The 72089-nt window shown below is 43.3% G+C and overlaps 1 protein-coding gene and 1 long non-coding RNA gene across 2 annotated transcripts; both read left to right on the top strand.

The window, feature by feature from the left end:
• The first annotated feature begins 17548 nt into the window (after nt 1-17548).
• On the top strand, nt 17549-18502 carry LOC141022108 (protein farnesyltransferase/geranylgeranyltransferase type-1 subunit alpha-like). Its single transcript, XM_073497976.1, has 2 exons — nt 17549-17640; nt 17916-18502. The coding sequence occupies exon 2, from the start codon at nt 17964-17966 to the stop codon at nt 18339-18341; it is 378 nt and encodes a 125-aa protein (XP_073354077.1). The 5' UTR covers nt 17549-17640; nt 17916-17963; the 3' UTR covers nt 18342-18502.
• A 10458-nt stretch (nt 18503-28960) lies between these two features.
• On the top strand, nt 28961-29881 carry LOC120964026 (uncharacterized). Its single transcript, XR_006663294.1, has 2 exons — nt 28961-29034; nt 29518-29881. It is a non-coding gene; the product is annotated as an uncharacterized lncRNA (long non-coding RNA).
• Nucleotides 29882-72089: the final 42208 nt, after the last annotated feature.

A 72089-nucleotide genomic window follows, 5' to 3' on the forward strand; every position in this document is an offset into this window, starting at 1 on the left:
TGAGCGTTGACCTCCCGAGCCCTTCTTTTTTTCCCCAAGTCCTCATATTTCTTCAGCATATGCCTCTGTTCCCGATGTGATAACTTCGTGCATGTAGCTCCGATTCGCGCGTGTAATATATCAAATTGTTCGCCTCGCGATGCTCTTCATTTTGTTCAATTGCACCATGTTCATTAGAGGTCATCTTGATGCCCAAATCTTCGTTGGAAGAGGGCTAGTTGCTGTTATTCTCTGGTTCTTATCAGAACTTGGAGATTTGTCTTTTTTGTATCATTTAATCTGTACATCTTTTGAGCATGAGATCTACATGTGTTTTGAATTATGCCATGCCATCTTTCCAGTGGTATTGTCCATGCATTTTTTTGATCTCTGTGGTGACTAGCACAAGCATGCAAATTAGGCCCCGTAATATTTCTGATTTCAGGGACAGTGATTTCTCTAAGTCCTTGTCTGCTGTAATTTTGTTGCCATGTAAACGTGATGCTACAGAGAGATCCATGCATATTTTGGAGATGTTAATTAAGTATGTTTTGTAGATATAGTTGTAATTGATACATTCCTACAATTGTGTGTAATTATGGAGTGCCATAGCATGACTCAATCTTGCTCTACTTTTGCTATAAAATATTTCTGGCAGATTCTTAACATGACATGCATTTTTGCCAAGCTTATTGTAGTTAATCCATACATGCTATGTAATTGTTCTTGCCATTGCTAGCTTCATAAACATGCCATCTTGCTGTAGGTATGCTTGGTTTGTAGTGCATTGCTCTGTAGTGAGTGCATCAAGCTCACAAAGAGACCTACATATTAATATTTCTGCCATGCTCTGTTTTCTGCTAAGTCTGAAACCTGATAACGAAACTTGCTATGTTTACATGCTTGCCATCATATCTTCTGGTTCTTTTTGGCTTATGGTCACTAAGGGACTTTTGTCATGTGCATTCAGTAGAATACTGCCATGCCTTGTTTTGCTATGTTAAGTTCCTGTAGCATGTTGATTTCGTGCTCTGAACATTGCTACCTGATGCTGATTTCTGCCATGTCCAGTTTTTCACCAAGTCTGTGAACCTGTAATCTTTTGCACTTTTGCCATGCTTGTTTGAGCTTGATATGTTGTGAACTAGCCGTAGCTCAGTGTTCATCTTTTGTCAAGCATCTCCTTTAGATTACTTCCATGTGCTTTGTTGCTATGTTGGGGTGCTGTAAAATTGTTACTTGTTGCATTTTAAGTGCTATCATGCTGTTAATCGCAGATTTGAGTCATTCTTGTTTTGCTTGCCATTTGCAAACCGTGCATCCGATTCCGGTGATCTTTATATCGATTTCGACCGAAATCATCTCATCTTTCCAGTGGCATACTTGGTTTGCCAAGTTACTGCCATGTTCATCATTTTCCTTCCGGAGCACGCATATGCATCGCATATCATATCTTGCATATCATACATGTTTTGCATCATATTGCTTGTGCATTTCTCGTGATTGATTGTGGTTCCGTTGCTTGTGTTCTTGCCTTGGGTAGATCCGGGAAATGAGTTCGTGAATGAGGAACCTGTTGAGTACGCTTACGAGGATCAAGCTTTCGACAACTCTGAGAACCTTGCAGGCAAGATGACCACCCCCCGAAATCACTTCTATCTTTGCTTTGCTAGTTGTTCGCTCTATTGCCATGCTACGCTACCTATCACTTGCTATATCATGTCTCCCATTTTGCCATGTTAGCCTCTAACCATCCTTAACTAGCAAACCGTTGTTTGGCTAAGTTACCGCTTTTGCTCAGCCCTTCTTATAGCGTTGCTAGTTGCAGGTGAAGTTGAAGTTTGTTCCATGTTGGAACATGGATATGTTGGGATATCACAATATCTCTTATTTAATTAATGCATCTATATATTTTTGGTAAAGGGTGGAAGGCTCGGCCTTATGCCTGGTGTTTTGTTCCACTCTTGCCGCCCTAGTTACTGTTATACCGGGATTATGTTCCTTGAGTTTGCGTTCCTTACGCGGTCGGGTGATTTATGGGACCCCCTTGACAGTTCGCTTTGAATAAAACTCCTCCAGCAAGGCCCAACTTTGGTTTTACCATTTGCCGCCTAAGCCTTTTTCCCCCGGGTTTTCGCGAGCCCGAGGGTCATCTTTATTTAAACCCCCGGGCCAGTGTTCCTCTGAGTGCTGGTCCAAACTAGAGCCCTTTGCAGCGCCACCTTGGGGAAACTTGAGGATTGGTTTTAGTTGTACGGACTGCTCATCCGGTGTGCCCTGAGAACGAGATATGTGCAGCTCCTATCGGGATTTGTCGGCACATTCGGGCGGCTTTGCTGGTCTTGTTTTACCATTGTCGAGATGTCTTGTAAACCGGGATTCCGAGACTGATCGGGTCTTTCCAGGAGAAGGTTTATCCTTCGTTGACCGTGAGAGCTTATTATGGGCTAAGTTGGGACACCCCTATAGTGTATTATCTTTCGAAAGCCGTGCCCGCGGTTGTGAGGCAGATGGGAATTTGTTAATGTCCGGTTGTAGATAACTTGTCACTTGACCCAATTAAAATACATCAACCGCGTGTGTAGCCGTGATGGTCTCTTCTCGGCGGAGTCCGGGAAGTGAACACGGTCTGTGTTATGAATGACGTAAGTAGGTGTTCAGGATCACTTCTTGGTCATTGCTAGATGACGTCCGTTCCGTTGCTTCTCTTCTCGCTCTCATTTGCACAAGTTAGCCACCATATATGCTTTTGCCGCTGCAGCTCCACCTCATTACACCACCTTTTCCTACTAGCTTAAATAGTCTTGATCTCGCGGGTGTGAGATTGCTGAGTCCCCGTGACTCACAGATTCTACCAAAACAGTTGCAGGTGCCGACGATGCCAGTGCAGATGATGGCGTCGATCTCAAGTGGGAGTTCGACGAGGAACGTGGTCGTTACTATGTGTCTTTTCCTGATGATCAGTAGTGGAGCCCAATTGGGACGATCGGGGATCTAGCATTTGGGGTTGTCTTATTTTCATCTGGATCTTGACCGTAGTCGGTCTATATGATTGTATTTTGGATGATGTATGATGATATTTATGTATTGTGTGAAGTGGCGATTGTAAGCCAACTCTTTATCCCATTCTTGTTCATTACATGGGATTGTGTGAAGATGACCCTTCTTGCGACAAAACCACTATGCGGTTATGCCTCTAAGTCGTGCCTCGACACGTGGGAGATATAGCCGCATCGTGGGCGTTACAATCTGCTCTACGGGGCCCTTGGAGCCCCAGGAGCATGGGGCCGAGCTCGCTTTCGAGCTCAGGGGACCGAGGCCGCGACGGCGAGGCGAACTGCAACGGCGAGCTCTCGGACGCGGTGGCGGGGCTAGCTCGGGGGCGCGGGCGAGCGAACGGCGAGGGAGAGGAGAAGCGGAAGCTCACCACCGTTGCTGAGAAGGCCCGGGGAAGACGCGCGGCTTCCGGAGTTGTTGGCGAGGCGGCGGTGGTTCGAGGAGGAAGAAGAAGGCTGGGCCGACGAAGGAGGGGCTTTCGGCTCCTGCGTACGGGCGTGGACGACGGAATGGACGGCGGCGGTCCTCCTGGGCCTGTCAGCGTGGAGAGGGGAGGCTGGTGGCCGCGTCAACGGTGAGGCGCGGTGGCGGGCATGAGCTCGGCTGCGAGCAGAGACGGCGAGGACGGGGGTGTGGCATCAGCTGCGAGGTGGCTCCGCTTGCTCCAGCTGTTGTAGGTGAGGTGGACGGCTGCGGCGGGCCTTCTAGGCCCCTTGGCTGGCCATGGGGAGGCCGGCGGCCACGAGTCCCACCGGAGAGCGACCTTAGCGGGTTCGGTCGAGGTGGGGGGAGGGAGGATACGAGGGAGAGAGAGGAGGGGGAAAAATATCCCAGGGAGCTGACGAGGAGAGGGAGGAGTAACTCGGTCTTATCCCCACGGCGACGTGGGCCAGCTCGGGTGGCTAAGGCCCGGGGGGTAGGGGGCCTTTCCTTTCTTTTGTTTTATTTCTATTATTATTATTTTCATTTATGCAATTTTAGTCACTGTTTTGCATTAAGTAGAGCCTCCAAATGATTTTTGTTAGAAGAGCCACTTGGTACATAAATACTAGGCAATAGTTTAAGTTGGACCAAAAAGTTTCAAGCATTTGGGAGTGTTTAACTATTTTGGGAAAAATTGAAAAGGCAAAAACAATTGTTGCTGGACCACTAAATAAATCTCGAGGGGCACTTTGGGAATCCAAAAAGAGGTTGGTCCCAATATGACATGTATCCAGGGATTATTTGCCACACTTTGAACATTTTAGTTTTCATGTTTGGCAATTTTTGAATTTCGACTTTGATTTGAATTTGAATTTCGAATCAATTTTGAACTAACACGAGATTAACAACAGTAACCGTGGTGACGTGGCATCATTAACATGGGATTAATATAGCCTAACTACCCGGGCGTCACAATTCTCCTCCACTACAAGAAATCTCGTCCCGAGATTTAGGAGCGGTTATAAGGGGGAAGGGATCTGGTTACGAAATTATAACGATTCTTCTCGGTCATAGTTGCTCTTCTCGAAGAGGTCGATCCATTACATTGATGTCTTCAGTCCTCTGCTTCAGGTCATCATGATGAAGTTTGTCGTCCTTCCTTCAGGATCTTCACCGTACTTACGAAAGGGTGAGAAGGGAAAACCCTATAAGGACGGATTCTAACAAGATCGAGCATCAAGCGGTTAACCCAGGTGAAGAAGCATAAGTATCTCTCGAATTGAAACCTAAGAAGATGTCGAGAGCAAAGTAAGAAGGTACCCTGATAAGTTTCAAACCGATAGGCAAGCGTTCGATGCCTATCAGAAGGTGAAAGGGGTTCAGAGCAACGAGAATAAGTATTGCGTCTGATACCCGAATAGATCACTAGGAAGGTGGCCTGCGAATTAAATACGGAGCCAAGTGTGAGGAATAACCATTAGAAACAGGGTTGTATAGAAGAGTCAGGTTTCGATCCTGTGGAACTGTGGGTTATGGGCCCACCATGTGGTTTTTTTTAGGAGCAGTGACATCTTGCACGATCATGATAGCAAGGCTTGTTAGAGGATAGTCTGTCAGTTATATGTCAGCAACATCGTCGGTACCAAGGGCGAGGGACGAAGAGAACCATTTTCCTGCTCATTGAAACGAGGCGGACCATTAGGCAAAGTTCTCGTCCATCGGTGGTTACCGAAATGTCACCAACAATAGTAACAGGGTCTTACTGACAGAGTTGTACACCGAGGTGTTTACATAAGCAGGAGAATATTACTGCTTAGATCATATAGATCACCAGAAAGGTTAAACCAAACAATGGAAAGGAAAATATGATCATCAGATTAAACAGAAGAATGGAAAGGAAAGTGTGTTTAAACACATATCTCAAGGGTATATCCTTCCCAAGGACAAGCTGAGCATGATATTCATGACAGGATATAATGTAGAAAACTCTTTAGGTAGGGGAGAGAAATTTCATGACATTACCCATACAACGGTGTTTGGATAATTGAACAGGAAACATCTAGCATTGGTCTTCAAATGTTCCTGTTGAAAATCGGAGTACCATAGACATGCTTCGAGATAGCATTGACATGGTCAACAGGTGAAGATCAGACTTTGGAAACAAAAAGGATCCATCAGGAACAACTTATAGAATAAGTCTTACAAGTTCCTCATGGAAGAATAGCTAACCTTGCTAAAAAGGAAAACTTATAACAATAGGTCCTCTGGCCAGGTGTGTTAGGCATGACATCACCTTACCGGGTCATAAATAAACCAATGTTACAACTCTTGGAAATATGTTCCAACCACCATATCTGACCGAGATTCAGATCTGATTGGTGTCAGGATAACTCAGACTCAGGATGCCTGAGAAGAAAGGTGCAACACGAATTGTCGAGATGACATTGTAAGATTCTCGAGAATTAAACCATGGAAGCGAGTTCCGGAACAAGATTTCATCATTAAATCAAGGAGAGGATGAGGGGGTGGCTGATGGACCCAGCGACAATTCTTTGAGATTTCGAAAAAGATGGAGTTCCACTATTATGTGAACAAGGAGATAACATTAGCTTGATCGAATGATATAATGAGGCATGCTCGAGGAAAACATACCCAATTAAACATTGGTTGAAAGGTGCACCCGAAATATGGGATGGGTTGCATGACCAACGTCGGAATGGTGATTCAATAATCAATAGTCTAAGAATGAACGGCGACCCTTGACTTCAAAGCAATAGGGTTGCTAGAAGTTTTAGAATCCGAACAACACAGTTCACCTGTTGGTATCCCGGTTAGAATCAACACGTGAACCTGGAAATGAATGGAGATGGCGAGAAGTATTACTATATAAGGAATTCTTAAGAGGTGGGGCAATCCTCACAACATCGTTGACATGAAAGACAGTAATACTTCAATGTAGAACATAACATAAGCTAGTTAGCAAGAAGCTCCATAACAGGATCAAGTTTGTGATGAAAGGAATGTAAGGATGTTGTCGATGGTAACTCAAATTACCAAGGAACGAGGATGGCACTAATCATCAAGAATTCCATTGATATTCTGGAAGGAGTCAAAATGTTGATGATGGTCACGACATTTTGTTGTCGAGGGGATCCACGAAGAAGCAATTGATCAGCGACTGCATCAAGCAAAAGGACTGATGCAACAAAAGATTATTGGAGCCACAGATACTACACAAACTCGAGGTCAAGTTTGTTCTTCGAGGTGAATCGATATGACGAGGAAAATCGACGTAAGCTTAGCTCATCATCGAAAGTGGTGCTCCGGGAATAAGGACCAGGTAGCACAGTTAAAATCATCAAGATAATGTTATAGCCGAGCAGGCTAGGGATGACGTGATCGAGTACGAACTCGTAAGCAAAGGAGATTACTAAGAGTTGTTTAATCGTGATGCGGACTCGATTTAGTTATCGATGTCCTTGAGTGTTTAATAAATCGGAGCCCGTGAAAAATTGGAATTCAATGAGAATGTAATACTTGATGGAGAACTCATAATAAGTTATGCAGCTCCGTGATAATCTCGAGATACCAGGGGGGTAATACTCGACGACAAACCAAAGTAGAGGTTGGACTGGGGTATTGCTCTGCAGAAGACAAGTGCTCAACTTGTACGAGAAATGGTATTTAAAGGAGAACATGGTCGGAACCACGATTGCAAAAGGCCAGATCCCAGATATAAGATGAACTTATACCCAGGGAATAATTAATTTAAGAGAAGCTTTTAATGATAAGATCTACATCGTGTCCATGGGAATGAACGCAAAGTTCAAGGTCGACTCCCACTTCTTCAATGCATAACCTTTCATTCACTTCTCGCGTTTGATGAAGTTGCAGTGTTAATTTTTTTTATATGGCAAGATACCAGAAGAGTATGACTCATGAAAACTTTCGAGTTCACACATATTATGAAAGGCATAGGTTCAACCCATTGGGGCATCGTGGAAACATATACCACAAGCTTCAGGGGTAAATAACTCAAGCTCGATAGTAGAGCATGGGTGTCAAGACGAGAGTATACAATTTACTAAAGGCATTATGTATCAGGGAAAGAACTCACAAGGTTATTCAATATGAAGGACACTGTCGGATAAAATCCAACAAAGGAACCGATGGTCCACAAGGGATCTGATGTGAGCATCGGTACTCAACCAGAGGAAGAAGAATGCAAGGAGATCTGATTATAGAAACAACTGACTAACTCAAAGTTCAAATGCAAAAGAATTATGATTTCCAAATCAGGGGGTCAGAAGCAACGCTCTGATCAAGAATGGATAAGTTGAGTAGGCTTAGGGGTACAATCGATGGCAATTTGATAGGTCGAGATCCAGCTCACGTTTAAAATGACGTCTGAGCCGGAAGAATGAATTCTAGGATATGATTGAGGATTGCGAGCATTCGCAACAAATTGAATCAACGGACTCAAGATGATAATGACAAGAGATGCCAATAAGATTACGAGACTTATGGGATTAACCATAATGCAAGCAAACAAGAATTTCAAGAGCAATAGGCTCCTGAGGATTTTCGGAAGATCGAATAGTATTTTGAAGACTATTGTGGAATACTTGAATCAACTGGGGATGACCGGATACTCGGTAAGTGCGAGAATTATCCGTAGGGGTATTCAGGTGACAAAGAACAGCAAGGCAGCAAGCTCAAAGGATTCTCGGAACAACAGAGAGAATTTCGGGGTATCTTGTAATAACAAGATCAACTGGGAAACATTGTATGAATGGCGAGTATACATGGTTATCCATAGGAGTTTATCGATGAAAGGGAATTGCAAAAGCGATGAACACAAGTTCTCGGGTTATCAGCGGAGAGTATCTTCAGGGTCTTCATGTGCAGCAGACAATCATCAATAATAAGGCTCTCCGGGTGAAAGTGATAACGAGATCCTAATGTTAGATTTAGTAAAATTCACTTAACCCGAATAGAAGAGAGATCAGAGTCCCAGAGTATAGACAAGGAGTAAAAGATCCTAATACCACCCAATGGCGACGTGGGCCCGTAAGCCACACAGCCATGTTAGTAGAAGTTTTTCAACGACTAGACTCGACTTCGGCCAAGGAGTTGGAAAGGGGGATTCCTACAGGCAGTTGGCTCTGATACCAACTTGTGACGCCCCCGATTTGACCGTACACTAATCATGCACGCAAATGTGTACGATCAAGATCAGGGACTCACGGGAAGATATCACAACACAACTCTAAAACATAAATAAGTCATACAAGCATCATAATACAAGCCAGGGGCCTTGAGGGCTCAATTACAAGTGCTCGATCACAGACGAGTCAGCGGAAGCAACAATATCTGAGTACGGACATAAGTTAAACAAGTTTGCCTTAAGAAGGCTAGCACAAAAGTAGCAACGATCGAAAAGGCAAGGCCTCCTGCCTGGGACCTCCTAACTACTCCTCGAAGCCGAACTCCATGTAGAATCATCCTCGGGATCTCTAGCTCCTGGACTCCAGCATCTGGTTGCGACAACCAGGTACAGAAAGGGGAAAAGAGGGAGAAAAGCAACCGTGAGTACTCATCCAAAGTACTCGCAAGCAAGGAGCTACACTACATATGCTTGGGTATATGTGTAAAGGGCCATATCAGTGGACTGAACTGCAGAATGCCAGAATAAGAGGGGGATAGCTAATCCTGTCGAAGACTACGCTTCTGGCAGCCTCCATCTTGCAGCATGTAGAAGAGAGTAGATTGAAGTCCTCCAAGTAGCATCGCATAGCATAATCCTACCCGGCGATCCCCTCCTCGTCGCCCTGTTAGAGAGCGATCACCGGGTTATATCTGGCACTTGGAAGGGTGTGTTTTATTAAGTATCCAGTTCTAGTTGTCATAAGGTCAAGGTACAACTCCGGGTCGTCCTTTTACCGAGGGACACGGCTATTCGAATAGATAAACTTCCCTGCAGGGGTGCACCACATAACCCAACACGCTCGATCCCATTTGGCCGGACACACTTTACTGGGTCATGCCCGGCCTCGTAAGATCAACACGTCACAGCCCCACCTAAGCACAACAGAGAGGTCAGCACGCCGGTCTAACCCTATGCGCGCAGGGGTCTGGGCCCATCGCCCTATGCACACCTGCACGTTGCGTACGCGGCCGGAAGCAGACCTAGCCTAGTGGCGTTCCAGTCCAATCCGGCGCGCGCCACTCAGTCACTGACGTCACGAAGGCTTCGGCTGATACCACGAAGCCGGGATACCCATAACTACTCCCACGTAGATGGTTAGTGCGTATAGACCAAATGGCCAGACTCAGATCAAATACCAAGATCTCGTTAAGCGTGTTAAGTATCTGCGAACGCCGACCAGGGCCAGGCCCACCTCTCTCCTAGGTGGTCTCAACCTGCCCTGTCGCTCCGCCACAAAGTAACAGTCGGGGGCCGTCAGGAACCCAGGCCCACCTCTACTGTGGTGGAGCCACCTGTCCTTTCAGCCCCCTCATCGGAATCACTTGCGGGTACTCAACGAGCCGACCCGACTTTAGTCACCACATGTGTCATGTATATAATGTATATAGTATATACCCGTGATCACCTCCCGAAGTGATCACGGCCCAGTAGTATAGCATGGCAGACGGACAAGAGTGTAGGGCCACTGATGGAACACTACCATCCTATACTAAGCAGTAGGATAGCAGGTAAGGGTAACAACTGTAGCAACAATGACAGGCTATGCATCAGGATAGGATTAACGGAAAGCAGTAACGTGCTACACTACTCTAATGCAAGCAGTATAGAGAAGAATAGGCGATATCTGGTGATCAAGGGGGGGCTTGCCTGGTTGCTCTGGCAAGTAGGAGGGGTCGTCAGTGACGTAGTCGACCACAGGGGCATCAACATCGTCACGGGGTCTACCGAAGAGAAGAGGGGGGAGAAACAGTAAATACATAGCAAGCAAGTGCATAACAGGACAACAGGCAGAGCTAGACGTATTCTAACGCGGTATGAGGTGATACCGGTGAAGGGGGAAAACATCCGGGAAAGTATCCCCGGTGTTTCACGTTTTCGGACAGATGAACCGAAGGTGAAATGTTGCAGGTTCACTATGCTAGGGACGCGTGGCGGACGAACTGACTGCGTATTCGGATTCGTCTCGTCGTTCTGAGCAACTTTCATGTAGAAAGTATTTTCATCCGAGTTACGGATTATTTTATATGATTTTCTAAAGATTTAATCATTTTCTGAATTTATTATTAATTCAAAATTAAACTTATTGCATCGGCATGACGTCATACCGACATCAGCAGTCAAACAACCACTTGACTGGTCAAACTGACGGCTCGGTCCCACCTGTCATACTCTGTGTGTTTAAACGAGGTTCATCTAAACTAAACAGAGGTTAAATTGGAAATGGGCACCACATGGTAGTGACTTACTAATTAATGAAATTAGGTTTATTTAGAAAATAGCTTAATTAGGCTAAATAATCAGAAGGGGCCCACACATCAGCTGCTGGGGCCAGCCCAGTCAGCAAGATTGACCGGTCAACCCGGTCAAGGCGGGGCCAGCAGGGGGCCACCGGTCAGCGACCCAGCGGGTGGCCCCGAGGCAGCCACGTCAGCGCGACCGGCGGTGAAGCTCCGGCGATGCGGATCGCGGCGGCGCGGCTCGGGACTTCGCCGGAAACGGGCTACGGGGCACCGTTTGGCCCGCGCTATAGCGCGTTCGAAAGCGGAGGCGAAGCCGCGTCGTTCTGGGGCTACGGCACGGTCGGAGCGGGGGTGCATCGACGGCGGCGACCTCAACGGCGGAGGTCGGAGGTCGGGCACGGGTGGAGCGGTGCTAGGGGGTACGGTGAGCGGCGCGGATCTGCTCTACGGGGCCCTTGGAGCCCCAGGAGCATGGGGTCGAGCTCGCTTTCGAGCTCAGGGGACCGAGGCCGCGACAGCGAGGCGAACTGCAACGGCGAGCTCTCGGACGCGGTGGCGGGGCTAGCTCGGGGGCGCGGGCGAGCGAACGGCAAGGGAGAGGAGAAGCGGAAGCTCACCACCGTTGCTGAGAAGGCCCGGGGAAGACGCGCGGCTTCCGGAGTTGTTGGCGAGGCGGCGGTGGTTCGAGGAGGAAGAAGAAGGCTGGGTCAACGAAGGAGGGGCTTTCGGCTCCTGCGTGCGGGCGTGGACGACGGAGTGGATGGCGGCGGTCCTCCTGGGCCTGTCAGCGTGGAGAGGGGAGGCTGGTGGCCGCGTCGACGGTGAGGCGCGGTGGCGGGCGTGAGCTCGGTTGCGAGCAGAGACGGCGAGGACAGGGGTGTGGCGTCAGCTGCGAGGTGGCTCCGCTTGCTCTAGCTGTTGTAGGTGAGGTGGATGGCTGCGGCGGGCCTTCTAGGCCCCTTGGCTGGCCATGGGGAGGCCGGCGGCCACGAGTCCGACCGGAGAGCGACCTTAGCGGGTTCGGTCGAGGTGGGGGGAGGGAGGATACGTGGGAGAGAGAGGAGGGGGAAAAATATCCCAGGGAGCTGACGAGGAGAGGGAGGAGTAACTCGGTCTTATCCCCACGGCGACGTGGGCCAGCTCGGGTGGCTAAGGCCCGGGGGGGTAGGGGGCCTTTCCTTTCTTTTGTTTTATTTCTATTATTATTATTTTCAGTTATGCAATTTTAGTCACTGTTTTGCATTAAGTAGAGCCTCCAAATGATTTTTGTTAGAAGAGCCACTTGGTACATAAATACTAGGCAATAGTTTAAGTTGGACCAAAAAGTTTCAAGCATTTGGGAGTGTTTAACTATTTTTGGGAAAAATTGAAAAGGAAAAAACAATTGTTGCTGGACCACTAAATAAATCTCGAGGGGCACTTTGGGAATCCAAAAAGAGGTTGGTCCCAATATGACATGTATCCAGGGATTATTTGCCACACTTTGAACATTTTAGTTTTCATGTTTGGCAATTTTTGAATTTCGACTTTGATTTGAATTTTAATTTCGAATCGATTTTGAACTAACACGAGATTAACAACAGTAACCGTAGTGACGTGGCATCATTAACGTGGGATTACTGTAGCCTAACTACCCGGGCGTCACAAGAAGTTACCATACGAGAGGACCGTGGAGGAATACGCGGAGATCTGTGAAGCCTATGTGAAGGACTTCTTTGAAACGCGAAGAGCTATGAAACATCCACCTCCGGAGGAGAAGATTGATCCCATAAAGTTTAACGCACTGTCGATGCTCTGAAGCGACCACCACCGTCTCCGCCGCAAACCAACTATGAGCGCATTATTGAAAGGACATATAAGGAAGCGGAGCGGTCGAGAAGTACTTGCAGTGATCGAAGGTCGACAGAAGGAAGAAGTGGGAAAAATGCCCCAGCTCGGCGAACAAGCGAACAAATCGTGGCCCTCACTCAAGGTGTCTCGCGATATCGTCGCTAATCATCCGGGGATGGTGCCCGGTACCAATCCTTCAGATTACATGCCCGACAATGCACATTTTGATACAATGGAGGTGGGCGAATTCAAATACCGGTACAGGAAGCCTCTCGTCAAACCTGGTCATCCTCGTCTAACAACGATGATGCGAAGATTCCATGAGTGGTACATGGACACCTGCAGCGAGTCTGGGAAGGATACTTTGACGCTGAGAGTTAAAGAGGAGCACGACCTCGTTGGAATTGATCCGTTGTCTGTTCCATTTGAGGAGTTCTTCCAGTCTTTCTATCAAAAGGCCCTCGATAAAATAATCGTCACTTACTACTTTCTGTAAGTACTACTTCTGTAATTAAGTCTCTATATATAGCTCAACTCTTTCATTGCATGTATATATAATTATCCTCACTATATTATGCAGATTGAAGCTCGTCGAATGTAGAAAAGCACAAATCTATGATATTGGGTTTATTAACACAAATCTCATAGATGAATGAACGGTTAAATATAGTGCCAAAGAAACCGAGGCCAACTTGCTACAATCGTTGCTTCAAAATTAAAACAAAGAGAAAATACTCTTTTCTTACAACTTCAAGTGAGCATTACTGTCTTGTGCATATTCGGTTTCCCTTATTACTCGAGGTTATAGTAATGTAATTGATGAGTTATGCATGCGTGCGCAGCTTCCACTTTATTCTTCTAGAGATTAAGCTTGAGCAGGGACTAGTAACCGTCTTAGAACGAGACGAAAAGATCCCGAGGAGTATGCGGCCATGACCAAAATGCTCGAGAAGTTCATTTGATCATTATCGCACCATATCGACAACTTTGTTCATTTCCTGATATCAAGTAATTGTTTTGTTTGTATCGTAGGGTTTCAAAAGAGTTCACCGCAAAAGCTCCGGGAGTACCGGGGGAGCTGCGATTTACACACCCAAAAGTAAGTACTACTAGCTAGCTAGTTCCGCGCATCTTCCGTTGATTCTAGCTACTTTCATCAATACCATTTATAATGCTTGATTATCAGTTTGATTGACCTTTATTTCTCGCAAAGTGCTTGTGGTAGGAACCCGGGAATGATTACTGTGGATACTACGTCTGCGAGTTTATCTACAACGCGACGGCCAAGAATAAGCGGGGCTACTCCAAAAGACAATTTGAAGTGCGTAAGCAATAATATTCACAATTTTATTTTATTACCATCATTTGTGTTGAGTTTCATTCATATATATGTATTGACCCCCTTCTTCAAATTAGATGTGGCAGATGTGGAATGAACTCCAACCACAAGATCGCATACGAGAAATTCAAGAGGAATTGGCAGGATTCTTTCTTGACCACGTCATAAATAAAGCCAGAGAATACCATGTGGAATTTGACATTAGATGTTAGGGAATTGTAGGAGATCTTATATTGTATATATGTAGGCAGTAGCGTCGGATAGATATACGAAAACTTGTTGTTCGACCAATCTCTCGGAGAAGGAGAGGTTGATCACTTCTCTCTGTATATGTTCATGACGATCTTGTGTACTTAATGGTTTCCTTCATTTGCTTAGTAGCTACTGTGTCGAGTCCTCTCTATACCTATAGTACGTAGCGTCGACCAAGCACTAAGATAAGAGAGGACACTTCTCTCTATTAGCTAGCTAACACAATATATGAAACCCTTAAATTAACCATACAAAACCTCCAAACCCCCTTAAAAAAACAAAAACAAAAACCCCAGCCCCTGAACTGCTGACGCGGACAAATGGGCCTCTGGAACCCGGACAAATGAGCCTTTTTCTACTAGTGTTTGTGTAATTGCAACCTATCTGGCCTATAAATTGCAGAAACTATGACAACCATTTTTAGTAGTAGTTCGCCATGCATAGTCTTTTGTGAACTAAATAAATTAATAATGCATATATTAAGACTATGAAGATCCACAAGAAAGACGGCACGACGTGGGAGAAACAGATGGCTTTTCAAAAGGCGAACTCACCTCCAGGTGACGAAAGCAAGGCTGACAGGTTGATGATAAACTCATGTGACCTCGATGCGATCTCGAGCGTGATTTCCTAGCGATCTACCATCTGTGGTTGACGGTGAGGTACTTGAGGCAGGGTTCATGAATGACCAACCCTGTAAAAGAAACTTACTGCTTAAATACCTACTCCTACCAAATATGGTGGAGATGTTTTAAGGCATTATTAATCTTGTCGGGCTTTCCATATCTTGTGCCTGATGTTTAGTATGTAATAGTTAGGCTAATTATTGTTAGGATTTTATGTTTTTCCATGTATCTCTACCTAATAATAAAGCACGTAGGGTTTTTGCCCGTCCGTCGCACCGTTTTGCAAAAAAGCTCTTGCATTTTCATGAAATCAACCCGCAGTCCGGATTTAAGTCACACCGAACCGTTATTTTATAGTTTTTCAAAAAGCCCCTAACTTTTTAGGTATTCCATCCGCGGATTATATTTAAGCCAAACAAATGCTTTTCTAAACCATCCATATCTTTTAAACCGGAACTCCGATTTAAACATGTTATATATGAAATTTCATTAGAAAAATATGTAGAATATGAATATAAGATTATTTTAACCTGTTAAGTATTTATAAATATTATTTTGGAAGATATTTAAGTCAAACAAATGGTTTTCTAAATTATACGTATCTTTTAAACCGTAACTCCGATTTTAACATGTTATATATGAAATTTGATTAGGAAAATGTGTGAAATCTGAATATGATGTTAATTTTACCTGTTAAATATATTTTAGATATTGTTTTGGAAGCAAACTTATAACTATAGCGCACGATCCATTTTTCTTTCGTACAGACGATGATCGGGTTGCAAATAAACACCCACTATAGTCATATAGGGAAAAGAAAACATCGAGAACTACACATGCATACCTCTGAATACATTGCATGGGAAAACAACAGATTTCTCATCGCGAGTGTGAGAAAAAGCGAGAGAGGGGGGGGGGGGGGGGGGGGGAGGGAGGAGAGAGAGAGACGTCTTAGGATTAACCACATTCAAACACGTTTTAGTTTGTGTGAACACTAAGGCCATCGCCGGCGAGGGTGAGAAGAAGGATAAGCGGCAACACAAATATGATGCATCGCTAAAATAAAGGAGATGGACCTATTGTGGTCTTGAATGATGGTTGTTCGGTTAAGAGTGTGTGTTGTGTTTTTTATCCCGTTGCAACGCACGGGCTCTTTTGCTAGTATATATCAATTTTGCACTACAATGGTGGGACGAAGGCTAATTATTGATAGTACGTAATACTCAGGCTACGAGGGTGGGAGGAAGGATATGATACTTCTGATTTTTTGGGTTTGTTTCCATATTATTGTTAGGATTCTTTTGGTTTGTTTCCATTTTATGACTTTTATGCTGGGAGGGTGGAACGAAGGGAACGGGTGGCGAACGAAACGATGGGGAGGGGTGGCGAGTGAACGAACGAACAACGTACGAACGCACCATCACAAGTTCACAACCGCAGACTCCTCCTTTAGGAGTAGAGATTTCTATGCAGAAATTTAGCGCTAAATAACTCTTAGCGACACTATTAGCTCGCGAAGGCACTCGAGCAGCGTATCATAGCGCAGCCCCTTTCCTGGCCACTACAGCGCCGATATTTCATGCTATCTCGCGCTATTTAAAACTTTGCTTTTAGTAGACGAGGCTTCAAAATAGTGTAACTGGCAGTAGGTAGGTGGATGGCGGAGTGTGACGTTTATTAGACCATGCTTCGAATTAGTGTAACAGGCAGTAGGTAGGTGGATGGCTGAGTGTGATGTGGTGGGCGATCCAGCTATGCTATCGGCATGCGACGTTGTTTAGAGGTAAGAGTGGGGTCTCTACCCTAGAAAGAGGGTTCCGGCTCGCTGTTTAGCCCATTCGATTTCTGTGGTTTCCAGTTTAGTGTAGGAAGACAGAGCAATGTGGCTGGAGTTTGATTTTCTGTCGGTATAGTTTGCCGTTGTTTTGTAGCCAGCGTGGTGCATTTTCTTTGGATCCACATCCATCCTTTTAGTGGCTATTCTTGTTAACTTGGTGGGTGCTTTTCTGCTTGATAGGTATGGCATTTCAGGCGCGTTGTTCTAGAGGCACTGGATGCTGATCTGTTGCTAGAAATGCATTTTGTGGACCAAATTGCTGAATCTAATCCAAAAAATTACCATGTCTGGTGAGTCCCATGCAATAAGCTTAATATTACATCAAGCGTTTGACAAGAAACTAATCTCCTATTTGGCGGCTGTGGAGTTCTGCATGAGTTACCACTTGCTTATATTTTTATCCATTCAGAATTCAAACTCACTCTTTTCTTTCTCTCTGGTGAAATTCCAACTAACCCTCCAGGGATATTTTCCCCTCAGGCATCACAAGAGATGGCTTGCTGAGAAAATAAGACCAGATGCTGTAAATAGTGAACATGACTTCACAAGGAAGATACTTGCTATGGATGCTAAAAACTACCATGCTTGGTCCCATAGGCAGGTATGCATTATCTCCTTTTGATGTTCAGTACAAGTTGGATGTTTGTATCCTTTAAGCTTGTCACTTCTCGGTTGGCTGCTGTACTAAGCAATTGTAGTACCAAGAGAATATTGGTTATAATAATGTAATTGATTTGCTATAATTGTTGCAGTGGGTTATTCAAGCATTGGGTGGATGGGAGAGTGAACTGCAGTACTGCAACCAGCTTCTTGAGGAAGATGTCTTCAATAACTCAGCTTGGAATCAGGTCATTTGCTTGTCCTTCTTTGGATGATTTCTTGTGTGTTTATGATATGCCATTTCACTTCAGATTCTTCACGGTCGGGAGAGTTTCATGGATCATCGTGCCTTAATTTCATAAAACATCCTTGCAATCTCCATTCTTGTTCTTGATTTATTAACTTTTTATTGATTTTGGTTTTACCTGGTAACCAACTTCTTCCTTGCGAGTGCCTTTTTCTACTGATGAGGAATTAGGCCAAATATTCAGAATTATACTTATTTTTTTTGTTGTTGCAACAGAGATACCTTGTGGTAACACGATCACCAATTCTTGGGGGCCTTGCGGCAATGCGCGACTCAGAAGTAGATTACACAGTTGAGGCCATTATGGTGAACCCTCAGAATGAAAGCCCCTGGAGATACCTCAGAGGTTTATATAAGGATGATAACAATTTGCTGGTGGCTGATAATCGCATTTCTGATGCTTGCCTCAAGGTCCTGAATAAGGATTGGACATGCGTATTTGCTTTGAGCTTCCTGCTTGATCTTCTTCGCATGGGTTTGCAGCCTTCGGATGAACTTAAAGGAACCATCGAAGCAATGGAGAACTCTGATCCTGAAACGGGACATGCTGATATTGCAGTAGCTGTCTGCTCAATCCTGCAGAAATGTGATCCCCTGCGGATAAACTACTGGTCATGGTACCAGACCACTCTTTCTTCTTAGACATCTGAAAATTCAGCTGAAGACAGTTTTAGCAGCATGATGTAAACTCAATCGAAGGGGTTGACGCAGTGTATGAAAAACCTTTCCTGTGATCTTGGTGCGGAGCAAAATTTGTACTGATTTTACTGGGAAAAATCAATCAATGACAGCATGCCCAACAATGTCTTGTGTGAATATGTTACTGCCTGATATTCACATGTTAGCAGAATGAGAATAACCAATCAAACTCCCACGAGCAGATTGTTACAGTAACGGCCACTGGTGGTGTGAAAATCCTGAAATCTGCTTCAGTCACTTTGCCTTGTTTACAGTTGAGTCTGTTGTTGTGATCTGTACCTAATGCATGTACACAATCATCAAATTATTAGTTTTTGTACCAATGAGTATTCGATGAAATCATCCTGTATTTCCTCCTTCCAAAATACTCCCTCTGTTTCCAAATATAAGTCTTTTTAGAGATTCCAACAAGTGACTACATATGGAGCAAAATGAGTGAATCTATATTCTAAAATATGTCTACATACATCCGTATGTTGTAGTCCATTTGAAATGTTTAAAAAGACTTACATTTAGGAACGGAGGGAGTACGAGTCATATATACTGTATTAGTTTTGTCTTAATTAGAACTTACATCAACACCTACAATACCCAATCAGTGTCAGTAGATGCACCTGTTTTTGTAGTGTATTTATTTGGTATTGCAAGTGCTGATATTTTTCTTTTTTTTTGCCGAACTTTTATGTTTGACTTAAAGACAAACTAATACGACTTATATTTGGGACGGCAGAATCATGCTCTGCACATGTTTTCAGTCATGTGCTCACACATTATTATCAGTTTATATTTTGTTTCCCTATGTTTTAGACACATTTATGTGAACTTGTTTGGGTGGTGGGTTCCATTTTCCCAAGTTCATAGCACCTTTTTGGGATTTTTTTTGTTAATTTAATGACGGATTTTTCCTTGTCTCACTAGGTTTTCTGGCTCTTAACATTAACTACAACATATACTTCCTCCTTTTCTTTTTACTATGCATACTAGATTTCTCTAAAGTCAAATTCGTAAAGTACGTCCAAATTTAAATTAAAAAATATCAGGATTTACAACATCAAATAAATATAATATGAACATATAGGAAGGAACATATATTCCATGATGGATTTGATTATATTAATTTTGTATTGCAAATGTTAATTTTTTTAATATAATTTTGACCCAACTTTGAAGAGTTCAACTTTAGACAGCGGTGTAAAAAGAAAAGAAATAGAGGGAGTATTGTAATGGTGCTGTCTCCAAAGCTGTTCTTGCACCCTCATGGGAGGCTGCCACAGTGCTACTGCTCTTCTCGAAGTGAAGCACATCATCACCTTTGCTTATTGTGGGACCTTGTAGCAGTTTTTGTCGAGAAATGAGTTGTTTGGATTAAGGAGCTAGGTGATTTTAGTTTCTCCTGGTAGCTTTTTGGAGCCTTCGGTTTCCCTTTAAATTTGATCAGAGATTATATTTCCAATTGTGATTCATGTGAACATACTTTTGTTTTCTTAATCAAATAATACTAGGGGATGTGCATATCATGAGATCCCCTAAACCATTCCTCTCTGCATATATTCTAGGACGAGACTTGCCTGCGCCCCACGCGTGCGCCCATCTGTGCTCCCGCGTACGTGGCTTCATTTGATTGGAACAAAATAAGGTACGGGCCCACCCCGTTAAAATCAGGGATGGATGATTAGATTTGGAAGGAAAAAGGAAAAAAACAGCCGTAGGATGAAGTGGGAGCACGAATGGGAGGATGGGGAGGGAGCAGGCAAGCCGGATCCTATATTCTAAGCTGGCACCAATAAAAGATTCCTAACCAAGGCAACGGAAAAACAGAAAGAAAAAGAGAATTAACACATGACTTTCTTATGCTTCCAACAAACAAACGCGCTTTCCCTTTGTAAAAAGAAACAAACAAACGCGTCCCCCCCCCCCCAAAATAAAAATTGCCCCAACTTACCCTAGCTTGTCCCTTTCCTCATCTCCATCGTCATTTCCCTCTCATCCTCCACCAACTCTCCATCTCCAATGACATTTCTTCTCCTATCCTCGGTCTCCTCCCAGCGCTCGACATCCCAGTAACACCCCTGGTCATCCCACAACCTTGCCTTTGCGCATAACACTTCTAAACCTACCCTTTGATCCTTCAACTTAGTGTGTTAGGGTTTGAATCTTGGCATCCATAACCATAGCCGCCACCAATATGTCGGGCCATCTCTGCACCCGACAATCCTTCTATCAGTACTTGGCGTCTCTCCACGTGGCCGATCCCGATTACAGTTGGCTGGAGCCATACCAAGAGTTTGAGGTATGGGGGCGTTCTCGGTTTGGCACGGCAACATCTGTACTAATTTTACTAGTAATATCGATCAAATTGTAGTACCTTTTTGGATGGTTGATTTATTTTTGTTAATTGAATGTTTCCATTCTTGTTTGTCTTATGAGGCTTTCCACATGTGTTTACCTGACTAGTGAACTACATCATATATTGTACTTTTTTCAAATTCATCCCTACCACCATCATTGAAGCCCCACCACAACTCTTCTTGAAGTGTAAGGACATTATATATCTTTCATTGTTGTGTTACCTTATAGCAGTTTGATTGAGCGTCGGGTAGTTTTGGATTAAGATGGAGCTATGTGATTCTATTTCTTCGTAGGGTTTTGAAGCCTTTGATTTCTCGAGATTCTATTTTCAGTTATGATTCACATGGCCATAAGTCAGTTCTTTTATTAAATAATGTCAAGGGATGTGTATCTCTTGGGATCTCCTCCACAATCCCTCCCTGTGGTAGTTACTCTCATGTCTCATATACTACCACTAGGTGGTAGTTACCATCATGTCTTATATACTAGCATGTGGTAGTATATATATAGCTTTATCATTTTATGTATATTCATATACTATATTTAAGATTTTTTAAAGTGAGTTAAATGAATAAAATGCATGTGAGTCCAGGATTTTAGTATAATTTTGAAAATACATTTGTATTGGTATGTATAAAACAATATAATAAAAACTATTACATTACTACCATGTGTAGTCTTTCCCGCAACCACACCTTAGTACACATCTAACCCTCTACCACCAGTCAAAAAACATCTAACTCTACTCTTGGATCCATCAACTCACTATGTTAGGTTCTAGATATTTGGGGATCCACAACCATACATGTCTTCAATCTAACAAGTCATATATAGTTTCTACATCCCATGTAAAAGGTCTTAGAATCTCTCGTACAATCTATCCTGACTATAGTAGCTAGGAACCATAGCAAGAGTTGAAGTTATAGCGGCGTGTTCTCGATTTGGTAGTGAACTCTTAGATTTGTTTAGTCTTGCCATTTCCATCTTGTTTCTTTGGAGTTGTGCTCCTAGATTTAGCAGTCCAAAGATTGGTTGTGTATGTAGTGGCTAAAGTTGATGGTTCTCTATTCTGACCTTTTATTTCCATATGGTATTTGTTATTCTTGTTTGCTCGAGTTCCAATGGTAAATGATAAAATTGCTGCATTCTTATAATTCTTGTGAATACATAAAAAAAATACATGTCAGTAGATTTATAGACGTTTTCACACAACGTATATGTCGTGGCCATTCGGTGTCTTCATACTTTGCCATTGTCCATATGATTTCTATTGATAATTATTTCGTATAAACACATGCAAGTACATACCAGTATCCGCTTAATGGTAAGAAAAAACTGTGAGTGGCACAATAAGTTTAGCAAAAACTAGAGTGGCATGCAGATGTGAATATTGTTCCAAGTTTCAAGCTTCTTATTTACATTCCTCTAAGTGTGGTGGGAAATTTGTTAGCATGTTCCCCACAATATACGGCGATTCGAAGGAGTTTACTGTACATATAAGTAATTTGTGGTTCTGCGAGCTAAACTACCTATCTTGTGTTTTTTACCTTATATAATAAGGATGGCATCATGTGACAAAAACTTTCATCTCATTTTTTATGTGCGAGAGTTTTGTGAAGAGGCCCACTTGGACTGCAGAAGTCCTATAGGGACTTTATAATCGAGATCCAAGATTTTTTAAATCCTTTTCTGTTTGACCATTTCTTTGAATCAAATTAATGAGTACGTGATGCCATTTCTTATGAATTCAAGAGGCATTACTGTTCCAACATATTCAAAGCACATATTCTGACTGTAGTTTGGTAGTCTGGAGCAGGATTTCTCGCAATATTCGGAAGAAAACCTCCTCGATGACTGCTCGTCAGAAGAAATCTAACAACATTGTGGCTTCTCCTAAAGTTGGGATTAACACTCGCGGCAGAATGTCAAACGTGAATGATATGGCTTCCTTGGAAACAAATCACACTACAGTTCCAAGAGGTATCTTTCTTACTATCATGTTGCAACTATGAAGATAATTCTAATGAAAATATTGCATATAAATTAATCTTTTGTCACATATGATGAAATACCAGGACATTGTGTGACACCTACCTTCGAAATAACCGTGCAGTCAGACGAGGGGCTTAATCTTTCTGTGGGTCTAAATTCCACTCCATCAGAGTACACTAAAATATATTCACAACAACTTGGGGATGTTTCTAGAGAGGCTCAACTTGAAGCTCCAATAGAAAATGCAGAGGTAGAAGAAATGGCTGTGGAAGACAATATAGGTTGTGGTGACATGTTACCACCAGTTCCTAGAGGGGCAGAATTTAAAGCCCAGGTAGAAAATGAAGAGAGGGAAGAAGTTTTGATGGAAGAAGAAATAGGTTGTGCTGACAAGTTGATAGTTACTGGAGGGACCCAACTTACCCTTAGCAGGGACAAACATGAATCCCCTGTGAAAACTGGACTAGTGGCTCAAGAAGTAGTAATGGAAGAAGATATAGGTTGTGACGAGAATTTGCCAGGTTCAAATCAAGTGTTGATCTCACATGCCAATCAAGATGCTGGCTTTACAAATCATTCCCCTGACCAGGTCTTGAACCACACAAGCTCTACGCTACCATCTATTGGTTCGGTAATTTCATTGAACCATTTATAGTACTATTTTTTCATTTGATTCTACTATATACTTTACTTCCTTTCATCGAAGAAATATCATCTTGGGTACTTTTTTAATCCATTTTTGATACTGCTGCAACAGTGCATGTTTCTTTCCACGAAACTAAACATTTACTTATTACTCCCTCTGAATGAAAAAAATAGCGCGCTACAGAAAATAGCGTGGCCCCTGAAAATATGCTATTAGCGTGCTATAGCACGCTATAGCGTGCTATTAGCGAGGCATTGCACATTGATTTATTTAGCAAGACAATTTTCTATATGCTATAGCGTGCTATTAGCAGCGTTATAGCGCGCTATTTTTTTCAGTGCCTCTGATCCAAAATAAGTGTAACTTTAATTCAAACCCGCTGACACTTATTATGAATCGGAGGGAGTACTAATAAAATGAAAAAGTTTAGCCTTTCATTGTTTCTTTCCTTCTTTGAGTCCGATAGTATTGCGGATTGCTTACTAGGTGTTGTTGTTGTTTGATCACTCTTATCTTTTGTTGTGAGTTTCAAATTGTTTTCATTTTTCTTGTTTAACAAGTAGGTCTCGGTCAGCAAAAGAGTGTATCATCCTGCCATTAGAAAAAAAACAGAAACGAGACATGATTTTGGTAGGAATTAATCATCTTCATGATATATAGACAGTAAACGGTAAAAGAACGCGTGTGTGCTTGTGCCTCGCTTCCACGCGCTCGCACAACACTGGCCATCTTTGTCCAATAGTCCACTTTCCACTTTCTTCCATTCCCTTCACAAGTGAGCGCGTTCCCTTGACCCTAACCCACCTAGCTAGTTACCCAACCGCCGCAGCGAGCCCCCAGAACCCTAGCTAGGTATTGGCGATCAAGGCGTAATCATTTAACCCCCGGACATGGCGAAGATGGTAACGGAGATGAAGGGAGTGACTCCATGGGCACAGGAGCAACCCGACACGGCCACAGAGAAGCAACTCATCGTCGTGCAGGAGGTGAGTGGATCATGCATACACGTACTTCTTTTTTGGTTGGATAGTTGGTAGATCTGATCGTGGTTTACGCAGACACTCATATTGCTTGGCTTTGGCTGCTCTAGCGGATAGGTGGGACGGAGTTAATTCTTGTTGTTGGGCTGCGCTAGTCAATCTAAATCTGATCGTGGTAGGGGATAGATCTGATATGAATCAGACATAGAAATGCTTGCACACGGCTAGTTTGATTTGATGATTACTCGATCATGCGACTATTGGGAGGTCCTCGGCATCCGAATTTTGCCGCCGCAGCTTTGCTCGAGTGCATCCTAGTTGGTCTTCTGGTGCGTCCTACTGGTGGCGGCTGTCCGGGCATACCCTCCGCAAGTGGTGGCGGCGGAGCTGCGGGCGGCGAGGCACCGACGAGTAGGAAGCAAGGATGCGTCGGGTGCATGAGGAAGAAGCTGGTGGGACTTAAAGATATATATTATACTATGAAAATATATTATTTGTACACTAGGAAAATGGGTAGTACTGAAAGATATCTATAAATATTTGTAAGATTTTAAAGCAAAAAGGGCCAGTGATCTGCACCGGCGCGCCGGCCCAACGTTTAGGCCGGTCACGCGCGGGCCGTCAGATCAGATCGCGGAGACCGTCAGATCTAGGTAAAAAACGATTCGCCCAGCTCCCTTCTTCCTCTCGCAGAAACGCTTGTCTCCTCCCCCGCATCTCGCGCACGCAACCCCCTGCATCTCGCGCAGCTCGCCAGGGCGGGGGCACGCGCTCTCCTACTACCCGCCTCCCTCCAGGTCGCAGCACCGCCCCTCCCCTCCTTGCTCTTTGCTAGTTCTCGTCGCCAGGATTCGCGGCAACCCCACACCAGCATCTTGTTTTCGTGCTCTCCGTCGCGCTTGAAAATGGATGTAGCAAAAACTTCGCCAGTAGTAGCAAAAAACGATTATGCTTGCAACAAAATCATCATCCCCGTTGTCGCGAGGTCGTAGCTCTGCCTTTATGGAGGTAGCAAAAAAATTCGCCAGTAGTACCAAAAACCGACTACGGTTGCAGCAAAACTCGTCATCGTCGGTGCCCCACAACCATCCTCTGTTTGTATCAAAAAAGAAGCCGGTTGTAGCAAACGACGGAGCTGGTTGCAGCTTTTCGTCCTCGTCCATGGCTTTCGTCATCTGTGATTGAAACTTTTTTAGCCGCAGGTTGAAACTTTTTTTGTTTATGATTTTTCATGGTTGAAGCTTTTTTTATGTCGGTTGAAGCCTTTTTCCTTGCCGGTTGAAGCTTTCAACATTATGCCTGCCGGTCGGAACACGCCTTGTTTCTGGTAGCAAAAATCCACGCTGGAACCAGCTATTTTGTCGGCCGGTTCCAGCTCAAATCCACGCTGGTTGCAGCACCGGTCGCCTCCATTTGAAGCTCGTCGCTGAGCTCCACCTCGCCGCTCGTAGCATCTAGTCTCGCCGGTTCCAGCGTTTTGGCCGGCAGGTTGCAGCAAAAATAGATGCTGGTTCCGGCATCGCAGCCGCGCAGGGCTCCCCCCTTGTCGTCCTGTCCATCTCCGGTGAGAGATGGTCGTCGGGGATCACGGGATTCAGGGCGAGCGTTGGCCATCATAGAGAAAGGAAAAAGGAGGAGGGAGATTGAGGGCAGAGGGGGGGGGGGGGGAGGAGGAGGAGGGTCGCAGCAGCGAAGGCGGTGGTGCGGGACGGGGGACTGGAGTTGCGGCGATGCCGGTGGTGCAGGACGGGGAACAGAGTTGTGGGGATGGGGCGGGGGAGCTGAGCGATGGAGAAGGAAGGAGATGTGTTGCAGATAAGGAAAGGGGTGAGCTGTTTCTGGCCGCATGATTACGATCCATCTCGCGGCTTGCGTGAGACCGGAGTAACGGTTCGGCCGGTGCCCCGGCTGGAATCGTTTCCCAAAAATATATACTTATAGAAACTTTCTATGCACAATATTTACAAACATCCAAAAATTCTTAGTCCGTCGGGTTGACATCTAGTGTAGTCTTCCTTTTTTTTAGACAAACTAGTGTAGTCTTTCAAAGTGGAAATCACGCGCTCGCAGAGAAACAGCCATTCAAGCCCTGCCATTTCTGTCTTTCGCTTCGCCCTCTCCTCGTACAAAGGCCCAAAAGCCACCCAGCCGCCGCACTTGGCCCCCACAAACCCTAGCAAGACAAGAGAGGCTGAATCGTTTAGGGGCGGAAAAAGAGGAGGGAGTTGAAGATGGTGACGGAGTTGAAGGGAGTGACGCCGCGGGCACTGGAGCAGCGCGGCACGGCCCCGGAACTCGTCGCCGTGCAGGAGGTGAGTGCAGCACGTCTTGCCTGGCTGCTAGCTATAGGTCTAGGTCGTCGACGGAGCTCTTTGCTGTTATATTTGTTGCGCTCCCTGGTAAATCTGAATCCGATCTGATCGTGGTATAGGGCCGGGGTCGCATCTCGCATGCACATACGGGTAGGGGATCGATCGGAAGGGACAGATGAGGGGATTTCGCCGCTGCAGTTTTTATTGACTGCGGCCTAGTTGGTCGTATCCGCCTTCATTGGTGGTGGTGCCGGAGCCGGAGTTGAGGGTGGCGAGCGGCGAGGGTAGGAAGCGTGGGGACACGTCGGGTGCACGACGAAGAAGATGGTGGGTGACCTTGCTCATGCCGTCATGCGCTGGGGACGAATCGGGCGTGAACCCAAGCAGCTATGGCTGGACGAATCGGGTTGAGATTCCGCTCGCTAGCTAGCTTACATCGGGTTCTTTTCCCTCTGCTAGTCGCACCTAAGATCAAGCGGCTTCCTAGCAATAAATCGATCAAAATTGATTCTGCACTACTAATTGCCCCACCGCTAGATGTGATAGATTTTTTCCTTTCTATGATTGATGCGTCCCAGATGTGATAGATTTTTCCTTTTTTAGGAATGAGAGGTGTGATAGTTTTTCTAAAATGCTATAAAAGTATTGATTTGCCACGGTCAAAAATCTGACGTCAGATTTGTAGCGGGGTTCTAGTCTTTTGAGGGGTCAAATGTGATAGTTTAGGAAAAATGTTTACCGAGCTTCCGTTAGATGAAACTCGGCAAACAAAGGCCGCCGTCACGGCTCCGTCGCCTGCTGCAAGACGTGGCCCACGTGTCAGACTTTGCCGAGTTCCTTCTGTTGGGAACTCAGCGAACTTGATATTCTGCTCAGATTTTTTTTTGTTGAGTCGTTTTTCATCAGAACCTGGAAAAGCCAGAGCTCTGCCGAGTTGCTTATCATTGGTGGGTCCAATTTTCGATCAAACTTGGCAGACAGAAGTTTGTCGAGTTCCTGACAGAATGAACTCGGTGAAGTCTTGGAACGAGACAAAACCATATTCTAGTAGTGCCTTATTCTCTCTCTCTCTCTCTCTCTCTCTCTCCATTTTAGGTTGTTGCACTATTCATTTTTATTTTTCCTATGCACTCAATGTTATTGTGAGTAACATATAACTAGGTCATTTGAATAAATGGTTGTTGTATCAGGCACCACGTGATGATGTTTTAATGAAGGATGCTGCGTTGAAACGCAAAATCATGGAAGTGCCTAAGTCGGGTTCCAATTGTAAAACAACTTGTTTTCTCTTTTATTGGTTATTGGTCCTCCAAGTTTTTAACCTATGTGTTGATAATTTCATTGAAGGTGGCGTCGCTGAGAATAGCAATGATCAGATTCGTGATTCCGTGCTAGAGATTCTATTGTGTGTTATGTTTTCTCTTTTGTTTCAGGAAAAAAAAATGATGCTTGTTTTTCTTATGTTTTGTTCTAGTTGAGAATCTGATGTGAATTCACCCCCTCCTTGTTTTAGCTTTGTAAGGAATTCATACTTCAAGACGGAAGTGCTCAATGTGATATGGACATACAGAAAATTAAGAAAGGTATTCTACCATTTACACACCTAAACATCGTTAGATTGATAATCATTTGTAGAATTGTCATTGTTTTGTGGCAAACATTGTGGGCATGTTTTGCTGGGAGCCATATATTTCCGAAAGTTATGTGTTAAACTGTCGTGTTCCTCACTTTAAACTCTGGACAAATCGTCCATTAGAAGTGTGGCAAATTTTGGCAAGAAGATATTTCTATATGAGTTCATAGTTTAAAATCGCGGAAGAACAGAAATTGCTGTAGAGATTTTGGCCACGATGAGTAAGGAAGGAATGGCTCGATCTCCGGCGATAGTGCCGCGATCAGGCGATTTCCCATGCCATGCAGATCACGTAGCCATTTCAGATTCGTGATAGCGCCGCTATTGCGGCAGTTTCGCCCGCGATTCCAAACTATGTATGAGTTCCACATTTCTATTACTCTTCATGTTTAAACCTTATGCAGCAAAGAAGATGACAATGGAAGTGTTGTCAATAATGGAGAAATCTAAGGAACCTAGCTCAAATATAATGAAAGCTACCAATCTAGCTTTCTCTGGTGATGATGGCATAACCAAGAGCACTAGGAGGATGGAATTGAACTTGAAGGAGGCACTCGCCCAACGCAATAAATGCATGGTAAGAAACCTCGCGCTGAACTGATGCATTAAAGTTTTAAATGATATTTGTACCTTTGACACTTGTCAATGCAGGAGCTTGATGAGATTTGTTATGATTGCGATTGGATGGCCCCTAGATACACATTAGTACCTTCACTAGCAGATGGTATGTGTAAATACCTTTACTCTTATCTCTATAATTTTCCAAATGAACAAGCATTGAGTTCTTGGACCATATAGGTACAATAATAAAGAATTTCATAGAAATGGGTCTTGTGCCACGTACTTTCTGATTAGCGTTTATTGAATCCAATCCCTATAGCGCCCCGCTAGTATCATGCTTGGGCAAAAGAGTTTTCAAGTGGTCAGATCTATAAAACACTTGTCTGTGTTCTGTTCAAGTGTATTATGTTTATTCAACATCGCGGTTTGGTCCGTGGTTACCAAAGACATGTGTCGCGCCATTGTAGGATCTATCAAAAATCACCTCTACTCACTTCATTGCATTTCACTTGCCAAGAACTGAATAGGTCTGCACCTAGCAATAACCAGGAACTGCTATTCGATTTAGTGCCATCTTCTCTCATTTGTAGCTCCCACACATTGTTTTTTGAGCACTTATCCATGAGTTACTCTCCTATCCTTTCAGGAATGCACGTCTGTGAAGTACGTGTGAAATGCCCTGATTTTGAGATGAGCATCACTGGTGATCCTTGTCCGACCCCACATGACGAGAGGTGCTCTGCAGCTGCCAATATGATACTGGAGCTTGGCAAGAAGGCGGAGGAAAACGAACAACATGATAACTGATGCAAAGTTGCTAGCTGGGAACTAGCAGGCGCTGAGGCCAATATTGCCAAAGAGTGAAATAAAGCAACTTAGCTATTTGTTGTTCTGATGTATGAACGACTTAATGATTTGTGTTGTACAAGTTTGTACTGTATTGCATTGTGGCACATGCGCGCCGACCATGTGCTCAAACGGATTATTTTTACCATTATTATTGAATTTTCCTTTTTTGGGAACCTATTCAAATTTGCTTTTGGGCGTAATTTCACTTATGTGCATATGATTGGGTTGCATTTTCACAAAATTATAGCACCTTTTCGGAAGGTTGCTTATTGTTCAAATTTAGAGATTTCATTTGTGTTTATCTTGCTTGGTTTTGCGAGTGAGGTATTCTGGAGCTTGAATTTTTCTAAACATCAAAATCCATAGTTCAAAGTCTGAAAATTCGTAGATTTTTATACATATGTTCATATGAATGCATTCTACACTAGTGTAAAAAACGCTAATGCCGGCGCTTTAATTAAAAACCACATTCCCGGCGTGTGGAAGGTCAACACCACCAATATGGCGCCATTGTTATAAAATACCAATGGCATAGGTCCCCACGTCATTGGTATTTTACATACTGGATAGCACACCTCCATTATACACAAGTAATAACAGCGTGATTTAAAAAAATACACAATACATGCATGCAGTCAAATATTTATGCATTCATTCGTATATTCAAATACATACATTTAGTATGTATGTATACATTAGTAATAACAGCGTGATTTAAAAAAAATACACAATACATGCACGCAGTCAAATATTTATGCATTCATTCGTATATTTAAATACATACATTTAGTATGTATACATTGCTGAGATCCACGAGTCTACCACACCGTCGTGTCTGTCATCGCGTGTAGAGGTTGTCCTCGTTGTTGTAGCCTCGTGTGGATGTCGTCGTCGTCGTTACCGCTACAGCCCCGTGTCAATTGTCGCCGCAAGTCGTCGTCACAGCCACAGCCCCGTGTTGATGTCGCCGTCGTTTGTCACCGCCACATCCCGGTGCGATGTTGGTGTCGTCGTCGCCGCCGCCGCCGCCACCGCAACAACTTACTTCCAATGTAAATGATAAATTAGCTATTAGCTAAAATATAGATTGAGACTCTGAGGCATTTCAACGAATTATAAGGAAAAGTCAAAACATTTCAACAGAGATGCTTAGTTAACATTTCAACAGAGAACAAAGATAGATTCATATCAACACCATTACCGAGAACACTCCTACTGTTGACAAGATTTTTCATAAGCATTGCCACACTTACCATTTGCAATACCTAACTGAGGGAAATAAAGTAGACTAAGGTCAGCAATGACATCCACTACAATGAAGCTCCCGGTTCATCTATTTTTTTTACCAGGGGTGCTTAATGCAAGGAGATTGATACTTAGTACTCAGTCTAGCACTTGTAGTTAACATGTCTTCTTACAAATTTCAAAGATACCAGCAAATCAATAGATAGAAGTTCAGATTGCACAAAGCATGCATTGTCCATGTGTATTAAAATGACAATATGTAGTATAGCAGCAGAAATTTACTATGATGCTAACTCTATATTTAACATGCATCTGTCAGTAGTGAAAACCCAGCTTAAATTATATTTCTGGCTCAGCGTAATTTTGTACAGATGTACAATATTTTGATCCGGTCATTCCTAAACAAAATATCGTACTGCTGCTACTTCTACTTCAGTACATGCAGCCGTCCAGGATGAGCAAGACATGCACGATATTACCTTCTTTTCTTTCCTTCATTTTCCCTTTTATCCATGCCAGGTTCGGCGAGTCCAGTAATTCTGAAGGCACATTATTCAGAGATCGCAGGTAGTCATATTTGTTAACTAAGATGTATGTATGGCCACACTATTTATCCCATGCTGTAGCTAGGTATATGACTTTCTTTTAACAACAGTAAACACTGTCGGCAAGTGCAACGATGACTCTGCAATGCAAAGATGGGATACTGGTGCCGAACAAGACCATGTTGTCTACTTCTATAGTAACTTTTACATCAGAAAGAATTTCATATTGGTACTCTTTCTTCTGATTGTGTTATTATAGGCAAAACAACAGTTCAAAATTACATGCATGCAAAATAATCTTTTAAGTTTGTGTCCAGTTAGTAAAATTGTAAGTTGGCTATGCTACAAAATCTAACCTCGCATTTTTCAGTCTGTGCGAATGATCTTTGTAAAAAGTGCTGTTCACATATCTTTTATTTGCTACTCTAATTTGCAACAAAGATTGAAAGGAAACTAAGCTATATATAGACCGCGAGCTAAAGAAAATTACTGCCAGAAGTCCAGAACATCCACGAACACAGTGGATCACCTATAGTATAGTATGGTTAAAATCTGTTTTAAGAGCCTCAAATTCAGTGTTCATTTGCCAGCTATATGTTTGCATACATCAGAATTTTGACTGGACAACAAGTTCATGCTGATCTGAGATATGATTGCTGGCAACTTTAGAGAAATAACATGGAAGGGTTCAAAGAGTTCTATTCACTTCCTTCTCTAAATCTAAATAACATGAATGCATCTCCAAGTTAATTAATTAAGAGTGTGCTATGTATAAATCAATCATTAATCATATAGTAGACTGAAAAACAGAAGAAGAGGGAAAAGAAGTGCATCGGTTACTACCTCTGAGTTCCGTCGAGGGCGCCAGTCTACGCAAAAAGGGCGGGATCTCGCTGGATCCGCCGTGCGGCGACAGAAGACGTGATCGGTGGAGGCCGGGGTTACAGATTCTCATCGTCAGCGGCGGTGGAGAAGGATATTGCCAGCCGTGGGGGCCGCCAGATGGGGGACGTGGAAGAGGACCTCGGCGGCCGTGGGGGCCGCCGGATGGGGGCTGTGGAGGAGTGTCAGGCAGAAGCATATCTGAAGATGATTCTTCAGTTAACTGTGTCATTTCCGACACTTACCGATTCAGCTGATCCAACGGTCCAAGGGACTCCTCAAGCTACTTTCGTCGCCCACCGTTAGATCTATTTTTCCGTTAGAATCACTGTTCACGTTCCTGTTGTTACCTCGAGGCGTTCACCTACTTAACAGCCGGGTTGTGGCTGAGCTGGGTATCGAATATTCCCGGAATCTCCTAAGGGACGAACCCTAAACTTATATGGCTCCGCCGATAGCAATACATCTCCTAGATCGGGGACTCTTTCCTTGATAATTCCCAAAATTCGTCCATACAATCTTCTCCTCTGCACCTGTAGACTATCCAGGATCTGACAAATTGGTAATCAGAGCAGTGGTTCCTCGGTAGCTTCCGATCGGATCAAAATTTTCCACGAGAGGTTAGAACACCCTCCCAATTCCCTCCCTGATGTCGTGATGATGGTGATTGGCAGCGATTGAGGCGCGAGGTGACGGCGTGCCTTCACTGACGCGTCAGGCGGCGGCGGCGGCGGATCCAGGGAGGCGGAGGAGGCGGTGATCGTTCGGGTACAGTTCAGTAGCGCGGAGTGGTTGTGCTGGATCCCCTCCAGCAAGGTAAAATCCCACGTCCTTCGCTGATCCGTGTACCTTGGTGGCGTGGAGCTTTGGCGGCGGCAGGATCTGGATTTGAGAGGCTGGTTGCCGCATCTGCAGTGGTAAAATCCCCCCCTCTTCTCTGGATCAAGGAGATGGGACGCGCTAAGGCAATCGATGAGGCCGATTTGCAAGAGGTGTTATCTCTGCGGGATGATTTTGGCACTTTGCAGCAGGACAGTGCATCCATCCGCAATGAAGTGTCCAAGTTACAGGAAGATGTCCAGTCTATCAGTTCCAAACAAGGAGAGATTGCTCTGCAAGTTGGAGGGATTGAAAAAGCTGTGTTAGATCTGGCAAAGCAGTTATCCACTATGAGTTCGGTCTTACAAAAACTGGTGGCTCCATCTGGTATAGGAACAGCGACTGAGAAACAACTTGAAGTGGAAACTGTTGTGAGATCACCTACTCTGCTACAACAACAGCAGGAAAGACCACCTAGCAGGACTGAACAATTGAGGCAGCAACTGGAAGCTGAGAAAGAGAAAACCAGACAACTGGAAGAGTTGCACATGCAGAGATTACCTCCAATCAGAACTGGTAGAACTACAATACCTCCTGGTTATGCAGTTCAACATAATTTAGAAACATCAAGTGCAATGGGTGCCCTAGTCACTCAAAGAAGAGGAGGACACACACCTGCATTTTAGCAGTACCAGCAGCCAACTAGAGACAGGCAATTGTGGCAAGGTTACTTCAGGACCTGTGAGCAAGATATGCAAGCACAATTTATGAAAGCAATGACAAAAGGCCCTAGGATGGATTTTCCTAGATTCTCTGGTGAAGACCCTGTAGGATGGATTAGACAATGCAACAAATACTTCCAAATGGCAGGAGCACCTGAGGAGTATAAGGTTTCACTTTCACAAATGTATATGACAGGGGATGCTGATGTGTGGCTCAGGAGATCTCGCCTACTCAAGAAACAGTTGTCATGGCAGGAATTTGGGAAAGAAATTATCAAGAGATTTTCTTCCCAAGGCTCCTATGACCTCACTGAGCAGTTCACTTCTCTGAAACAAGGAAGCAACACTGTGTCAGAGTATACCAAATCATTTGAGGATTTAATGGCTGAACTTCAGGAAGAAAATCCTACATTATCTGAACTGTGGTTTGTGAGATGCTATGTTAATGGGCTGAGTGAGGGAATTAAGTACCAGCTGAGAGTTTTAAGACCAACCTCATTAACCGATGCTTATTGTTTAGCTAAGGAGATTGAACCCTGTCATCCTCCTCCTGTGTCTCATAACAAGAAAACTATAGTCCCTTACAACAACTATTGGCAGAAAAATGCAGTGCCCACATCAGCAAAACAAATGCTCACAACTACAACAGCACCAGCGACTAGTAACACAAAGAACACTGAAAATGTTAACAGTAACATTCAGAGAAGCAGAAAAGTTGGTGAGTGTTGGAGATGTGGAGATAAATGTTTCATGGCCACAAATGCACTTTAGTACCTAATATGCACATGCTGCAACAAGAAGTGGAAGAAACTGGTCCATATGAAGCTGAAGCTGATCAACAAGACAAGTCAGAAGAAGGAATAGAGCAAAAAGAGCAAGCAATGTTTATTTCTGCACATGCTATAGGCCAACAGTTGGCTGTAAATCCCCTACAGTGATTGTGTATGTGAATGGAAAAAGGGTAGTAGCACTATTGGATTCAGGAAGTTCAACTTCTTTTATCAGTGAACAACTTGCCATTAAATCCAATTGTCACTTGCTACCAGTCAGACCTAGAAAAATCTCTGTGGCTGGAGAAGGTTTACTGCTCTCTGCTCCTGTAGTTCCAAATTGTGCTTTTCAACTACCCAAATTGAAATTGGAACATTCTTTCAGACTTCTCAATCTCCCTAGTCATGATATGATTTGATGTGCCCCATAATCAGTTCAGCTTTACTGTACAAGGCAAAACAACTATTACAACAACAGTCTGCAACTCTAGCGAAGAAATTTTGGAGATACCAGCAGAGCAAGTAACAAAGTTACTAGACAAAGGTGTACAAGCCTTTCTTCTCCAGATTCACAATATAGTGGCTCAAACTCCTTATAAGCATTGTATCCCTGCTGCAATAAGCAAACTGTTAGTGGAATATGAGGATGTTTTTGCTGAGCCAACAACACTACCCCCAAAGAGAGAACTGGATCATAAAATCACACTATTGCCAGGAGTTGACCCACCTCATGTTAGACCTTATAGAGTACCTCATCACCAGAAGGAGGAAATGGAGAAGCAAATAAAACACTTGTTGGACAATAATCTGATGAGACATAGCCAAAGTCCGTATGCATCCCCTGTTCTATTAGTTAAAAAGAAGGATAGTACTATGAGACTTTGCACAGATTTCATAAAGTTAACGCTATGACAGTGAAGAACAAATTTCCCATACCAGTAATTGAGGATTTACTAGATGAGTTGCATGGAGCAAAGGTGTTCCCTAAGATTGACCTCGGGTCAGGTTACCACCAGATCAGAATGGACCCGGCAGATATCCATAAAACAACATGTAGAAACTTTCTGGGACATTATGAATATCTGGTAATGCCCTTTGGATTATCAAATGCACCAGACACATTTCAGGCTCTCATGAATTTCTTATCTGCTAAATACAACAGAAAGTTTGTTCTGGTATTTTTTGATGACATCCTGGTATATAGCAATACCCTGGAAGATCGTGGAACATTTAAAACAAGTATTGCAAATATTGAGAGAAAATCAGTTGTATGCAAAAATGTCAAAATGTGCATTTGCAGTCCCTCAGGTGGAATATTTGGGACATGTGGTTTCTGGTGAAGGTTTAGCTACTGAACCTAGCAAGATTAAAGGAATAGCTGAGTGGCCCACACCTATTGGTGTCATTAAATTGAGAAATTTCTTGGGTCTGGCAGAATACTACAGGAGATTCATCAAAGATTATGGAACAATTTGCAAGCCATTGCATGATGCTCTCAAAAAAGGGAAATTCATGTGGACAGTGGAACAAGATAAAGCTTTCAGCAAACTACAACAAGCCTTAATCACAGCTCCAGTTCTTGCTCTGGCCAACTTTCATGCTCCTTTCATACTGGAAACAGATGCTTCTGGTTATGGCATTGGGGTTGTGCTTATGCAAGAGGGCAGACCACTGGCATATTATAGCTCTTCACTTTTTCCAAGATATGATGCCTTATCTACATATGAGAAAGAAGCTCTAGCAATCTTGGAAGCTCTAAAGAAGTGGAGACACTATTTACTAGGAAGCTCTGTGATCATCAAAACTGATCAGCAATCATTGAAGTTCATCACTGATCAAAAGATTACTGAAGCAGTGCAACACAAACTTATGATGAAACTATTGGAGTTTAATTTCACAATTCAGTACAAAAAGGGCAGTACTAACAGAGTGGCTGATGCTTTATCTAGAGTGCTACCAAAGTGCATGTCTATGTCAACTGTCACTCCAGAGTGGGCAAAGGAATTACTCACCAGTTACCAAAATGACCCAACCACTAAGAAATTGAAGGAAAAGTTGCTGTTGCAATCCCGTGAGGACAAATCTGAATATTCCATACATGCTGGTATTATCAGATTTAAGGGAAAGATTCTGGTGGGCAATGATATGATGTTGAGAGAGAGGCTAATTGCTGCCTTACACAACTCTCATGCGGGAGGACATTCAGGAATGAGGGCCACATATCAAAGAGTAAAGGGAATTTTCTATTAGCCAGGTCTTAAACAAGTGGTAGAGCAATTCATAGCTACTTGTCCCATATGTCAGAGAGCAAAGCATGAGAATTTCTTACAACCATGATTATTAGATCCTCTACCAGTAGCTGATATGGATATGGCATGGCAACATATTTCTATGGATTTCATTGAAGGACTCCCAAATTCTCATGGAAAGGATGTGATACTTGTGGTGGTAGATAGGTTCACAAAATACTGTCATTTCATACACCTTTCACATCCTTATATAGTTCAGAGTGTTGCTCAAGCATTTGTGGATAACATAATCAAGTTACATGGACCACCCACACGCATTATCTCTGATAGAGACAGAATATTTACAAGTCAACTATGGAGGGATATCTTTGCTGCTTATAAAAGTGAATTGAGATATAGCTCGGCATACCATCCACAAACTGATGGTCAAGCTGTTAGGGAATGCAGTACTTCAAAAAATTTCCTACGATCACGCAAGATCTATCTAGGAGATGCATAGCAATGAGGCGGGAGAGTGTGTCCACATACCCTCGTAGACCGAAAGCGGAAGCGTTTAGTAACGCGGTTGATGTAGTCGAACGTCTTCGCGATCCAACCGATCCTAGCACCGAACGTACGGCACCTCCGTGTTCAGCACACGTTCAGCATGATAACGTCCCTCGAGCTCTTGATCCAATTGCGTACGAGGGAGAGTTCCGCCAGCACGACGCCGTGGCCACAGCGATGATGAAGTTATCGGCGCAGGGCTTCGCGTAAGCACTACGACGATATGATCGAGGTGGTAAAATGTGGAGGGGGCACCGCACACGGCAAAGAGAAGACTTGTTGTGCCTTTGGGGTGCCCCCGCCTCCGTATATAAAGGGGGAGGAGGAGGAGGCCGACCGTTTAGGGGCGCGCCAAGTGTGGGGAGTCCTACTAGGACGCCCTAGTCCTAGTAGGATTCCCCTCTCCTTTTTCCTTTTCCAGAGTAGCAAAGGGGGAAAGAGGGAAGGAGTAGGAGAGGGAAAGGGGGGGCGCCACCCCCACCCCTTGTCTAATTCGGATTGGCAAGGGGGGCGCCACCTCCTGGCCGACCCTCTCTCTTCTCCACTAAGGCCCATGATGGCCCATTAACTTCCGGGGGGGGGGGGGGTTCCGGTAACCCCCAGTACTCCGAAACTTCCCGAAACCATTCCGGTGTCTGAAGGCAACCTTCCAATATATGAATCTTTACCTGTTGGCCATTTTGAGACTCCTAACAATCTTCGGTCATCAAATCACATCACTCATAATACAAATTATCATCGAACGTTAAGCGTGTGGACCCTACGGGTTCGAGAACTATGTCTATGTAGACATGACGGAGACACATCTCCGGTCAATAACCAATAGCGGAATCTGGATGCTCATATTGGTTCCTTCATATTCTACGAATATCTTTATTGGGCAAACCGCATAACAACATATTGGTCCCTTTGTCATCGGTATGTTACTTGCCCGAGATTCGATCGTCGGTATCATCATACCTAGTTCAATCTCGTTACCGACAAGTCTCTTTACTTCCATAATGCATCATCCCGTAACTAACTCATTAGTCACATTGCTTGCAAGGCTTATAGTGATGAGCATTACCGAGAGGGCCCACAGATACCTCTCCGATACACGGAGTGACAAATCCTAATCTCGATCTATGCCAACTCAACAAACACCATCGGAGACACCTGTAGAGCATCTTTATAATCACCCAGTTACGTTGTGACGTTTGATAGCACACAAGGTGTTCGTACGGTATTCGGGAGTTGCATAATCTCGTAGTCAGAGGAACATGTATAAGTCATGAAGAAAGCAATAGCAATAAAACTAATCGATCATTATGATAAGCTAATGGATGGGTCTTGTCCATCACATCATTCTCTAATGATGTGTTCCCGTTCATTAAATGACAACACATGTCTATGTTTAGGAAACTTAACCATCTTTGATTAATGAGCTAGTTAAGTAGAGGCATACTAGGGACGCTCTGTTTGTCTATGTATTCACACATGTACTAAGTTTCCGGTTAATACAATTCTAGCATGAATCATAATCATTTATCATGATATAAGGAAATATAAATAACAACTTTATTATTTCCTCTAGGGCATATTTCCTTCACAAACAGAAATGATAAATCAGTCCTTGGAAACCCATTTGAGATGTATGACTACACAAGAGCCAAAGAAGTACTTAGCATGGTTACCATTAGCTGAATACCGGTACAACACGACTTATCATACAACATTGAAAATGAGTCCTTTTTAAGCTTTGTATGGGTTTCCTCCTCCTTTGATTGCTGAACTAGCAATACCTGGACCTGATAATGAGGAAGCCCAGGATTTCTTCACAACAAAGCAGAACATGTTGGACCAGTTGAAAGAAAATCTGCTTCAAGCTCGAAATAGAATGAAGAAGTATGCAGATTTAAAGAGAGTGGAAAGACAACTTGAAGTGGGAGATTTGGTCTATCTCAAGATGGTACCTTGTAGATTGGCAGCTTTTGGTTTCAGGGGAGCACTAAAACTCCAAAACAAATATTATGGCCCGTTCTTGGTTATCCAAAAGATTGGTAACAGTGCCTACAAGTTACAATTCCTAGCTGATGTGCAGATGCACCCAGTTTTCCATGTGAGCCAGTTCACTAGTAGAAAAAGGGCCTATTGTTCCGGTTGGTAAGGGCCTTTTGTCCCAGTTTTTGAACCAGGACTAAAGGGTCGTTACTAATGCCCTAACCCTTTAGTCCAGGTTCTTACACGAACCGGGACAGATGGGCCTCCACATGGCCAGTGCTCTGCTGTGGCGATGGGGTATATATAGGCAACTCATTTGTCCCGGTTCGTGGTAGAAACCGGGACTAAAGCTCAGCCTTTTGTCCCGGTTCGAGCCACGAACCGGGACCAATGGTTGTGGGCCAGGAGAGAGGACCATTGGTCCCGGTTCGTGCCTAGAACCGGGACAAATGGGTCCATACGAACCGGGACCAATGCCCACGAGGCCCCGGCCGGCCCCCTGGGCTCACGAACTGGGATGAATGCCCCCATGGGTCCCGGTTCGTGACTGAACCGGGACTAATGGGCTTGCCATGCCCGAACGAAAGCCCTGTTTTCTACTAGTGGTTGAAGAAGCATTTGCGTAACAAATCTATTTCCAGCCCACATCTTCCTATAGTGAATGTAGATGGCACCATTAAAACTAAACCAACTCTAGTTCTGGAAGTCAGACATTACCCCCTCGCTCGCAAAAATGTTCCAGTGGTGCAGTGGTTGATTCAGTGGGAAAACCTGGCACCGGAAGATGCTACATGGGAAGATGCATAGTTCATTAAACACACATTCCCTACATTCTTCAGCAACAGTACTGAAGCTTGGCGGACAACCAACACAACACTGTGAGGACACGGCGGCTCTTCAGGAGGGGGTAATGCCAGGTAGAAGCATATCTGAAGATGATTCTTCAGTTAACTGTGTCATTTCCGACACTTATCGATTCAACTGATCCAACGGTCCAAGGGATTCCTCAAGCTACTTTCGTCCCCACCGTTAGATCTATTTTTCTGTTAGAATCACTGTTCACGTTCCTGTTGTTACCGCGAGGCGTTCACCTACCTAACAGCCGGGTTGTGGCTGAGGTGGGTATCGAATATTCCTGAATTCTGCGAAGGGACGAACCCTAAACTTATAAGGCTCCGCCGATAACAATACATCGCCCAGATCGGGTACTCTTTCCTTGATAATTCCCAAAATTCGTCCATACTATCTTCTCCTCTGCACCTGTAGACTATCCAGGATCTGACGAAGAGGACCTTCCCGGCCGTGGGGACTACTGGATGGGAGCGGTGGAGGAGAACCTCGCCGGCCGTAGAGACCGCCAGATCGGTGTGGTGGAGAAGGTCATAGCCGACGATGAGATGTGACGGAAATGGGGCAGTGGACGGTGGGCGGCGGCGGCTGTGGGAGAATTGGGGATCGCGGAGAGGCAAAATCCTATTCGCCCCTCGCTGCGGCGAACTGTCGAGCGATCGCACATAGCAGCACAGCGAGCGACAGACATGGGCCGGCACACTTATACATAGTGCGTCCAACCGGGTTTTTTCCTGCAACGTTTTTTTTCTGGTTCTTTTTGGCTTTTTGTTGTTTTTTATTTCGTTTTTTTTCTTTTTCTGTTTCTTTTTTGTTAGTTTCTGTTTCTTTTCTTTATGTTTTTTTAAAATTCCACAACTTTGCAAAATTTGTTCGCAAATTCAAGAAAAATGTTAATTTTTTCAACTTTTGTTCGTGAGTTTCAATAAATGTTCCTATTTCAAAATTGTCCATGTTTTCAAATTTTGTTTGCATTCGAAAAATGTTTTAGGATTTTCAAAAAGTGTTCCAGCTTTCCAAATTTGTTCACAAATTTATAAAATGTTCATGTTTTCAAATTTTGTTTCAAAATTCGAAAAATGTTCATAAATTCCATAAATTTTGTTTGTGAGTTTGCAAAAATGTTTCCGTTCCAAAATTTGTTCACAAATTTCAAAAATGTTCAGATTTACAAGTTTTGTTCGGAGTTTCGAAAAATGTTCCATTTCCAAAATTGTTTGCAAATTTAGAAAAATGTTCGTTGTTTCAAATTTGGTTTTGGAGTTTCAAAAAATGTTCGCGTGCAAAAGTTGTTCATATTTCCAAATTTTGTTTAGAAATTTGAAAAATTGTTCCTATTCAGTTTTTTTGGTAGTTTTAAAAATGTATCCATTCTAAAAAATATGTTCGCGTCTCCAAAATTCGTTTGTGTGTTGAAAAATGTTGAAGTTTTCTTAAAATCTGTAAACAAAAACTAATAATGTTCGCGTTTGATAAAACATTCACGTTTTGTTTTTGAAAAAAAAAGTTTTGTGTTCGAATTTTCAAAATTGTTCAGAAATTAAAAAATGTTCCCTTTTCAAATTTTGTTCAGGGTTGAAGTTTTTAAAAATTGTCCAGAAATTTTGAAATGTTCCAGTTACTGAAATTGTGTTCTCAATTTATAAAATGTTTGCACTTTTCAAAATATTCCCCATTTTGTTCACGTTAATTAGAAAATGTTCGGCTTTTCAAAAAAAATTGACTTTGAAAAATGCACCATCAGGGGATCTTCGGTTCAATCCCTCATTGGGACTTTAACTTCTGCAAATCTTTTACAGTTTTGCCGCTGTCGACAGTCTCTTTTTGAGTTTCATTGCTAATCTAACACAACACCTAGTCTAGCGCAGTGGCTTCACAACACGCACATTACTACCGAGATGGAGGTTTGAATGGTAGCACTGACGCATTTCTTTTTTGTTGTTTTTCACCTTGCGGACGGCAAATGGGCCGGCCCAGGTGAGCCGCCCCTGTGCGGCACGTCAACTCTTTGACGCAAAAAAAGTGTCACATAGGAGCTCTCCGCGGAGAGAGCTGTTCGTGTGCCGGCCTGTAGGGTTAGGTCGGTCGTTTGGGCCTTTTGGGCTTTTCGGTGCTACGCCCGCGTTGCATTTTCTATATTTGTCTAAAAAACAAAGAACATTGACTTATATGCGTGTGTATATATATATATATATATATATATATATATATATATATATATATATATATATATATATATATATATATATATAATTGATCGGTAGAGAGTGAAATGACTTCGTGGGAATTAAGTTAAGTGGAATGCTGTAGACTTTACTAGTGGCGTGAGTCACAAGCAGTTATCAATGGCGTTGGTGCGTGTGCACAAGCCATAAGTAATTGCCCCAAATTTTCATTAATTTCAAACTGCTCGGTCCGATTACCAGCGCGTCGTAACAAATCCAACACCACCAGTAGGGTAAATACTAGTGGCGTGACAAAAATTTACACGCCACCACTAACTTGTTGTCGGGTAGGCTGTTGGATCTCAAATAGTAGTGACGTGGATTTTGGACGACACGCCACCGGTAATGAAGTAGTGGCGATGTACCAAGTATGCCAACGTCAGCACTATTTAAAAAAATAGTGGTGGCGTGGATTAAAAGTGAGGCGCCATTAATTAAAATTGTGGCTAGGCCTTTCTCTACTAGTGCTAAAAGTGTTAAATGTCTCACAATGAAATACATTAACTTTTGAGCCACGCAAAAATGGAAAATTTGTGAATTTTTAATAATGAACAATGCATTTACTGTTCAGTTATCGAAGTCATAAATTTGTTTTTGGCAGTTCACATGTTAACCTGTATCATCATTAAACTCTTCATACATGTGGAATTTTTTCAAAAAAAATTTGGAAGTTCAAAATGTGAATTTTGAACATTTTGAACATTTCAAATAAAAAGACAAACGAGTTCAATACAACCCGAGCTCTAAAATGGAATTCCGAGGTTTTGCATCCTTTCTCGTTAACAGTGAACTACACCAATATAATGTTATATCTATCCAAATATGTTATTCCCACCACCCGTGGGAGCCCCCTAAAAGTTGGGCCAGAAAATTTCCTATTGTTTATTTAATAAAGTATAACCATATTACTATATTATTAGTGCTGAGATGACCGACACAAATGTCTAATCATCATCATCGAAGTGCTACAACATAGTCTCATCATCATCATCATCATAATTATCCAACACAAATGTCTCATCATTATCTCAAAATAGCAATACAAGTTATTACAAGTCTCGAATACATGCAACTACATGGTCACATACACATGTTTCATCATATATCGATCTAAACTATGATATACAAGAGAAGAGCGGTCACTATGAACAAGAGTGGAATTATGAAGTAGTTCTTGAGCCGGTTTTGATTCCTCTCCCACGCTAGCATGAACCTCAAGTAAGTAGCTTCCGCTTGGATTCTACTCTGAAAACCTTTATGGTTGCTGCCTGGAACTGTTCGACTTGGGCATCTCGTCGTACACTCCGAGAACCCTCCATATGTACACGGCATAGCACTTCGTCGTCATCGATCTATATCCTTGACAAAGATGCATCGTCATCACCCGAATTCATCGATAATATGCAACATAATATACGTACACTACTAGGGAAAACCTTATACACAGGAGCTTACTAGTAGCGCTTTTGAAAAGTCAACGCTGCTACTAATTATTAGTAGCGCTTGGCGGCAGAAAGCGCTACTACTATCCACTTACCAGTAGCGTTGTAGGTATAAAACACGTTACTACTATAATTGCCAAACCGTTGCCAGCAGGCCAGGCATACTAGTAGCACCCTTGTGCAAAAAGCGCTACTGCTCTGCAACGTAGCAATATCGCTTTCCTCTGACCAGCACTACTGCTAAATTTAGCCCCCTCCTATGACCAAAGTTTAGTCCCACCTCACTCCGTTAATAGGATTTTACGACCTTAAATATGGTGCTTCCCAAACTATCACAACCAGTTGGTCTTCATTGAACTCTATGTGTAGGATTTGTGGCAATATGAATCCTCGCCTGTACCTATATAGGCGAAGATTCATACTGACAATTTAGATTCTACACAAAAATATCGATGATGACCAATACATTTTTTAATTTGATGCCTTTTTTACATGCTAATGACCATAGCCTTAGTAGTAGCGCTGGTTACGGAAAAACGCTACTGCTATTGATCGTAGCAGTAGCGCTTGTTAGAAACAAGCGCTACCACTAAAGCCCTTATCCAAAACCGCCCCCCGCGCGCGTCCCCTCACTTCCCTCACACTCACATCGTATTATGTCGCTCCGTCGCCGTCGCCGCTGTCCCTCCTCCTCCATCGTCATCATCCTCCTCCACCCCCAAGGTGCCTCCCTCCTCCTCCTCCCTCCTCCCTCTCCCCCGGCGGCCCCTCCTCCTCCTCCCTCTTCATCGGCGGCCCCCTCCTCCTCCTCCCTCTTCATCGGCGGCCCCCTCCTCCTCCTCCCTCTCCGGCGGCCCCCTCCTCCTCCTCCCCCTCCTGCTCTCTCCACCTCCTCTCTCCTCCTCCAGCTCCTCCTCCTTCCTCCTCCTCCCACCTCCACCTCCCCCTTTCTGTAAATAGATTAGGAAGTTTTTAGAATTTTTAGTTTTTTTAAGTAAATGTAGGTTTTTAGTATATTCTGTTTTTAGAAAATCTAAATAAGTAATTTGAATAGAATAAAATATGAAATTGAAAAAAATTAGTAAATGTAGGTCTTTTGAATAGAATAGGAAATTTTTAGAAATTTTGAATAGGTAATTTTGAATAGAATAAAATATGAAATTGAAAAAATAGGTAAATGTAGGTCTTTTGAATAGACTAGGAAATTTTTAGAAAATTTGAAAAAGGAAATTTGAAAAGATTAGGAAATTATAAGTAAATTTGAATAAGAAAATTTGAAAAGAATAGGAAATTATAAGTAAGTTTGAATAGAATAATTCAATGTAGCTTATGGAGTTTCACTAAGTCCTAAGATGATGATAATAATGTTTTGTTTATATTTTGTTTTTGCATAGATCAAGGAGCCCCTGCATCATCCCCATCGCCATCCCCGTCACCGACCCCCTCCGACCTCGATCGAGGTGAGACCAGCCACCCCATGTTGTTAATTTAATTTAGGTATTTTAGGTGTTTAATATTAGAATAACATAGTGTGAACCCTAGTTATGATCGAAGCATGTTTAAAATGTAGGTTTTTAATTAGGTGTAGTTAATAGAATTTAGGTGTTTTAGGTGTCATATTTGTTGTTATTTTTTTAGTTAAAACAATTATTCCCGCATCGACGTTGATGATGCATATCCAGCATCCTCGTCGTCGACTCGGCGGAGGAGGCCAGCTTGATCAGAGGGGCCATGTCCGAGACTGGGCTCCGCCGGGCTGGTTCTGGGAGGTGCTACCTTCCGGGGGGGGGGGGGGGGGGGGGCGCAGTTTGGTGAGGAGCCAGCCCGTCATTGACCCGAACCTTCTTTGGTGGCGGTCGCATGGGCCAGTGACGGTGCCGAGGCTTTTGGACACCGCGGAGGTGGTACGTTACCGTGTCAGCGAGGAGGACGAGCACGTCCATCGCTACATGGTTGCGTTGGAGGGCAGGTTCGACAATACCTGGAAAGTTCTTCAGGGATCTCACTCGAGCTATGGTCCTGTGATGGTTCCTTCTCTTAGGGTGTCCACCGCCCGCGCCTATACCCGTCGGGTGCTACAGTTCTAGCTATATTAGCGATGCTATATATATGATACTATTCGAGGTGTATTAGTGATAATATTCGACGATGTACGGACGCAAGAGATGATGTAGTTTTGCTTATAGAATGCATGCTAATTTGAATAATAATTATTTTACGATTTGGTTTTGCTTATTGAATGCTCATATGATGTAGATATAAACATGTATATCTTGTGTTGCTCAAATAGGACATGTGCTTGCCCAAGTGGTCGGCCATGTTTGCAGGTTACACCTCCTATAGTGGCCTATGTTTTGCCGGAGTGTTGATTAATTTCCGTTCTGGCAAATTTCAGGCGCTCGATATGTCCTTTTTTAGCAAAGGTCATGCCGGATTTTTCCGTGAATTCTAGCATGACTTGTGCTAGAATATGCATGAAATATCGAGTGGCATGGATTTTCTAGAAAAATAATTAAACGACATTTCGGGTTGACTTTAAGTATATCGAGGCTCCATCACCGAAGGTCGAAAAATCAGTGAGGGAGTGTATCCACCATATATGAGAGAGGACGAAGAAGCCCGACTGTTGTCATGGGGGTCGTTTCTCCTTCTTCTCCGGGTGCTAGACCTTTGTTATGCACTAGGGAAGGAGGAGTAACGACCATCACCGACGGTCGCAAATCTATGAGGGAGTGTATCCACCATATATGAGAGAGGATGTAGAATCCCGACTGTTGTCATGGGGGTCGTTTCTCCTTCTTCTCCTTGTGCTAGACCGTTGTTATGCACTAGGGAAAGGACGAGTAACGACCATCACCGACGGTCGCAAATGTCAGAGAGGAATCAGTGAGGGAGAGTCTCCACCATATAGACTCAGCAGACCGATAGTCAACCCGTGATGAATAATAATGATCTAATTTAATTTTTATAGTACATATATTGAATTGTACAAGTTTAATATTTGAATTATGAACATAGGAAATGTCATACTCAGACGACGAATATCTCCCAGGGAGTGCGACTGGTGCCACGACAACAGAGGTCTCTGCGACAGGCCTCACCTGGACGAAGATCGGCGCTTCAGCATTAAGCTCGAGGAGACCTTCGATGTTGAAATGGTACGCAACGACGACAAGTGTTTTTCTTTCATAATTAAGCACGACTTCAACTATTTCAACGTGTAATTTTCATCTTTTACAATTCGACTAGCTTATCCCATGCCATGCAAGACGCTATGTCTTTGAGAGGATGGGTTTTGAAGACCATGAAAGTATGGAAACAAAGAAATTCACCTAAGGACCCATCATGATATGGATTTTGAAGTAAATATGTATAATTCTGAGAGCGTAACCCATTTTGGTTGCAAAAATTGGGAAGCACTTTGCAAGATGTATGATTTTTATGAGGGTATGCTTGTCACCATGGATCTTGGTGATCCTAACATCGACCAAGACAATATGGACATTTGGGTCCTTGTTGATACGCTTCCAATTCTACCGCTATGTGAGTTTCTCAAACATAGTTAGTAACTAATTTATATTGTTCATTTCAAAATAGTTGACAGCTTATTTTGATTGTTCAAACAATGTGCGGAACATGGTAGACAGAACCTACTACACCGATGGCTCTGAGTTAACTTATTAGGAGAAAAATCATCTGGTCGCATTTTGTACTGATCTTGAGAATTACAATATCTATTGTTAAACTCCTCCACATTATGGTCAATACGTGCCACTAGGGCATGTGTTGAACTACGGTAACATCCATGGAGATGCCATGGTAAGATTTCTTAGTATTACGACATCCATGCATCTTTTGCATAAATTCTTTTAAAACTTAACTACATTGCTAACTATGAAGTTATTACTATGTTTTTCAACAGAAAATCCTGAATGATTGGGTGCCTCATCTGATGTATCAGAATGGTCACCTTGATGTTTTGTACATACGACCAGGTCATCCTACGAATCTCACTTGTCCATATCAGATTTATAAAAGAAGTGGAGACATGAAAAATCAAAGAATGGAAAAAATGTATGGACAGTCGTAAGGAGGTACTTGGAAGCAACATTGTGCGAAAGGCAAGAATTGAAGACAGGATAATCTCCATTTTCCATAATGGAGAGTCGGGGCCTATCTTGTTTTATGCTATTTTACTTAAGAGAAGGTAGTAGGTCCTAGTTAATAATACTCATGATCATGTGCTAAGAACAACTAAGTAGGATTGGTTAGATGACTATGATGATGATGTGGCATCGAGTAGAAGTTGTATGATCGATGATGATGAGTATGACTTGTTATTATGATACCAATGATGAGTTATTTATTATTATGATCGATGATGCATGATGCTAAGTTGTTATATGAGCATGATTACTTATTATATATAACAGTGGGTGAAATGAACCTGGATTAGATTCAAGTGAAGCCAACATGTGGTGCACATTGAAAGTACTACTAGTCCAAACTAGATCAAGTTTGGATTAGAGTAGTACTTTCGACATGCACCACATATTGCCTCCACTTGAATCTACTCCACGTTCATTTCACCCACTGTTATGTATAATAAGTAATCGTGGTCATAAAATCATATGATGAAAGTACTGTATATAAAACCACACAACGAAAATAAATTGTATTTTTTAAAATACAGGAAAATTTAGCAGCAGCGCTTTTTAGAACCAGCGCTACTGCTACTAGTTAGCTGTAGCGCCTTAGTGGTAGCGCTGGACCCAACGCTACTTCTATGCATATTTCAAGCGCTACTACTAGGGTTTTCCCTAGTAGTGGTAAGCAACACGAAGAGAAAGAGTTAGCAAAGAGAAGCACCATATAGTAAACATAATCAACGAAGTTCATCGTGCCCAAACTAACTAACTAGACCGCTACACAACACAACAAAATTTGCTCTATTTTACGACGTTTCACTTGTGTCATGTATAACCGTTTTTCGTCCCGGAAAATGTCCTGGCGATGTTTTTCAGTCGTCACCCCCACCATCACCAAAGTGTCGTCGTAAAAAATAAAATCTCGACGGTACCACTTCCTCCGTCACGCAAGATTGTATCTTAGGTGACGAACCAAAAATTGAAGCAGATGGCCGTTCTCGGTGACGGCCCAGAATGTCACCTATGAAAGCCCAATCTGTCACCTGAGATCTTTTTGACGATGATAATCCCGTCACCGGTGATCTATCTGTGGGTTTGATCGCTCAAAGATTTTGGCAGGTGGGGTCAGCAATTGCCCACGTGGCTGCTTCCATGTGGGTCCACCGAGGGTTTTATCATCAGCGGTCCCGTCAGTAATAAAGTCGGTGTCAGTTTTGACCGGTTAATGCAGATGACATATGGGCCCACAAGGTGCTAATGTGGTTGCTTAGATGTGGGACCAGACGGTGCTAACGTCGCTGCTTACATGTGGGTCAAACTATTTCATAAATGATGCAACCATAAGAATGCGCAGTCCTCTCCTTATCCCACTTCTTTCCACTCACTCAATGTTTCCTCTTTGTCCCGGTCCCTTCTCCTGCCTCCCCTCATTACTAGGGAAAACCCAAGTAGTAGAGCGGGGGCCCGTGCTACTACTAGCATGCTGCAGCTTACTTTTAGCAGTAGCGCTGGGGTGCAACCCCACCCTACTGCTACACAGACTTAGCAGTAGTGCAGGTCCATCCAGTGCTATTGCTAACTAGCTGCAGCGCTGGTATGAACCCCGCGCTACTTCTAAGTCTGTGTAGTAGTAGTGTTGCCCCAGTGCTACTACTACTCTCTTACCCTACTCCACTGCTAAGATTTTTTGTATATTTTCCTTCTGTGTATTTAAACATTATTTATATAGGTCTTATACAATAGCAACATACACATACATTGAAACTATATGAGACGAGAATTTCTCATCGTCGTCGTCATCATCGTCAAAGTGCTACAACATAGTCTCATCATCATCATCATCATAATGAACCAACACAAATGTCTCATTATCATCTCAAAATAGTGATACAAGTTATTACAAGTCTCGAATACATACAACCGCATGGTCACATACACATGTTTCATTATATATCAATCTAAAATATGATATACAAGAGAAGAGTGATCACTATGAGGAAGAGCGGAATTATGAAGTAGTTATTGAGCTGGTTTTGATTCCTCTCCCGCGCTAGCGTGAACCTCAAATAAGTAGCTTCTGCTTGGATTCTACTCTAAAACCCTTTGTGTCTGCTATCAAGCGGCCGACTTGGTCCTGACACACTGGCCACTCGTCGTACACTCCCATAACCCTCCCTTTGTAGACAGCATAACACTTCACCATCATCAATCTATATCCCTGAAAGAGATGCATTGTCATCAGCCGAATTCATCGATAATATGCAACAAAATACACGTAAGCAACATGAAGAGAAAGAGTTAGCATAGAGAAGCAACATACAGTAGACATAATTAATGAAGTTGATGGTGCCCCAACTAACTAACTAGACCGCTACACAACACTACAAAAATTGCTCTATTTTACGATGTTTCACTTGTGTCATGTATAACCGTTTTCCATCATGGAAAATGTCCTGGTGATGTTTTTCGGCCGTCACCCCCACCTCCACAAAAGTGTCGCCATAAATAAAATAAAATCTTGACGGTACCACTTTCCCCGTCATGCAAGACTGTATCTCGGTGACGAACAAGAAATTGTCACAGATGGCCATTCTCGGTGGGCCCAGAATGTCACCTATGACAGCCTAATCTGTCGCCTAAGATATTTTTGGCGACGATAATCCCGTCACCAATGATCTATCCACGGGTTTGATCGATTGAAGATTCTGGCAGGTGGGGCCACCAGTTGCTAACGTGGTTGCTTCCATATGGGTCCACCAAGGGTTTTATCATCGATGGACCCGTCAGTCGGTTAACCCTACTGACATACGGGCACACAAGATGCTGACGTGAATTCTTATATGTGGGACCATACGATGCTAATGTGGCTGCTTACATGTGGGTCAAACTATTTCTTAAAAGATGCAACCATAAGAATGTGCGGCCCTCTCCTTCTCCCACTTCTTTCCCCTCACTCGACGTTTCCTCTTTGTCACGGTCCCTTCTCCGGCCGCCCCTCATTCATAGGAAAAACCCAAGTAGTACCACGGGGGCCCGTGCTACTACTAGCATGCTGCAGCTCCACACTACTGCTACACAGACTTAGCAATAGTGCGGGTCCATCCAGTGCTACTGATAACTAGCTGTAGCGCTGGTATGAACCCCATGCTACTACTAATTCTATGTAGCAGTAGTGTTGCCCCAGTTCTGCTGCTACTCTCTTACCCTACACCACTTCTAAGATTTTCTGTATATTTCCCTTCTATGTACTTACGCAATATTTATACAGGTTATATACAATAGCAACATACACATACATTGAAACTATATGAGATGAGAATGTCTCATAGTCATCATCATCATCGAAGTGTTGGGGAACGTAGCGGAAATTCAAAATTTTTCTACGCATCACCAAGATCAATCTATGGAGTAATCTAGCAACGAGGGGAAGGGGAGTGCATCTACATACTCTTGTAGATCGCGATGCGGAAGCGTTGCAAGAACGCGGATGAAGGAGTCGTACTCGTAGTGATTCGGATCGCGGTTGATTCCGATCTAAGCGCCGAACCACGGCGCCTCCGCGTTCAACACACGTGTAGCCCGGTGACGTCTCCCACGCCTTGATCCAGCAAGGAGAGAGGGAGAGGTTGGGGTAGACTCCGTACAGCAGCAGCACGACGGCGTGGTGGTGGTGGAGGAGCGTGGCAATCCTGCAGGACTTCGCCAAGCACCGCGGGAGAGGAGGAGGAGGGAGAGGGGTAGGGCTGCGCCAAGAGAGAGGAAGTCTCATCTCTCTGGCAGCCCCAAAACCCCCACTATATATAGGGGAGGGGGAGGCGCTGCGCCCCTATCTAGGGTCCCCCCCCAAGGGGTGCGGCCAGCCCTAGATGGTACTTGGGGGGCGGCCAAAGGGGGGAGAGAGGGGGGCGCCCCACTAGATGGGCCTTAGGCCCATCTTAGCCTAGGGTTTCCCCCTTCCCCCCCCTTCCTGCGCCCTGGGCCCCTTGTGGAGGCGCACCAGCCCACCTAGGGGCTGGTCCCTTCCCACACTTGGCCCACGCAGCCCTCTGGGGCTGGTGGCCCCACCTGGTGGACCCCCGGGAACCTCCCGGTGGTCCCGGTACGTTACCGATAGCACCCGAAACTTTTCCGGTGACCAAAACAGGACTTCCCATATATAAATCTTTACCTCCGGACCATTCCAGAACTCCTCGTGACGTCCGGGATCTCATCCGGGGCTCCGAACAACATTCGGTAACCACGTATATCTATTCCCTATAACCCTAGCGTCATCGAACCTTAAGTGTGTAGACCCTACGGGTTCGGGAACCATGCAGACATGACCGAGACGTTCTCCGGCCAATAACCAACAGCGGGATCTGGATACCCATGTTGGCTCCCACATGTTCCACGATGATCTCATCGGATGAACCACGATGTCGGGGATTCAATCAATCCCGTATACAATTCCCTTTGTCAACCGGTATGTTACTTGCCCGAGATTCGATCGTCGGTATCCCGATACCTTGTTCAATCTCGTTACCGGCAAGTCTCTTTACTCGTTCCGTAACACATCATCCCGTGATCAAATCCTTGGTCACATTGTGCACATTATGATGATGTCCTACCGAGTGGGCCCAGAGATACCTCTCCGTTTACACGGAGTGACAAATCCCAGTCTCGATTCGTGCCAACCCAACAGACACTTTCGGAGATACCTGTAGTGCACCTTTATAGCCACCCAGTTACGTTGTGACGTTTGGTACACCCAAAGCATTCCTACGGTATCCGGGAGTTGCACAATCTCATGGTCTAAGGAAATGATACTTGACATTAGAAAAGCTCTTAGCAAACGAACTACACGATCTTGTGCTAGGCTTAGGATTGGGTCTTGTCCATCACATCATTATCCTAATGATGTGATCCTGTTATCAACGACATCCAATGTCCATGGTCAGGAAACCATAACCATCTATTGATCAACGAGCTAGTCAACTAGAGGCTTACTAGGGACATGGTGTTGTCTATGTATCCACACATGTATCTGATTTCCTATCAATACAATTCTAGCATGGATAATAAACGATTATCATGAACAAGGAAATGTAATAATAACCAATTTATTATTGCCTCTAGGGCATATTTCCAACAGTCTCCCACTTGCACTAGAGTCAATAATCTAGTTCACATCACCATGTGATTAACACTCACAGGTCACATCACCATGTGACCAACATCCAAAGAGTTTACTAGAGTCAACAATCTAGTTCACATCACTATGTGATTAACACTCAATGAGTTCTGGTTTGATCATGTTATGCTTGTGAGAGAGGTTATTAGTCAACGGGTCTGAACCTTTCAGATCCGTGTGTGCTTTACGAATGTCTATGTCATCTTGTGGATGCTACCACGTGCTACTTGGAGCCATTTCAAATAATTGCTCTACTATACGAATCCGGTTTACTACTCAGAGTCATCCGGATTAGTGTCAAAGTTCGCATCGACGTAACCCTTTACGACGAACTCCTTTTCACCTCCATAATCGAGGAAATTCCTTAGTCCACTAGATACTAAGGATAAGTTCGACCGCTGTCATGTGATCCATTCCCGGATCACTATTGTACCCCTTGACCAACTCATGGCAAGGCACACTTCATGTGCGGCACACAGCATAGCATACTATAGAGCCTACGTCTAAAGCATAGGGGACGACCTTCGTCCTTTCTCTCTCTTCTGCTGTGGTCAGGTCTTGAATCTTACTCAATACTCACACCTTGTAACACAGCCAAGAACTCCTTCTTTGCTGATCTATTTTGAACTCTTTCAAAATCATGTCAAGGTGTGCGTTCTTTGAAAGTATCATCAGGCGTCTTGATGTATCTCTATAGATCTTGATGCCCAATATGTAAGCAGCTTTATCCAGGTCTTCCTTTGAAAAACTCCTTTCAAACAACCCTTTATGCTTTCCAGAAATTTTACATCATTTCGGATCAACAATATGTCACTCACTTATACTTATCAGAAATGTTGTAGCGCTCCCACTCACTTTATTGTAAATACAAGTTTCTAACAAACTTTGTATAAACCCAAAAACTTTGATCACTCCATCAAAGCGTATATTCTGACTCCGAGATGCTTGCTCTAGTCCATGGAAGGATCGCTGGAGCTAGCATACCTTTTAGTATCCTTAGGATCGACAAAATCTTTCTGATTGTATCACATACAACCTTTCCTTACGAAAACTGGTAAGGAAACTTGTTTTTGACATCCATCTGCCGATTTCATAAATGCAGCTAATGCTAACATGATTCTGACGAACTTAAGCATCGCTACGGATGAGAAAATCTCATCGTAGTCAACTCCTTGAACTTGTGAAAATACTCTTTGCCACAAGTCGAGCTTCATAGACGGTAACATTACCGTCCATGTCCGTCTTCTTCTTAAAGATCCATTTATCTCAATGGCTTGCCGATCATCGGGCAAGTTCACCAAAGTCCATGCTTTGTTCTGATACATGGATCCTATCTCGGATTTCATGGCTTCTAACCATTTGTCGGAATATGGGCCCACCATTGCTTCTCCATAGCTCGTAGGTTCAGTATTGTCTAACAACATGATATCTAAGACAGGATCACGTACCACTCTGAAGTAGCACGCATCCTCGTCGTCCTACGAGGTTTGGTAGTGACTTGATCCGAAGTTTCATGATCACTATCATAAGCTTCCACTTCAATTGGTGTAGGTGCCATAGGAACAACTTCCTGTGCCCTGCTACACACTAGTTGAAGTGACGGTTCAATAACCTTATCAAGTCTCCACCATCCTCCCACTCAATTCTTTCGAGAGAAACTTTTCCTCGAGAAAGGACTCGTTTCTAGAAGCAATTACTTTTGCTTCCCGATCTGAAATAGGAGGTATACCCAACTGTTTTGGGTATTCTATGAAGATGCATTTATCTGCTTTGGGTTCGAGCTTATCAGCCTGAAACTTTTCCACATAAGCATCGCAGCCCCAAACTTTTAAGAAATGACAACTTAGGTTTCTCTAAACGGTGTCGTCTCAACGGAATTGCGTGGTGCCCCTTTTAAAGTGAATGCAGTTATCTCTAATGCCTAACCCATAAACGATAGTGGTAATTCGATAAGAGACATCATGGTATGCACCATATCCAATAGGGTGCAGTTATGATGTTCGGACACACCATCACACTGTGGTGTTCCAGGCGGTATTAATTGTGAAACACTTTCCACAATGTCTTAATTGTGTGCCAAACTCGTGACTCAGATACTCATCTCTATGATCATATCACAGACATTTTATCCTCTTGTCACGACGATCTTCAACTTCACTCTGAAATTACTTGAACCTTTCAATAATCCAGACTTGTGTTTCATCAAGTAAATACACTCAGCATCTACTCAAATCATCTGTGAAGTAAGAACATAACGATATCCACTGCATGCCTCAGCACTCATTGGACTGCATAGTTCAAAATGTATTACTTCCAGCAAGTTGCTCTCTTGTTCCATCTTACTGAAAACGAGGCCTTTCAGTCATCTTGCCCATGCGGTATGATTTGCATGTCTCAAGTGATTCAAAATCAAGTGAGTCCAAACGATCCATCTGCATGGAGTTTCTTCATGCATATATACCAATAGACATGGTTCACATGTCTCAATCCTTTCAAAAACGAGTGAGTCCAAAGATCCATCTACATGGAGCTTCTTCATGCGTTCTATACCAATATGACTCAAATGGCAGTGCCACAAGTATGTGGTACTATCATTACTATTTTATATCTTTTGGCACGAACATGTGTATCACTGCGATCGAGAATCATTTTAGGTGCAAGACCATTGAAGGTATTATTCAAATAAACAGAGTAACCATTATTCTCCTTAAATGAATAACCATATTGCAATCAACATAATCCAATCATGCTCAACGCAAACACCAAATAACAATTATTTAGGTTTAACACCAATCTCGATGGTAGAGGGAGCATGCGATGCTTGATCACATCAACCTTGGAAACACTTCCAACACATATCGTCATCTCACCTTTAGCTAGTCTCCGTTTATTCCGCAGCTTTTATTTCGAGTTACTAACACTTAGCAACCGAACCGGTATCTAATACCCTGGTGCTGCTAGGAGTACTAGTAAAGTACACATTCATATAATGTATATCCAATATACTTCTGTCGACCTTGCCTGCCTTCTCATCTACCAAGTATCTAGGGTAGTTCTGCTTCAGTGACCGTTCCCCTCATTACAGAAGCACTTAGTCTCGGGTTTGGGTTCAACCTTGGGATTCTTCACTAGAGCAGCAAATGATTTGCTGTTTCATGAAGTATCCCTTTTGCCCTTGCCCTTTCTAGAAACTAGTGGTTTTACTAACCATCAACAATTGATGCTCCTTCTTGATTTCTACTTTCGCGGTGTCAAACATCGCGAGTTGCTCAAGGATCATCGTGTCTATCCCTGATATGTTATAGTTCATCACGAAGCTCCAATAGCTTGGTGGCAGTGACTATGGAGACCCATCACTATCTCATCTGGAAGATTAACTCCCACTCGATTCAAGTGATTGTAGTACTCAGACAATCTGAGCACATGCTCAACGATTGAGCTTTTCTCCCATAGTTTGCAGGCTTAAGAAACTTGTCAGAGTTCTCATACCTCTTGACGTGGGCATTAGTCTGAAATCCCAATTTCAGTCTTTGGAACATCACATATGTTCTGCGACGTTTCAAAACCGTCTTGTCGCCACAATCTTAAACCGTTAGCATCACACACTGAACTATCACGTAGTCATCAAAACGTGTATGTCAGATGTTTCGCAACATCTACAGACGACGCTGAGGTTCAGCACATCGAGCGGTGCATTAAGGACATAAGCCTTCTGTGCAGCAATGAGGACAGTCCTCAGTTCACGGACCCAGTCCGCATGATTGCTACTACCAACTTTCAACTAAATTTTCTCTAGGAACATATCTTAAACAATAGAACTAAATCGTAAGCTATGACATAATTTGCAAAGACCTTTTGACTATGTTCATGATAATTAAGTTCATTTGATTAATGAACTCCTACTCAGATAGACATCCCTCTAGTCATCTAAGTGATACATGATCCGAGTCAAACTAGGCCGTGTCCGATCATCACGTGAGACGGACTAGTCATCATCGGTGAACATCTCCATGTTGATCGTATCTACTATACGACTCATGTTCGACCTTTCGATCTCTTGTGTTCCGAGGCCATGTCTGTACATGCTAGGCTCGTCAAGTCAACCTAAGTGTTTCGCATGTGTTCCTAGGCCATGTCTGTACATGCTAGGCTCGTCAACACCCGTTGTATTCGAACGTTAGAATCTATCACACCCGATCATCACGTGGTGCTTCGAAACAATGAACCTTTGCAACGGTGCACAGTTAGGGGGAACATGTCTCTTGAAATTTTAGTGAGGGATCATCTTATTTATGCTACCGTCGTTCTAAGAAAATAAGATGTAAACATGACAAACATCACATGCAAATCATAAAGTGACGTGATATGGCCAATATCATCTTGCGCCTTTTGATCTCCATCTTCGAGGCGCGACATGATCACCTTCGTCACCGGCATGACACCATGATCTCCATCATCGTGTCTTCATGAAGTTGTCTCGCCAACTATTACTTCTACTACTATGGCTAACGGTTAGCAATAAAGTAAAGTAATTACATGGTGTTATTCATTGACATGCAGGTCATACAATAAATTAAGACAACTCCTATGGCTCCTGCCGGTTGTCATACTCATCGACATGCAAGTCGTGATTCCTATTACAAGAACATGATCAATCTCATACATCACATATATCATTCATCACATCCTTTTGGCCATATCACATCACATAGCATACCCTGCAAAAACAAGTTAGACGTCCTCTAATTGTTGTTGCATGTTTTACGTGGCTGCTATGGGATTCTAGCAAGAACGTTTCTTACCTACGCAAAAGCCACAACGTGATATGCCAATTTCTATTTACCCTTCATAATGACCCTTTTCATCGAATCCGATCCGACTAAAGTGGGAGAGACAGACACCCGCTAGCCACCTTATGCAACTAGTGCATGTCAGTCGGTGGAACCTGTCTCACGTAAGTGTACGTGTAAGGTCGGTCCGGGCCGCTTCATCCCACGATGCCGCCGAATCAAGATAAGACTAGTAACGGCAAGTAAATTGACAACATCGACGCCCACAACTACTTTGTGTTCTACTCATTCATAGAAACTACGCATAGACCTAGCTCATGATGCCACTGTTGGGGAACGTAGCGGAAATTCAAAATTTTTCTACGCATCACCAAGATCAATCTATGGAGTAATCTAGCAACGAGGGGAAGGGGAGTGCATCTACATACTCTTGTAGATCGCGATGCGGAAGCGTTGCAAGAACGCGGATGAAGGAGTCATACTCGTAGCGATTCAGATCGCGGTTGATTCCGATCTAAGCGCCGAACCATGGCGCCTCAGCGTTCAACACACGTGCAGCCCGGTGACGTCTCCCACACCTTGATCCAGCAAGGAGAGAGGGAGAAGTTGGGGAAGACTCTGTCCAGCAGCAGCACGATGGCGTGGTGGTGGTGGAGGAGCGTGGCAATCCTGCAGGGCTTCGCCAAGCACCGCGGGAGAGGAGGAGGAGGGAGAGGGGTAGGGCTGCGCCAAGAGAGAGGAAGTCTCATCTCTCTGGCAGCCCCAAAACCCCCACTATATATAGGGGAGGGGGAGGGGCTGCGCCCCTATCTAGGGTTCCCCCCCCAAGGGGTGCGGCCAGCCCTAGATGGGACTTGGGGGGCGGCCAAAGGGGGGAGAGAGGGGGGCGCCCCACTAGATGGGCCTTAGGCCCATCTTAGCCTAGGGTTTCCCCCTTCCCCCCCTTCCTGCGCCCTGGGCCCCTTGTGGAGGCGCACCAGCCCACCTAGGGGCTGGTCCCTTCCCACACTTGGCCCACGCAGCCCTCTGGGGCCGGTGGCCCCACCTGGTGGACCCCCGGGAACCTCCCGGTGGTCCCGGTACGTTACCGATACCACCCGAAACTTTTCCGGTGACCAAAACAGGACTTCCCATATATAAATCTTTACCTCCGGACCATTCCGGAACTCCTCGTGACATTCGGGATCTCATCCGGGGCTCCGAACAACATTCGGTAACCACGTATATCTATTCCCTATAACCCTAGCGTCATCGAACCTTAAGTGTGTAGACCCTACGGGTTCGGGAACCATGCAGACATGACCGAGACGTTCTCCGGCCAATAACCAACAGCGGGATCTGGATACCCATGTTGGCTCCCACATGTTCCACGATGATCTCATCGGATGAACCACGATGTCGGGGATTCAATCAATCCCGTATACAATTCCCTTTGTCAACCGGTATGTTACTTGCCCGAGATTCGATCGTCGGTATCCCGATACCTTGTTCAATCTCGTTACCGGCAAGTCTCTTTACTCGTTCCGTAACACATCATCCCGTGATCAACTCCTTGGTCACATTGTGCACATTATGATGATGTCCTACCGAGTGGGCCCAGAGATACCTCTCCGATTACACGGAGTGACAAATCCCAGTCTCGATTCGTGCCAACCCAACAGACACTTTCGGAGATACCTGTAGTGCACCTTTATAGCCACCCAGTTACGTTGTGACGTTTGGTACACCCAAAGCATTCCTACGGTATCCGGGAGTTGCACAATCTCATGGTCTAAGGAAATGATACTTGACATTAGAAAAGCTCTTAGCAAACGAACTACACGATCTTGTGCTAGGCTTAGGATTGGGTCTTGTCCATCACATCATTCTCCTAATGATGTGATCCCGTTATCAACGACATCCAATTTCCATGGTCAGGAAACCATAACCATCTATTGATCAACGAGCTAGTCAACTAGAGGCTTACTAGGGACATGGTGTTGTCTATGTATCCACACATGTATCTGAGTTTCCTATCAATACAATTCTAGCATGGATAATAAACGATTATCATGAACAAGGAAATATAATAATAACCAATTTATTATTACCTCTAGGGCATATTTCCAACATGAAGTGCTACAACACAGTCTCACCATCATCGTAATAATTATCCAAGACAAATGTCTCATCATCATTTCAAAATAGTGATACAAGTTATTACAAGTCTCGAATACATGCAACTGCATGGTCACATACAAATGTTTCATTATATACTAATGCTTGTAATTTGCGTTGGTATTTCCCGGAAGAGGAGAGGATGATGCAGCACAATAGAGGTAAGCATTTCCCCCAGTTATGAAACCAAGGTTATCAATCCAGTAGGAGAACCAAACAACACTATGTAAACAACACCTCCACACAAACAACAATTATTTGCAACCCAACGCGTAAGAGTGGTTGTCAATCCCTAAACAGTATTGAGATTGATTAAATTGTATAGGTTTTGATAAATAGATCTAACAAATATACAAAATAAAATAAAGAAAGAAAATTGCAGCAAGGTATTTTGGATTTAATATATGATAGGAAATAGACCCCGGGGCCATACTTTTCACTAGAGGCTTCTCTCAAGAAAATAGCATACAATGGGTAAACAAATTACTGTTGGGCAATTGATAGAAAAGCAAATAATTATGACGATATCCAAGGCAATGATCATGTATATAGACATCACGTCCAAGATTAGGATACCGAATCCTGCCTGCATCTACTACTATTACTCCACACATCAACAGCTATCCAGCATGTATCTAGTGTATTAAGTTCATGGAAACAGAGTAATGCAATAAGAACGATGACATGATGCAGACAAGATAAACTCACATATAAATAAACCACATCTTGTTATCCTTAATAGCAATGATACATGCATGTCATGTCTCTTTCTGTCACTGAGATTGAGCACCGCAAGATCGAACCCATCACAAAGCTTCTCTTCCCATCGCAAGATAAATCAATCTAGTGGGCCAAACCAAACCAATAAATTGGAGAAAAAATGCGAGGCTATAACAATCATGCATAAAAGAGTTCAACAAAGACTCAAATAATATTCATGGATAGAACTGATCATAAACTCACAATTCATCGGATCCCAACAAACACACCGCAAAAAAAGAGTTACATCAAATAGATCTCCAAAAACATCAAGAAGAACATTGTACTGAAGATCAAAAACAGAGAAGAAGCCATCTAGCTACTATCTAAGGAGCCGTAGGTCTGTGGTAAACTACTCGCGCATCATCGGACGGGTAGCAAGGATGATGAAGAACACCTCCGTGATCGTTGCCCCCTCCGGCAAAGTGCCGGAAAAGACCTCTAGATTGGATCTCATGCTTCTAGAAATTGCGGCGGCAGAAAAGTATTTCGTCGACCCTCCTAGGATATTTGGGATTTTAGAGTATTTATAGAGGTGGAGGTAGGTCAATGGGGTACCCGTGGGCCCCACTACTCACCAGGGCGCGCTTGGGGCCCCTAGCGCACCCTGGTGCCTAGTGGGCCCCATGAGCGTCCCCTTGTGCCCTCTAGAAACTTGCTGGGTGTCTTCCTGCCAGAAAAAAATCTCCAAAAAGTTTCGTGGCATTTGGACTTCATTTGGTATTAATATTCCGCAAAGTAAAAAACAAGAAAAAAATAGCAACTGGCATTGGGCACTATGTCAATAGGTTAGTCCCAAAAAATGATATAAAGTTGCTAGTAAATGTATATAAAACATCCAAGATTGATCGTATAATAGCATGGAATGATAAAAAATTATAGATATGGTGGAGATGTATCAGCATCCCCAAGCTTAATTCCTGCTCGTCCTCGAGTAGGCAAATGATAAAAACAGAATTTTTGATGTGGAGTGCTGCCTAACATGTTCATCACATATTCTTTTATTTTGTAGCATGGACATTTGGACATTTGATGATTCAAAGCAATAGTCTAATTGACATGAGGACATCAATACTCAAGCATATCAACAAGCAACCATGTGTTTCAAAATATGAATGTTAAAGAAAGCTACCCCTAGCCCATTATGCTCAATCATTGATCCATTAGCTATATCCAATGCACAAGTATGATAATAGTGTTCCCTAGTTGGTGCTTTATAAGAGAAGATGGAGATTTAATAAAAAAATTACATAAAAGTAAATAGATAGGCCCTTTGCAAAGGGAAGCAGAGATTTGCGGAGGTGCCAGAGCTCATAGGTTAAATTGAGAGATACAATTATTTTGAGAGGCATGCTTTTCCTATCAACGAAAATGAGTGAGAATTTCCAATATCTTCCATGCTAGGTAAATCATGCCTAGCTAAAAGGCTTTAAAGAAAAAAGCTTGTTGGGAGGCAAGCCAATATTTATCTTGCGTTTTTTGTGTTTACATGATTAAGCTACTATAGGAATCATTTTTTGTATTATTTCTTGCACTAATGTGCCAACTAAGAGCTTTGGGATAGTGTGGATGCTTGTTGGTTTGATTCTCTACACAAATAGAAACTTTTACGTCTAGTATATGAATTATCATTCTATACTGGAACGTGATACATTGCTATTTTTTTACAAAGTATTGGGTTACAAATATCCTATGTTGTCCTAATGTTGCAGATTTTTAGCGTTTGCAGAAGTATGACTAAATAATCCATCATTACGTGTTGTTTTGTTTTTGACAGATTTTGTTTTCATTGCATAACTTGTTTGTTTAGTGTTTGCATAGCTTGTATTGTGGGATATACATTATGGAAATAAAAGAATATAGTACGCATTATGTCGGAGTAATTATTAATCTTTTCGTCATAGTACCTAAGTGAAGGATTTATTTTTATTATACTAACCCATCTCACAAGTTCCGTCAAGTCTTGTGTGATTGAAGTTTTCATGGGTGAGATGACAATGGAAGGAGTATAATTAAGGAGTGGCAAGACCCTAAGCTTGGGGATGCCCAAGGCACCCCAAAGTAATATCCAAGGAATACTCAAGCATCTAAGCTTGGGGATGCCCCGTAAGGCATCCCCTCTTTCGTCAACACTATTGTTATACCTCACTTGAAGTTATATTTTTATTCTTCCAATTCTATCTCTATATTTCAATCTCCCTCCACCCACCACCCGCATTTCTCTCTATCTCTCACCCCCAACACCCTGATCTTCCTTTACAACCCCATCTACGTCCACATCATCCGTCAACCTTCTTAGAACCATATCTTTCCACATCACCATCTTCCTTGACCTTCTCAGTGCCCCCATATGTTTCCACTCCCACGCCCACATCTTCCTCGACCTCCTAACAACCCCAATCCTGGACGCCCCAATCCATCCACACCGGCAACTTCCTCAACCCCCCTGGCGCCCCATCTTTCCACGCCCTCATCTTCCCCGACCTCCCTCGTGCACCCATCTATCCACATGACCATCTTCCTTGGCACAACTTCACACCCTCCTTTCCAAATCGAACATGACACGTGGTAGTAGGGTAATGCGGCATTGAGTGGCGCAGAGCACGTGGTGGGGAGGAGGACGAGGGAGTCGTTCCCACATGAGGGAGAGGAGGTGAAACCTAATCGTGTGTCATTCTCACTTGTCCAGCATAGTAGTGGTCCCTTCTTCTAGCAATAACACCCACGTTCTGTCAGGCAGATTCACCATCGAGTTCCAACTCTCTCCCCTCCCCTTCCTCTTTATTCCTTCCTCTCTCTCTCTCCCTCCCTCCCTCTCTATTCCTCCCTCTCCCTCTCTCTCTCTCTCTCTCTCTCTCTTCCCCCTCTCTCTTTCTCTCCCTATGGCCCCATCTACCCACGTTACCATCTTCATTGGCCACAACTTCACACCCTCCTTTCCAAATTGGACACGACACGTGGTAGTAGAGTATGGTGGTGACTTAGGGTCACATAGCAGGTGGTGGCGAGGAGGACGACGGTGTCGTTCTCAAATGAGAGAGAGGAGATGAAAACTAACCATGTGTGGTTCTCCCTTGTCTAGCAGTAGTAGGTAGCAATAACACTTATGTTTTGTCTGGCGGCATCACCATCGAGTTCCTACTCTGTGTGTGTGTGTGTGTAGGCACATGGTAAGGAACGAGTGGAGGGTGATTTGGTGACTCTCCATCCTGTCCTCAAAATTGCTTACCAGAGGGAGGGATCTGGTGACTCTACTTTTTCTGATTGCTTACTAGAGGGTGAGGGTGATATGATGGATCTTTACTTTTCCCAATTGCTTACTAGAGGGAGGGATTTGATAAGTTCGTTTAGTTTTGCCTCCGATGTTTGTCACTGGGTTGGAGCACACATGTTTCCACACCCACGTCTTCCTCAACCTCCTCGGAGCCACCATGTTTCCACAGCCATGTCTTCCTCGACATCCTACCAACCCTATCTATCCATGCCACCATCTTAATTATATTTGACATCCTCAAATCCCTAATCTATCCACACCGCCATCTTCCTCAAGCTCCCTCGTGCCCCATCTATCCACGCCACCATCTTCCTCACCCTCATCTATCCACACCGCCATCTTCTTCAACCTCCCCAGTGCCTCATCTTCACATGCCCTCATCTTTCTTGACCTCTTGGAGCTCCCATCTATCCACACGGCCATCTTCCTTGGCCACGACTTCACACCCTCCTTTCCAAATTAGACACTACATGTGGTAGAGGCGTAGAACAAGTGGTGGCGAGGAGGACGAGGGTGTTGTTCTCACATGAGGGAGAGAAGGTGAAAACTAACCGTGTGTGGTTCTCCCTTGTCCAGCTGCAGCAGTGGCCCCTTCTAGTAGCGACAACACTCACAATTTGTCTGGTGGCATAACCAACAAGTTCCTACTCTCTCTCCCTTCCTTTCTCTCTCTCTCTCTCTCTCTCCAGGGAGGGATTTGGTGACTCTTTAATTTTTTCTGATTGCTTACCAGAGGGGGGGGGGATTTTGATGGCTCTTTATTTTTTCCCAATTGCTTACTTGAGAGATGACTTTGGTAACTATTTATTTTTGCTTCGGATGTTGGTCACTGGGTTGGAGCACAACTTTTGGTTAAAGTCATCAAATTTTGGTTTGCCTAGTGGTTTGGATTTGCTCTTGCCTTTAGTTATGTGTTTCACATTCTTTCTATCTTCCTTATTTTCAACAAATTGGTTTTTGACAGTATCCTTATTTTCAACAATGGCTTTACCATCTCTCTCAAAAAAATGGCTTTACCACGTGCCAAAAAAGTGTAAGATTTGTTACAGAGAATCACTCATGCATTGCCTTTATTTTTTTACTTGTTGCTATTTTTCTAAAAAGAACTCCTGTATATTTTTTTAGGATCCATTTTGCCGCTTTATTTAATCACAAACTTTCGAAATCTCATCCGAGATTACATCAGTTTTTGGTGTTCAAACAGGAGAGAACGAAAAACAAAAACAATCTATATACACGAATCTTCCCCAAGATGTTCCAATAGAGGTAAGCTACATTACAACTATAGTACTTTTATGATAATAGGACGCATTACGATCACATGCATCATCTTAAATGGTTATTGAAATAAATTTATGGTTCCATTATTATCTATCTATCTATATAGGTTGTCGTGCCGATTGCGGTTTTCCTTCATTTTTGTTATATATATATACACTGCTAAAGAGAGCCTCACCGTAAATTAAACTATTTTATGCGCTGGTCGGCTGCGAGCGAGCCACGACGCTTTGCCAAAACCAACGCGGGTCTCTTATTCACGCACACATAACCACCCCTCGTTGGATTACCAATTGACAATCCACAAGTATAGGGGATCGCAACAGTTTTCAAGGGTAGAGTATTCAACCCAAATTTATTTATTCTACACAAGGGGAGCCAAAGAATATTCTCAAGTATTAGCAGTTGAGTTGTCAATTCAACCACACCTGGATAACTTAGTATCTTCAGCAAAGTATTTAGTAGCAAAGTAATATGGAAGTAACGGTAACGGTAACAAAAGTAATATTTTTGGGTTTTGTAGTGATTCTAACTGTAGCAACGAAAAAGTAAATAAGCAGAGAACAATATGTGAAAATCTCGTAGGCATTGGATCGGTGATGGAGAATTATGCCGGATGCGGTTCATCATGTAACAGTCATAACATAGGGTGACACAGAACTAGCTCCAATTCATCAATGTAATGTAGGCATGTATTCCGAATATAGTCATACGTGCTTATGGAAAAGAACTTGCATGACATATTTTGTCCTACCCTCCCGTGGCAGCTAGGTCCTAATGGAAACTAAGGGATATTAAGGCCTCCTTTTAATAGAGTACATGACAAAAGCATTAACACATAGTGAATACATGAACTCCTCAAACTACAGTCATCACCGGGAGTGGTCCCGATTATTGTCACTTCGGGGTTGCCGGATCATAACACATAGTAGATGACTATATACTTGCAAGATAGGATCAAGAACTCACATATATTCATGAAAACATAATAGGTTCAGATCTGGAATCATGGCACTCGGGCCCTAGTGACAAGCATTAAGCATAGCAAAGTCATAGAAACATCAATCTCAGAACATAGTGGATACTAGGGATCAAACCCTAACAAAACTAACTCGATTACATGATAAATCTCATCCAACCCATCACCGTCCAGCAAGCCTACGATGGAATTACTCACGCACGGCGGTGAGCATCACGAAATTGGTGATGGAGGATGGTTGACGATGACGATGGCGACGGATTCCCCTCTCCGGAGCCCCGAACGGACTCCAGATCAGCCCTCCCGAGAGAGTTTAGGGCTTGGCGGCGGCTCCGTATCGTAAAACGCGATGAATCTTTCTCCTTGATTTTTTTTCTCCCCGAACACGAATATATGGAGGTGGAGTTGAGGTCGGTGGAGCTCCAGGGGGCCCACGAGGAAGGGGGCGCCCAGGGGGCAGGCGCGCCCCCCACCCTCGTGGACAGGGTGTGGGCCCCCTGGCCTTGATTCTTTCGCCAATATTTTTAATATTTTCTAAAAATAAGTTCCGTGGAGTTTCAGGTCATTCCGAGAACTTTTGTTTCTGCACATAAATAACATCATGGCAATTCTGCTGAAAACAGCGCCAGTCCGGGTTAGTTCCATTCAAATCATGCAAGTTAGAGTCCAAAACAAGGGCAAAAGTGTTTGGAAAAGTAGATACGACGGAGATGTATCAACTCCCCCAAGCTTAAACCTTTTCTTGTCCTCAAGCAATTCAGTTGATAAACTGAAAGTGATAAAGAAAAACATTTACAAACTCTATTTGCTCTTGTTGTTGTAAATATGTAAAGCCAGCTTTCAAGTTTTCAGCAAAGATTATGAACTAACCACATTCACAATAACACTTAGGTCTCATGTTTACTCATATCAATGGCATAATCAACTAGCGAGCAATAATAATAAATCTCGGATGACAACACTTTCTCAAAACAATCATGATATGATATGACAAGATGGTATCTCGCTAGCCCTTTCTGAGACTGCAAAACATAAATGCAGAGCACCTTTAAAGATCAAGGACTGACTAGACATTGTAATTCATGGTAAAAGAGATCCAGTCATAGTCATACCCAATATAAATTAATAGTAATGAATGCAAATGACAGTGGTGCTCTCCAGCTGGTGCTTTTTAATAAGAGGGTGATGACTCAACATAAAAGTAAATAGATAGGCCCTTCGCAGAGGGAAGCAGGGATTTGTAGAGGTGCCAGAGCTCGATTTTGAAATAGAGATAAATAATATTTTGAGCGGCATACTTTCATTGTCAACATAACAACCAAGAGATGGCGATATCTTCCATGCTACACACATTATAGGCGGTTCCCAAACAGAATGGTAAAGTTTATACTCCCCCTCCACCAACAAGCATCAATCCATGGCTTGCTCGAAACAACGAGTGCCTCCAACTAACAACAGTCCCGGGGGAGTTTTGTTTGCAATTATTTTGATTTAGTTTGCATAAAGCATCGGACTGGGCGTCCCGGTGACCAGCCATTTTCTCGTGAGTGAGAAGCGGAGTCCACTCCTGTTGAGAATAACCCGCCTAGCATTGAAGATACAGACAGCCCTAGTTAATACATGAGCTATTCGAGCATACGAAACAAAATTTCATTTGAAGGTTTAGAGTTTGGCACATACAAATTTACTTGGAACGGCAGGTAGATACCGCATATAGGAAGGTATAGTGGACTCATATGGCATAACTTTGGGGGTTTAAGGGATTGGATGGACAAGCAGCATTCCTGCTTAGTACAAGTGAAGGCGAAAAAGACTGGGAAGCGACCAACTAGAGAGCGACAACAGTCATGAACATGCATTAAAATTAATAAACATTGAGTGCAAGCATGGTAGGATATAATCCACCATGAACATAAATATCGTGAAGGCTATGTTGATTTGTTTCAACTACATGTGTGAACATGTGCCAAGTCGAGTCACTTGAATCATTCAAAGGAGGATACCACCCTATCATACCACATCACAACCATCTTAATAGCATGTTGGCACGCAAGGTAAACCATTATAAACTCCTAGCTAATTAAGCATGGCATAAGCAATCTCTAATTATCATTGCAAACATGTTTATTCATAATAAGTTGAATTAGGAACGATGAACTAATCATATTTACAAAAACAAGAGAGGTCGAGGTCATACTAGCTTCTCTCATCTCAATCAGTCCATCCTATATCGTCATAATTTCCTTTCACTTGCACAACCGAACGATGTGAATAATAATAATAGTGCACGTGCATTGGACTAAGCTGGAATTTGCGAGCATTCAATAAACAGGAGAAGACAAGGCAATATGGGCTCTTGGGTAATTCAACAATACTGCATATAAGAGCCACTTCAACATTTTAATTATGGTCTTCTCCTATCGACCCCCAAAGAAAAGAAAAGAAATAAAACTATTTACACGGGAAAGCTCCCAACAAGCAAAAGAAGAACAGGAAATATTTTTTGGGTTTTCTTTTAATTATTTCTACTACAACTAGAAAGTAAATTAGCTAAACGCTACAACTAATTTTTTTTGGTTTTTCTTAAGATTTTTCAAACACACAAGAAGAAAGCATAAAAACAAAATAAACTAGCATGGATATTACAGTGAAAAAGTATGAGCACCGACAACTAGCAATGAGTGTGCAAACATAAATGTAATGTCGGTGAGAAATACGTACTCCCCCAAGCTTAGGCTTTTGGCCTAAGTTGGTTATTGCCACGGATGGCCTGGCGGATATCCATAGTTGTAGTTGTGGTCGTACTGCGAAGAGGAGGACTCCGATTGCAACAGGTTGGCAATCATCTCCGGATCCTACTGGTAATTAGACTGTCGTGGAGGATCAAATTGTGGTTCCGGCTCTGGCTCTGTGGCTGATGTAGGGTTCCGATAGGCGTGAATGGCCGCCAGTGGAACGAGATACTGGCCTGCAGATAAATCAAACAAGGAAGGAGCAGGCAAGGTAATAGTCTCAGGATGATGTTTATCAAAGAACAATTTGTATTTAAGCTCCCTTTCCCTATTCTTTACCATACAATCATGCGCTACCATGCTCTTATAATCTAAGTAAACAATAGGCAACATTGTTTCTTCTTTTTCATAGTGCCTAATAGGTATGTTATAATATGCAGCAAGGCGTCAAGCATAAACACCTCCAAAGATGGGGCCCTTTGTACGGTTTAGACTTAACCGTTTGGCAATAATACCGCCCATACTAACAAAGTCGTCACGGAATAAACCATGGAACAAAATAAGAATATCAGGAACACTAAGGTTTCCACAGTTTTCGCGACCAATTAAGCAACGACTAGCAAATATTGCAAAGTAGCGTAAAACAGGAAAATGTATGCTAGTGATTCTTGCATCGGAAACCTTCCTAGTTTCCCCTACAGTAATAGTGTCAATAAACCCGTCCACATCATTACGATGTGGTTCCTCTAAACTACCCTCGAAAGGTATTTTGCAAACCCTGCAAAATTCATCTAGTGACATCTTCTTAACCACATCATATAAATGAAACTCTACTGAAGAAGGTGATTCCTTAAGATAATAGTAGAAGTTTTGCACAAAAGTATTGGTGAGTAAGAGATACTGTTCGCGTTGGTCGCGGAGGAAGTCGGTGAGGCGTGCATTCTCAGCCAATTCATAAAAATCATCATAAATCCCGGCTGCTCTCAAGAAATCATTGGAAGGCAATTCACACGGCCGAACCTCCGCGGTGCGAGGCAGATTATATTTGGGCCTCTCTGCTTCCTCACTTTGCTTTTCCTTCGAGCTTCGGCTCGATGAGCCCCTCAAAAATCTCTTCATTATTTTCTGAAAAATTCTGAAATTTTTAGTAACTTCAGATAAAAGTAAACCAAACTCAACAAAATTGATAGCAACCACTCCTACATGTGCCTAGAGCCTATATCATGCATTAGAACTACTTGGAACCATATAAATTTGACATGCAAGCTCAAGAACATGGTCACCTAGGCAGCACAAATTTTCAATGAATAAAGCACTAGAACAAAAACTAATTGGACCAATGGAGGAGTCACATACCAAGGAACAATCTCCCAAAGCAGTTTTGTGAGAGGTGCTTTGAGCAAGGAGATCGAAAATCGCAGCAAAATGAGCTAGAACTCGTGCTTGAGCTGGATGGTGATTTTTTTGGGAGGAAGAAGAAGTGTGTGGGTGCAGGAATAAGTGGAGGGGAGCCACCATGGGCCCATGAGGCAGGGGGCGCGCCCTGGACCCTCGTGGCCAGGTGCTTGCTCCCCCTGCTGTGATCTCAGTGCCAGATATTCTCAAATATTCCAGAAAAATCATGTTTCAATTTCAGGGCATTTGGAGAACTTTTATTTTCGGGGTATTTTTATATTGCACGGATAATTCGGGTAACAGACAGAAAAATATTATTTTTACTTTATTTCAACTAAATAACAGAAAGTAAAAGGAGGGTACAGAAGGTTGTTCTTTCTAACTTCATCCATCTCATGCTCATCAAAAGGAATCCACTAACAAGGTTGATCAAGTCTTGTTAACAAACTCATTTCGAATAACATGGAACCGGAGAAATTTCGAATAACACTATGTTACCTCAACGGGGATATGCACATCCCCAATAATAAGAATATCATATTTCTTCTTGACAGTAGGTAGAGGAAATTCAAAACCTCCAAAAATAATTGATGGAATTTTTCCAATAGAATTGATACTATGGACTTGAGGTTGTTTCCTCGGGAAGTGTACCGTATGCTCATTACCATTAACATGAAAAGTGACATTGCCTTTGTTGCAATCAATAACAGCCCCTGCAGTATTCAAAAAAGGTCTTCCAAGAATAATATACATACTATCATCCTCGGGAATATCAAGAATAACAAAGTCCGTTAAAATAGTAACGTTTGCAACCACAACAGGCACATCCTCACAAATACCGACAGGTATAGCAGTTGATTTATTAGCCATTTGCAAAGATATTTCAGTAGGTGTCAACTTATTCAAATCAAGTCTACGATATAAAGAGAGAGGCATAACACTAACACCGGCTCCAAGATCACATAAAGCAGTTCTAACATAATTTCTTTTAATGGAGCATGGTATAGTGGGTACTCCTGGATCTCCAAGTTTCTTAGGTATTCCACCCTTAAAAGTATAATTAGCAAGCATGGTGGAAATTTCAGCTTCCGATATCTTTCTTTTATTAGTAACAATTTCTTTCATGTACTTAGCATAAGGATTCATTTTAAGCATATCAGTTAATCCCATACGCAAAAACATAGGTCTAATCATTTCAGCAAAGCGCTCAAAATCCTCATCATCCTTTTCCTTGGATGGTTTAGGAGGAAAAGGCATGGGTTTCTGAACCCATGGCTCCCTTTCTTTACCGTGTTTCCTAGCAACAAAGTCTCTCTTATCATAACTTTGATTCTTTGATTGTGGGTTATCAAGATCAACAGCAGGTTCAATTTCTACTTCATTGTCATTGCTAGGTTGAGCATCAACATGAAC

The sequence above is a fragment of the Aegilops tauschii genome, chromosome 5 (genome assembly GCF_002575655.3).
Source record: "Aegilops tauschii subsp. strangulata cultivar AL8/78 chromosome 5, Aet v6.0, whole genome shotgun sequence".
Classification (NCBI taxonomy): domain Eukaryota; kingdom Viridiplantae; phylum Streptophyta; class Magnoliopsida; order Poales; family Poaceae; genus Aegilops; species Aegilops tauschii.

Coding starts and splice junctions, on each gene's coding strand:
- LOC141022108 (XM_073497976.1), top strand. CDS start 17,964: ATGCGCGACTCAGAAGTAGATTACACAGTTGAGGCCATTATGGTGAAC.